Genomic DNA, 72,089 nt, shown 5'->3' with positions numbered 1-72,089 from the left:
TTGTAGCCGGAAGAGGTTCATCATACTTTCTGTTAAACCGGTCATTTCTGTGTGGGTGTTACAGGGAAGTTAGTCTATTAATGTGTGTATTTGTCTATCTGTCAGCTTGGTTTGGCACTCCCAAGGACAATGAGTTCTGGACAACTTGGTTTGGCACTTTTTTATTATGTGATTTGCCACTTCTTTTGTTATTATTTTCTCTCTAAATTTTCCAGTCATTTGAGATATAAAAACAATAAGAATTTTTCTCCTAAATTAGAAGCATAATGGAGAATTTGAATCTGCTGTCCTTTCCTAAGTTGGTATCTGTCACAATCATTTGTGTTGTTGCGCTTTCATTTGGTGATCTCTACCGTGACTGAATTGTATCCATTTCTTTTATCTTCTTCAATTATTTCCTGACTGTGTTTTACCTATACTCTAATAGCATACTAACTGAGATAGAATACTTATATCAGTTAGTAAGCTATTAGAGTATAAGTACATTGTTACAACTCGACCCGATCATCCCAATGAATAAACTAGAAGCGTTTTGTAATAGCCTAGAATGAACCTGGTCAAACCCGGAATAGTTTGTTTTAAGTTAGAAATTTATGATTTCAAAATGCTAACCGGTGAACTTTGAAAAAAAATTGTGATTTATTTTTTTGTTAATGTAGTTTGAAACTTTCATGTGTTGAATGCAGTATCTTCAAATCGTTTTGTAGGTTTTCACATTACTTTTTCACATTAGATTCTTATTCCACTTCTGGTTGTAGAGGCTGGGGATTGAGATATTGGTCTCTAGATATATGTTTGAGGAGGAAGATTTTATAAGGCCATGGGAAAGACATCGAAGATAAATTGAATCCAATCACATGAAGCTAGAGACCAAATACTCATTTTTGTTGCTGCAAGTGAAGCTAGCATAGATAGATAACCTTGTCAAACAACTAAATGTGCAGCCAAAATTGTTTCTTAGTGTTGCTCAACTTTGACTACATGTATATATCAGATCTGTATTTCGATGCTTATTTATTGAAATAGTTAAGTCCCATAGGCAGTTGATTTCACATTAGAGGAATTAAAGTTGTCGAGGGTGTATCAAAGGTATTGATTCATAGATGAATAGTGTAATTGTTGGTCCCTCCCTACACTTAGAAACTTCTTGTGCTTCTCATTTATTGTATGTAACTATTCTTATCTTTCATTTGTTTGAACTGTTCATGCATTGACTTTGAATTATTCTGCTGCCACCTACTACCTTGAAACAAATTATTCTTAAGTAGTGTTGGGGTTCTGGTGTTTGCTTGCTGATTATTTTTATAATTCATGCTTCGAGTTCATATGTGCTAGATGAGATCTAACCTGTTCAAATGCAGGAACAACCGTAGAATGCATATTGGCTGAATGAAGTTAAACTCAGTAAGTTACTTGGGACATGTTTTATTCTGTTACTTTGCTAAACTGAAAAATTCTGTATGAAAACTGGTGTATGTTGTGATAGCAGGTTGTCATTGTGGCTGTGTTTAATTTTTCAATTCCTCTTGGCTTAATTTGGTAATTTGAACTTAGATTTAAACATATTTGCTTCAATGCTTCTCTGCATGCTTGGGCAAGATTTCACTGACTTTCTCATTCATCGTTGGAATATAATTGGTCATTTTTAACTTACATTATGTATCCTCAAATAATTGTTATTTGACTGTGTACAAGCTGGGGAAGTTTTAGTGTTTTAGTACCCAGAACCTGAGTACTACTCTGGCATAGAATATGAGATTCTAGGATAAATCTTTGCACTTCATATGATAAGAAATTTAGACAACATGGTTATGTGTAGGGGGTTTGTGTTATGATGATCTGTTCGTTGTGGACAAACATAACTTTGCTAGGAGAGGTTTTCTATTATCTTATACTGTTTTTTGTTCATATTGTTATTAGTGATTTATGCTGCTCTTTGCCTACCCAAGATGAGGACTTTTGGTTACCTCATAGGCTATTTTTTTATTTTTTTTTTGAAAATCAACAACTTTTTGGACATGGTAAACCCTATTTCTATTCTAATAATAATATTGAGAGGTTAGTGTAGATTATTAGTTTAGAGGTGCTTTATGACTAGTATGAGATTTTAGTAGGAAATTTTGAGATGGTCCCCACCTGAATATGTCCTTGTTACCAAAACAAATTACACTATAACAAAGAAACAAGTCATGTGTCAGCATACCTTTCAATATTCCCCTTTATCTCTCACGCCCCCCTCCTTCCCCAACACCCTCCACCCACCTCAACTTTAGCCAATTAAAACACATATGCAGACAAAGGAAAAGAAATCAGTAACATGACCAACCCTCTTCACTCTCTCACGAGTAACAATAACAAAGACACTCCAAAACCAACCTCCTTTCTTGACCACTCTCTAAGCATGCATAAATCAGAATCCTTCTTTCTCTCTTCCCATTGTGCTCTGCTGCATCATCAACAACAACACCACTCCTTACTCACCAAAATTCCAACCAAACCCTTTACATACAAAGCTAGAACAAAACAAAGGCACAACGGTTAAATTCAGTCAGGAAATTAGTATATAAACCCGACAACTTCAGCATGAACGAACCACAACAACTATTCAAGCAAACACTTAGAAATTTATCCTTTGTTCGTAAAGCTTCAAGAACTCAAAGTGGGGGTTTTGAGTAGGAGCTGAAGGAAGCAATTTTCGTGACTGTAGCAGAAGCTTAGTAGCAAGGTAAAGCTTCAATTTCAGGTGGGTTCTCTAGGTTCCTAAACCTTGATTTAATAGAAACCTTAGTTTCCCCAAATTTTGCCCTTTTGCATGATAACATTAGGTTTAATTTAGTTAATTAGGAATTGAACTATAATTGAACTAAATAAATATTGGATTAAGTCCCTATACATGTTTGGAAAATGGAATTCATGGAATCTAAGAATTACGAACTGTTTTGGTACTTGGACTGTTTGGAATTCCGCAGGTTAGGTTGAATCAGTTCAACCAGGGCTTGAGCCGATGCAAACGCTTCCATGGGCTTGAAAATGTGCGCGCCTGAGCTTATGAGCCGGTGCATACTGTGCTGAACCGGTGCATGAGTTCCAGGACGTGTTTTTTATGAAAACTGAGAGTTTTTGCATCGACACAACTCCTGGCTGAGCCGGTGATAGGATTCAATAGATCTAGAAAGAAAATCACCACACAGAATTCAAAGAAACAGAGAAAATTATATTGTATTATTGATTTGAAATTGGGTTAGAGATCAAACGGGATCTAACCATGTATACAATATAAAGTGAAGAAGGAAAGAAATAAAAATGCAGGAATTTAAGATAGAATAAGCAATTCGAGCTGCTTAACACTCCTCTGCAATGACTGCAATTGAATCAATCCGTAACCAACTCTCCATGATGGGTTCCGTATAAAAAGGATCTAGAGCCCTTCTCTCTCTGCCACGTATTTAGTCACATCTGATGCATTTAATTGATTTGCATCATCCTGAGCACGTGCTTCTTTTCCTTTATTTCTATTATTCCTTGTATAAACTATACGATATCTATCAATACCCCCTCCTTCAAGACTCTCTTTGACCTCAAAGAGGAATTCAGGAAATTCTTGTCTCATCTTGTGCACCAATTCCCATGAGTTTTCAAATTCTGGTAATCCTTCCCACTTCACTAAAACTTCTAACTCTCCTTTGTCATTAACTCTAGAGTCCCTTGCTTCTTCAGGGCCTGGTTCCAATTGCCAATTCTCATTCATGCAAGTAGGTAAGGGTTGAGTTTCTACATTTGCTGAGACTGCCTTCTTTAACAATGAAGCATGGAAAACTGGATGCACTCTACTATCTGCTGGTAGTTTGAGTTTGTAGGCCACAGCTCCTACTCTCTCTAATATCTCATAAGGTCCATAGTATCTAGGACTCAGCTTTTGATTAAACCTCTTTGCCAACTTTTGCAACTTGTAAGGTTGAATTTTTAAGTAGACCATATCTCCTACTTGATAATTCACCTCTCTTCTATGCTTATTGGCCTGTTCCCTCATTTGATCTTGGGCTTTCAGAAGTTGATCTTTCATTTCCCTAATCATTTCGTTTCTTTCAGCAGTCAATTTATTGACTTCTTCTACTGCAGAAAGATGCACATCTCCTCTAACTAAGATGGGTGGGTGTCTCCCATACAAGGCTTCAAAAGGAGTGGACTTAATAGAGGCATGGTAATTGGTGTTGTACCAGTATTCTGCCCATGCTAACCACTTAGGCCACATCTTAGGCTGTCTCCCTGTCAAGCATCTTAAGTACGTTTCCAAACATCTATTCACCACCTCAGTCTGTCCATCAGATTGGGGATGATATGCACTACTGTACTTCAGCTTTGTACCAGCCTGCTTGAATAATTCTGTCCAAAAAGAACTCAGAAAAACTCTGTCCCTGTCCGAAACTATTGAGCTAGGAAAACCGTGTAATCTTACTATTTCTTTGATAAACAGTTCTGCTATATCTTTGGCTGTGTAGGGATGCTTTACTGGCAAGAAATGAGCATATTTTGTCAATCTATCAACTACTACCATAATAGTATCAACTCCTTGAACTTTAGGCAATCCACCTATAAAGTCCATAGAGATATCACTCCATAATTGAGTGGGAATGGGTAATGGTTGTAAAAGACCTCCAGGACTCAGAGTTTGGTATTTGTTCCTTTGACAAACTTCACAAGAATCAACATAGGCTTTGATGTTTTTTCTCATTCCCTCCCAAAACACCAAACCTGCAATCTTCTTGTAAGTTCGTAAATAACCAGAATGTCCTCCAGTGGCTGTGTCATGAAACTCATGTAGGATCCAAGCAATCCTGGGTGATTGTTTTGGAATCACTATCCTTCCTTCATGAAACAGTTTTCCTCCTTTTAATTGATAACCAGGGTGACTCAAAGAATTACTCATTAAATCTTGGATAATATTTTTCAACTTTTCATCACTTTGTATCTCTTCTTCTAACCCTTCCCAGGCTTCACATTGTACCATAGCAATAGTGGCATATTGCATCTGTCTGGAAAGGGCATCAGCAGCACTATTTTCTTTCCCTGGTTTGTACTTCACCTCAAAATCAAAACCAATCAGTTTTGCAATCCATTTTTGTTGCTCTTCGCCCATCAATTTCTGTTCAGTAATGTGTTTCAAACTTCTTTGATCAGTGTGAACTATAAATTTTTTTCCTAGCAGATATGGTCTCCATTTTTGTACAGCTATTACTATAGCCATAAGTTCCCTCTCATACACAGATTTACCTTGAGCTCTAGCAGATAAAGTTTGGCTCATGTATGCTATGGGCTTGCCTTCTTGCATTAACACTGCACCTATACCATGGCCAGAAGCATCAGTTTCTAACACGAAATCTTTCTTAAAATCTGGCATGGCTAGGACTGGTATAGTGGTCATAGCTTTCTTTAGGACTTCAAAAGCATGTTGTGGTTCTTCTCCCCATTTAAAATTATCTTTCTTCAATAACTGTGTTAAAGGCCAGGCTATTTTGCTATAGTTTTTAACAAATTTTCTATAATAACCTGTCAAGCCCAGAAATCCCCTAAGCCCTTTTAAATCCTTTGGAATAGGCCACTTCATCATATCTTCTATCTTTTTAGGGTCAGCTGATACTCCCCCACCAGAAATAATATGGCCCAAGTATTCAATTTCTGCTTGGCCAAATGAACATTTTTTTTTATTTGCAAACAGTTTGTGATTTTGCAAAGTTTGCAAAATTTCTGTCAAGTGCAGCATATGTTCATCTTTGTTTGTACTATAAATGAGAATATCGTCAAAAAAAACTAATACAAACTTTCTCAAGTAAGGTCTTAAAACCTCATTCATCAATGCTTGAAATGTAGATGGAGCATTGGTCAAACCAAACGGCATGACTAAGTATTCATAGTGACCCTCATGGGTCCTAAATGCAGTCTTTGCTATATCTGATTCTTTCATTCTAATCTGGTGGTAACCAGATTTTAAATCCAACTTAGAAAATATGATAGCTCCTCCTAATTCATCTAATAACTCTTCAATGATAGGAATAGGAAATTTATTAGCCACTGTTACCTTATTAAGAGCCCTGTAGTCAGTACAAAACCTCCACCCCCCATCTTTCTTTTTTACTAACAAGATAGGACTTGAAAAAGGACTTGTACTATGTCGGATGATTCCTGCCTGCAACATTTCTTTTACCATCTTCTCAATTTCATTCTTCTGGTAAAAAGGATACCTGTAAGGTCTCAAGTTAGGGATGACTGCATCTGGTTGTAACACTATGGCATGATCATGTTCTCTAGGTGGTGGCAACCCAATAGGCATATTGAACACTTCTTCAAATCTAGCAATTACTTCTTCCCAGTCAGAAGTAATTCCTTGATTGCTCTGGTTCTTTAATTCTGTCTGTACTCCATGCACATAGAATCCTACCCCTTCATTAGAGATAGCTTTCAGCATTGTTCTCCAATTAACTTGGCTATTACACATGGCTGGATCTCCTTGAATACTGTATTTTTTGCCCTGCACTTCCCATTTCAGATACAAATTGCCAAAATTTGCTTCTATGTTGCCTAAGCTTGCCAACCAATCCATTCCCAAAACAATTTCTGAACCACTGAGTTCCATAATAAAAAAATGTTGTTGGAGTTTAACATCTTGAATGTTAAATCCCAACTCTTCACATACCCCACTATTCTTCACTTTCTCTCCATTCCCCACTTCAATGACATAAGTAGGTGTCTCAGTTATTGCTAAATTAAGCTCAGTCACCAACTTAGAAGATATGAAATTGCTGGTAGCTCCTGAGTCTATTAATGTCAATACTCTCCTACCTCCTATGTCAGCCCACACCTTAAAAGACTTGTTGGAAGTGAATCCTTCTCTACTCTGCAAAGAAAGTTGTAATGTCTTCAATTCCTCCAGTAATTCAACCTCCTCCTTTTGTTCTGCCTCCCAGTTCTCTTCTCCCTCATCTTCACTGCTTGCTTCACATAATTTCAAGTGCATATGCTTGAATTTGCACACATGATCCCTATTCCACTTATCCCCACATTTGAAACATAGTCCTTTCTTACTTCTTTCATCCAATTCTGCAGGGTTAAGAAATCTTCCCTTAGGCCTATTAGTAGTCACTGAGCCAACCTTCTCATTCTCCTTCTTAATCCCACTGTACTCACCAGCAGGGTCCTTGAACCTTGTGGTCCCTCCCCTATCTTTCCACCCACTACCTCTCCTCCAAACCACCTCATTTTTTTCTTCAATGAGTAAAGCCCTATCCATTAAATCAGTTAAATCATGGCTCTCGTACAATTTTAATTCTGCTTGAATTTCTTCCTTCAAGCCATTTAGAAAAATTGATTCTAACATCACCCTGTCCTCCCTTCTTAGTGGTGCTACCAGTCCTTCAAACTTGTCTCTGTACTCCATAACAGTACCTTTCTGCCTCAAACTCAATAGTGGTCCCAATGGGTTCTGCAATAACCCAGGTTGGAATCTTCTGAGGACAGCAATTCTAAACTCTTCCCATGTTCTTAATGGTGTTTGCTCCTCCCACCATTGGAACCAGTTCAACGCCCTATCTTCTAAAGCCAACACCACTGTATCCACCTTATCCTGCATACGTATTTCATTGATTCTAAAATAACGTTCCACTCTTACTAACCACCCATACGCATCTTCTCCTTTGAAGATTGGAATATCCAATCTCCTCCTACTTCCTCCCAGATTCAAACGGTGACCACCATGGTTACGTGTTGTTCGCCGTCGTGATCCTGATGAAATCGCGCTCTGATCGCTCCAATCCTCTTCCTCAACGTTACGATTATGTGCTCGACGACGGTGAGGATGTGTTTCAGTGATCAGCTGACGAACCTGATCCAACGAGATCTGAGGTCGTGAGTGTATATCTACCACCATCTTACGCATCAGCTCCAAAGTTGTTTCCATAGTGTTAGTTCTCTGTTCTACGAGATCAATTCTATTTTCCATGATGTTTCTTGTTGTTGCTACCATACAAGGGTTAAGATCTAACCAAGGCTCTAGATACCAATTGATAGGATTCAATAGATCTAGAAAGAAAATCACCACACAGAATTCAAAGAAACAGAGAAAATTATATTGTATTATTGATTTGAAATTGGGTTAGAGATCAAACGGGATCTAACCATGTATACAATATAAAGTGAAGAAGGAAAGAAATAAAAATGCAGGAATTTAAGATAGAATAAGCAATTCGAGCTGCTTAACACTCCTCTGCAATGACTGCAATTGAATCAATCCGTAACCAACTCTCCATGATGGGTTCCGTATAAAAAGGATCTAGAGCCCTTCTCTCTCTGCCACGTATTTAGTCACATCTGATGCATTTAATTGATTTGCATCATCCTGAGCACGTGCTTCTTTTCCTTTATTTCTATTATTCCTTGTATAAACTATACGATATCTATCAGCCGGCTCAAGCACGCCAGACCTGAAACTCGCATCGATACATAGATAGAATGAGCCGGTGCATAGCCTCAGAACTTATTTTTTTAACAACTCTGAGTTACCTTGCACCGATGCATGCTTCTTTGACACGATGCAATCCGAGGCATTGTTACAAATTTTTAAACTATTAGACTCCATGATTCTGACCTCCCTTACATGTAATAAAATCAATTAGACCATAATTAAGTGAAGAACATTATGATTAATTAAAGTACCCGGGAAGGTTTTCCTTTTATTTTGGGTAGGATAACAACTTAGAAATTATAAGTAAGTAAGGACATCAGGACTTCATGGTCATTAGTTACCATGTAAGAGGATTCAATTTAGAATCCGAGGAATGTAATATAAATGCAAGCTGAGGCGGAACCCGACGTATATTATTATCGGTAGTACGAGGACCAGGCTCTCCAAGACCTGCTTGCCTCGGAGTGACCCTGTGATTATAAATTGGACAAGATAATTATGTATGTGATACACCTTTATTTTACGTCATTATCATATTATTATTTGTGAGTTATGATGATGGCGCTGATACTGCTATAAAAATATCCTCTTCATTACAGTGGCCTAAGGACTCGTCTGTCTTACAAGGATGGAATGTTTTTTCAAAGAATCATAATCTTCTGTAGGCTTTAATTTGGTAGTCTCTTCTAAGACTCTTTACATTTTAGTCTTTGTTTTATTACTCAGCATGTAGTTTTCTGTGTGGATGTTACAGGGAAAAGTTAACTTGCAAATGTGTGGTTTGCTATGGAATTTGTAGCCGGAAGAGGTTCATCATACTTTCTGTTAAACCGGTCATTTCTGTGTGGGTGTTACAGGGAAGTTAGTCTATTAATGTGTGTATTTGTCTATCTGTCAGCTTGGTTTGGCACTCCCAAGGACAAGGAGTTTTGGACAACTTGGTTTGGCACTTTTTTATTATGTGATTTGCCACTTCTTTTGTTATTATTTTCTCTCTCTATTTTCCAGTCATTTTAGATATAAAAACAACAAGAATTTTTCTCCTAAATTAGAAGCATAATGGAGAATTTGAATCTGCCGTTCTTTCTTAAATTGGTATCTGTCACAATCATTTGTGTTGTTATGCTTTCATTTGGTGATTTCTGCCGTGACTGAATTCTATCCATTTCTTTTTTCTTCTTCAATTATTTCCTGGCTGTGTTTTACCTATACTCTAATAGCATACTAACTGAGATAGACTTCAATTATTTCCTGTTCTAATTGCATACTAACTAAGAATACCTATCTCAGTTAGTAAGTTAGAGTATAAGTACATTGTTACAACTCGACCTGATCATCCCAATGAATCAACCAAACTGGAAGTGTTTTCTTATAGCCTAGAATGGACTTGGCCAAACCCGGAATAGTTTGTTTTAAGTAAGAAATTTATGATTTCAAAATACTAGCCTGTGAACTTTGAAAGGAAATTGTGATTTCTTTTTTGTTTTGTTAATGTAGTTTGAAACTTTCATGTGTTGAATCAGTGTTTAATTTAATTCAAATGCTGAATTTTAAATTATAGAATTTAGTCAAAATGTTGAAATTTTATTGAATATAATGTTGTTTACTTTATATAAATATTTTTGTAGAATTTTAAAAATATATTAAGTCTTATGACTTGATGACCCCCATCTGAACCATCCAGCACATATTGGGTTGGTTTGTCATCATCTTCTGCAGGTTGTCCTATAGTCACTACTGTTGCTGGGCTATAATTTGGTCATTACTGTTGAGACTCTTGCATTTCAATCTTTTTTTGGATAATCAGTGTCTACTTTTGTCAGCTCCTTTGAGTTTTTTGTGCAGGTGTTGCAGGGGAAATAGCCTATAAATGTGTGGCAGGCAGAGGTACACACTTTCCCGTTCTGCCTTGGATAAACTGGTGATACATCTTACTTTTGCCTTGGGATAAAACTGGTCATACCTCTTACTTTCCGTTCAGCCTTGGATAAATAAAACATACCTTTTCTTTTCTTCCTGTTCTTGTTCTTGAAGTCTGTTGCTCACATATGTTTGCTTTCTGATGACTCGATTTCAGGATTTTCTGTTCTTGTTTTCTTCAATAGGCTGCTGTCATGGAGATCGCTATGGATTGCGTTTTCATATACTTTTTTCGAATTGTAGATATATCATGGATCTCACAATTTTCATGAATCTTCTTTTATGGATCGGTTATCAAGAATTATTTGTAAATTGTTAGATTATTGAATATAATTCGTCATTGGATAATCGAGATATGCGTTTATATGTTTTGCAGCGAGTCGAAGTTCGGATATCGACCATTGATTCATCAGATAATAACGAATTTCTTCAGATAGAAAAATCAAATTTCATCTGTGAGTTCTTCTTCATTATTCCTTTTTTATTGGCTTCGATGCAAGATAAACGAATTGAACTGTGAATGTGTTTTTCTGCAGCATGGGTTGTCAAGATATTAACTTTCTTCATAGCATGGAGCATCAAGATATTCTCTTATGTTGTTTTAGTTTCCTGTCTTCTTGATTATGAACGATTCGTGATTCTTGTTAAAATTGAATTGAAGTGTGAGCATGTTATGCTAAATTCTATAATCTTTTTCTTGGTTTTTCTACAACTATATATCTCACTACCCCATCATATCTAGTAAGCTCAAATACCTTTTTTTCATAAAAAAAAAACTACCCCATCATATTACTGATTTCTCACATTTTAGTTTTCCATATGTAATCTGGCAGTATAAATTACACAAATCTGGAGAATTGGGATAACTTTGTGGGGTTCTGTATTTGTAACTATTATATTCTGATTAGCGGCCTGGTTTCATGAAATCTTCAATGTTTCTGTTGACTTTTCTACAACTATTTGTGGAGTTATTTTCAGCACATGTTTCATCTGTTCACAGGGTATGTGTTACATTGCTTCGATGTGCAACATAGGTCTCCTTTCTCAATCACACTGTATCTTGTTAAATTTTCAGCACATGTTTCATCTGTTGTGATGTTCACAGGGTATGTGTTACATTGCTTTGATGTGCAGCATAGGTCTCCATTCTCAATCACACTGTATCTTGTTAAATTTTCTATCTGAAGTGGAGAAGTAGAAGATGAGTGCATATTCCCTTTGTACTGCGTATTCTGTCAACCAATTATATATATATATATATATATATATATATATATATATATATATATATATATATATATATATATATATTTGCAACTATTGCTAGGCTTAATTTGGCTATCTGTACTGTGTATGCGTCTCTGTATTGTTTTCGTTCCCAAATAGTTGTTCTTTAATCGTGAGCAAACTGTCTTGCTCTTTTTTTTTGTTTCTTTCAGTGTTTGTGTGTTTCTTTCAGCGTTTGCCTGATTCTGTATTTGGAACTTGTGTACCACTCTCACTTAACTCTTTGCCCTTCCCAAGACGAGCAAGTTTGGACAATTTGGTTATGTCATACGTGCTGTTTGTTCTGACAATTTGTTCGTTGGGAACAACTTAACTTTGATGGGGGAGGTTTTCTATAATTGAATTGTAAATTCGCGATGATGAAGATGATACTTCTTAAAAGACATCCTCTTCAGTTAAGGGCCCAGGGACTTCTCTGTATTAGAAGGAAGCTGAAATTGTCTCTTCATATTGATTGGTACACGATGTTGTTGCAAATTGTTCCAATGAGTCATCATCTTCTGGAGGCTGTCCTATAGTCACTACTGTTGTTGGGCTATAATTTGGTCATCACTGTTGAGACTCTTGCATTTCAATCTTTTTTTGCATAAACAGCGTCTACTTTTGTCAGCTCTTTTGAGTTTTTTGTGTAGGTGTTGCAGGGGAAGTAGCCTATAAATGTGTGGCAGGCAGAGGTACACACTTACTTTCCCGTTCTGCCTTGGTTGAAACTGGTGTTACATCTTTTATGGATCGGTTATCAAGAATTATTTGTAAATTTTTCGATTATTTTATATAATTCGTCATTGGATAATCGAGATATGCGTTTATATGTTTTGCAGCGAGTCGGAGTCCGGATATCGATCATTGATTCAACAGATAATAGCAAATTTCTTTAGATAGACAAATAAAATTTCATCTGTGAGTTCTTCATTATTCCTTATAAACGAATTGAACTGTGAATGTGTTTTTCTGCAGCTTGGGTTGTCAAGATTTTAACTTTCTTCACAGTTTGGAGCCTCGAGATTTTATTTGCGCTCTCTAGTAAAAAAAAATAATTCTTATCAATCTTTTTTTTTTAATTCAATTTTTCTGTTGATTCTTGTAGCATATATTTCTTGGTTTTTTTATTTACACTTTGGTGTTGCTGTAGAGGATGTGGTTCTGATTTCTTGATATCTTGATCCCTTTTACGTTTAATTTGTTGGCTGAATGCTGGAGTTCTCATGTGATTTTTCTGTTTTAGGGACTTGGGTGTTTCCAATTTAGTATCAGATAATGGTAATGTTTTGCTAAAGTTGATATATGGTTATAACCCCAGTGTTGAATTGTGAATGAAAACTGCATCTTTGTTCTATGTTCTGCCATATCTTCTGTTTTGAAGCAGTAACTTACTGGGTAGTATGAAGCAATCAGGTCAGTTTTGGTACACTCTTCTTGATTGGGAATCATTTTCATATCATTTATTCTCTGGAGTTTTATTGTCCCTGTGTTTTCAAATCACTCCTTTACACCTTAGGTTTTCTTACATTTATGTTTTTTACAATGTAATCTGACGGCCAAATTTATGTGAAGAGTTCAACTGGTAAAATCTATCATTCAAGGCATGCTGGTTTATTCCCTTCATATTTATGTGGCCTGTGTCTCTCTTACGTCAATTGGATGTGTGGACTCGTAAGTTTATTTGATATTCATACTTGGAAGGTTTGTACAGTTGCTTGGAATTCAGTTTGCGCTCCTTTTGATGTTGTAGGTTTGGGTAACAAGTCTTTGAAACAGCTTAATAGGTTTGGGTACCAATTCTTTGAAACAGTTTAAGAGGTTTGGCTATCCCTCGTAGAACCTGCAACTAAAGAAAGAAGTTGGTATGTATTGATATGTTTTTCCAAGATTGTAGATATAAAAAAATTCACATAATCACACTACTCCTGACTCTTCTTTTACACACCGGTTATCGATGACTATTTGATTAATACCAATCGTTCTTTATCATTTTTATTTTTGGGTTGTGATTGTGAGACTATGAATTAAATTTTGAACATATTTTTAATATTTCTTCGTATTTTGTCTTTATCGCTGGTATTCTGTTTCAATTAGGTATCAGATTGTGGTGATGTTTTGCGAAACTAGATTCATGATAATAAGTGACTTTGGTTGAATTGTGAATAGTGAATGTACTGTATCGTGTTTTGAAACAGTAGTTTTGGGTTGTTTCAAGCAATAAGGTTTATTTTGGTACACTCCTTGGATTGTAAATTAATTTCTTGGGTAGTTCCGGGTAGTTTCAAGCAAATCAGGTTACTTAGATTGTAAATTAACTTCAATTTAATTATCCTCTGTTTAGTTTTAATGTTTATCGATGGGCGGTGAGGGTCGGTGACGACTTAATTTTGTGGGGCGGGGTTTTATATAGTTTTACATAATCTTGTACTGTTTTGTTGTTTTTATTGTTATATGTGATTTGAGATTTGTACTTCTAAAAAGATATCCGCTTCATTACTGTATTGGAGGAATCCAAAATTGTGTCATTTTGGTACATGATGTTGGAAAGTGGGTACATGTTGCAAAGTGGATACAATTTGTTCCAGTGAATGATCTCTTCTATAGGCTTTAATTTTGGTCATCTCTTCTACGACGCTTTACATTTCAGCTAGTTTACTCAGTATCTACTTCTGCAGTTCTTTTGAGTTATTTGTGTGGGTATTACAGGGGAGAGGTTCACATACTTTTCGTTCAGCCTATAAATGTGTGGTTTGCTGCGAAATTGGTGGCAGGCAGAGGTTTACATACAGATAATATTTGGCTTACCGGTATGTATTTCTTTTAGGATAGTGTTGTGGTTTTTGTGTATCTGTAGTATGAAGCATTTAAGATTCTAGACAACACTTTTCCCTCCCCAAGCTTTAAGTTTTGATTTTCTTATCTCTTTTAAAATCTTTTAGTGTTCAATAATTGTTTTTTGCTTGATTTCAGGGTTTGCTGTACTTTTTTTACTTTTTCGCTTGGTAGGGATTTACATATTGATACGCATTTCCCAGAATTTCAAGAATTTCACACAATCACATCTTGACTCTTCACTATAAATCGGTTATCAAGATTTTGTTTTGTATAATTTTTTGATATAAGTCTTCATTTGATTATTGTGAGATGTGTTTATCTGTTTTTCAGCTAGCTGAGAAGGTTTGATGTCTAGAACAACTGGATACAATGAACAATAACGTTTTCATATAGAAATTTCAAATTTCTTCGATATGAGTCGTGCTTTGCTATTTTTATTTATATATGGGCTTTGATTTGAAGACATTGTAAATTGAATTTTTTACATGTTTTTCTGCAACATAGTTTGTAAAAATGATATCCTTCTTCATAGCATGGAGTCTAGCCTTTTGAATTGGTGATCAGTATTAACTTATTTTTGTTTTCTTGCTTCTGAGGTTTGTTATTAGTTTTAATCTTGGAATTTTCTCCTCTTATTTTAATGACCTTGGAATCTTGTTCTTTTAATTCCTCAGTTGTGTCAAATATACTTTAAATTTTATCATGTACATATCAGTGTTTTCTTAACACTGTTTTGCGTTAAATATTTTTGGCAGCATGCTGCAGTTATTCCAATTGTCTGACAGATAATTGTGAATTGAAATGTGGAGTTGTTTACTACAGTGTAGTGAAATAAGACAATAATAATGTTTTTTTGTAGTATTAAGCAATCAAGTTTGTACACTCTTTCATTTGTTCGCTGTGTTCTTTTAGTGTCCAGTCTTCTAGGAAAGTCTATTGATGTGCGATGAGGGTTGGTGGTTATATAACTGAAAAGTTTCAGCCTTATTTTTGTGGCCTATAATCTGACATTGCAAGAAATCGGAACAACTTTGTGGGGCTATTTTTGTATAACTATGCTCTTTTTATATAACTGAAAAGTTCAGCAAACTTTGGATAACTATTTTACTCTTCGTTCTATATTCTTGTGTTACAGGCGTCATCCTGTGGACAAATTAATGAGTACACACATGAACCGTCATGTTTTGCTGGCTGTGTTATATATTTTCAACTGTTGATGGCCTTAATTTGATGATCTGAACTTCGATTTGAACATTTCGGCATCTCTTTGCCCTCCACAAGGACGAGGAGTTCTGGACAGCTTGGTTTGGCACTTTTTTGTTATGTTTGATTTGTCACTTATTTTGTTATAATTTTCTCTTTCTACTTTTCAGTCATTTTTGATATATATATTAATAAGAGTTTTTCTCCTAAATTAGAAGCATATTGGAGAACTAGAATCTGCTGTACTTTCCTAAATTGGTATGCCTCACAAATTGTGAAATCACAAAACCGACCTGATCACAAGAAACCGTCATTTGGCTAACCTTATCAAATATCGGGACCAACCAGACCGACCTGATCTTTCTGCTCCTCAAAGCTTGTAATTGTATCTGAGATTTGACCAGCTGATAATTGCCGCTGAATTTGAACTCTGGCAGGTTGGCAATTTTCATTTTTCTTTACATATTCAAGGTGTTTGTTTTAGAACTAGAGCATGAAACGGAGCAAAATTTGATGATGACGAATCTCATATATGCTCTAATCTTGAAAATAAGACTAATTGCAGAACAATGCTATTTTACTTTCACTCGTTTTATATTCCCGGTAGCATATAGATATTTGTTTTCTAAATCTTACTATCTGCTTTTGTTTATGTTTTGTCTCTACTCAGCTCTCAAGGTCTTCACTTCTTGCTGAACTGGTAAGATATTCTCATTATTTGAAGCACAAAGCACTATATATTCTTTTTATACTGTCATTGTAATTTATATTATTATGAAGTGTATTCTTATGGAGTGGATTTTCAAGTAAGAAGTTGAACTATGTACAAGTTTGTTTTTTTCGTTTTAATATTTGCCGTCGTTGGTCATATTGATGTGAATTTCTTTCCTCGTCAACTTATTGCGAAATCACAAACTTATAACAGATTTTGATATTTCCATTTCACATGTTGGCTGTGAATATTTGTTGTGTGGTAATTATTTTAACCTCGATTTACCTTCATTAGTATGATTGTCGATATTTCATGTATTAGATGGAAAATTATTATAATGATTAAAATACATTGTGATAGCATAGCAAAACAAAATTGTGTAACTAGTTTAGAGTAACTATAAATTGTGTAACTAGTTGAGAGTAACTATAAAAACAGGGAGCCGAAAACCCGTATTAAACATTTTAAATCCCTAGTCCCATGAATAACTAGAAAATGAAAAGGAAAGAAACACGCTCAATGGATGAATCCCTAGTCTCATTGAGCTTTCACCTTTGTGAAAGCCGCGCGCAAGACCACCGTGTATGCCAGTGATTTCCTAAGCACAAGTTGCAAGGCAGTCATGGTATCCATTGGCTCACCTAGAATTCCAGAAGTAGAAACAGCCACTGGCTCAGCTGCAATAACAGCTTCCTCACCTGACATTTTCCTTGAAGATTTAAAAAAAAATAGCTCGTTTCTGTTTTTGGCTACTAACAATGTACTCGTCATTATGTTGATTTTCTCAGTTAAAAATTAGTGTAGTGCAATTATTTCAATTACAAGTGCAGCCTAATACAAATTACAAACATTGTTAGACTCTTTAAACAATGAGAATCTTGCTATTCAAACACTTTCCAAATCCTGAACATTGTATTTTTATCTCATTATATTGTTGTTGTATGTTGTGCATTGATGACCTAATCAGAGTCACGTCGCGTTTTATATAGTAGACTGATGCGGATGTTTATATATCTATCTGATGCTGATGCTTTAGACTAGGTCTGATGATTTTATGTTTGGATTAATTGCAGGCATCAGAGGGAGTAATGTCCTATGCTTCATGAGAAGGGCAGGACATTTACACAGACATTTCTTCCCTCGGATCTTGCACTTAAAGTACCACCCAAGGATGAGGTTGCTACAACATGTGCATTTCTGTAGATGTTGTTAAACATAAATTTCTAACAATGAAAGTTGATCACAGGAAAAAAGTTGTAATTTTCTGCAAGAAGGTATGTTTTCGTTTGTTAAACTTTTCTGTACTGGAGAAATGCAATTTATTTGTTTGAAGAGAATGCTGTGTTGCATGTGTGGAAACTGAACTTAGATATGGTTTGGAATAATAACAATAGAGAGAGTTAGGGTAGCACACCTATTTTAGGAAAGATGGTTAATTCTTGATTTAGCTGGTTTGAGCATGTTATTTGAGGAATACATCGCTTTGTTAGTATATCTTGGTTCTACAGAATGATTTAATTTTGTCAGTACAAGATATTTTTAAGAAAGACTTCACATTTCAGCTTTTTTGATACTCAGTAACTACTCTTCTCAGTTCATTTGAATTTTGTGTTACAAGGGAGACAGCTATGAATGCGTGGTGTGCTCTGGCCAGTAGCAAGCAGAGGTTAATAATATACTATCTGTACTGGGCGGCTCCCTAGATATTAAGTGGGCTCGCCTACCACTTGGGAGAACGGCCCAAATGGGGTGAACCAGCCCGTGAAATAAATATCTCCCCCCAAAATACTCGGTCATAACCACGTGAGCTAAAAAGGAGGGAGGATCAACCTCCTCCCTAATCTTCAGCAGCACAATCACTTTCCGCCTTTAGCTTCTCCTTAAGGTTAGCAATCTCGCCATTTAAGTCTGAACCTTGTGGAGGTCCTCTTCAAAAATACGTGCCGAATCTTCGGCTTCCTTCAGCTTCTTAGAAGCATCATTCAACTCCTCACAGCAGGACCTAAGTTCCTTAACCGCCTCAGATGCTTTGTGTGAAACAATCCATCCCATTAGGACGCCCCGCAATTCATGGGAGAGCATAAGGTCTTACGCCTCTTCTAGACCCATGTTTCGAAGCTTCTCGTCTTCCCAATGGAAGCAGTAATGTTGGTCAATGAACTCTGCGGCGTCCACAGAAGGGCTAAGAGGAATATGGGCCGCATTGGCAGGAATATGGGCCGCATTGGCAGGAATTGAAAATCGTCGGTCAATTCTGGACGGAGGATGTTTACCCGTCCGACCGCCAATCTGAGGAATAGTTTTCTCCTTCTTCGTCCTCTTGGCTTTGGGGGACTTTGCGCCAGCATTAACAACAACCTCAACCTGCGAGGAGCCTTCAACGTTTGGCTCTGAATCGTCTCGCCCCCTCTTCACGGAGGAGGGATCCCCAATAATAGAATTACTCGCCACAAGAGCACCAGCGACCGGCAGATCAACGAAAGGATTCGGCTGGTTATTTCCACTCCTTAACCTCCTAGCAGTAGCTAAGTGAGCCTTCCAATGAGAATTAGTAACCTGGCTCATCTTTCCTGAAAACGAACAAAGGCGACATCAACACAATAACACTGAAAGATTTAAAAAGTGAATAAGATACGACACTTACTCAAGACACTTTTAAGGGTCACGTCATCATCCTCTACCTTCTGGATATCTCGAAAGGGAATCAAGTTAAAAGACTCCAGAAATTGTACAAAATACCACTCAGAGGGACTCAAAGCATCTAAGTCAATCGCCTTCACGAGGCGAGGATCGGAAGTCCAATAGAAAGGGAATAAAGGGTTGTCGTCAGCATCATACATAAGCTGGCGACCATTCTCCCCATGACGGGCGCGAAAGTAGGCATCTTTCCAACCTTTGAAATTACTTGCAAAAGGCACGAATCGTGCTCTGTTAGTCTGAGCACTAATGTAAAAGAACACATTCAAAGAAGGCTCCACCTCCAAGGCGGAGCACACTATCTCAAAGGCCCGGATGAAAGACCAACTATTGGGGTGCAACTGGCTAGGAGCCACATTAGCAAAACGGAGAAGTTAGCACTAGAAGGAGGTAAAGGGTAAAACAACACTGAAGTGAGTAAATAAACTACTATACATATAGAATGTGGCCAGCGTGCTACCCAAGGGTCGGAATAAGGTGACGGGCTCATTATCGCCTACCGCCTCGATAATAATATCCGCCTCGTCCATTCCAGAGCCAAGCCGCCGCCCGTCTCGGAAAGCGGAAAAACTCCCAGGAGTCACGAACACAGACTTGAAAGTGTGTGCCTCCATCAACTCTCGACTTTTTCGGGCCCGTACCTTAGGATCTACATGAAAATTGAAAGAAGAAATTACAACACAATCCCTACCAGAATCATTGTCGGATGTATCAGATCCGCTAGAGGAGCTAGACTCCAGAGCAAAACCTAAAAGGGCATCGACACTCACGCTGCCACCAAGATTGGGATACTCAACAACAAAAAAAAGGACAAGGAAGATAACTAATTTCCCCATCATCACTCAAATTTCAAAGAATCACCATGGCTAAAGTTAAAAATAAGAAAAAGAAAAGCAACGAATTACCTTCTTAAATAGTAATACTGATTGGAGGAAGTTTCGGACGCACGACGATGTAGCAGTTGCGGTTGCGAAAAATCGCTACTCTGAGAAAAGATAGAAAATTAGATAACACATACCTAGAAGATGAGTTTTATTTATAGACGAGGCATCTTATAATCTTCGCAAATAAATGACGTCATTAAGACGAATTGAAAAGACACCACTTCACGACACCTCATAAAACCTCGAAAAAGGAATTGAAGTGAAACGTCTCGCTGAAGGTCCCCACGATAAATACAAATCGCCATGCCCAAAGCCATCTTTAAACATGGCGATTTGGGGGGCATAACGATACAGCATGAAGCTGGGGGCTTGGAAATAAAAGCAAGCAGGGATAAACAAAAATGTGCAAACGAATATTAGTGACGCAGTATGGAAGCGCTAGGTTAGCAAAACGCTAAACCTAATGGATAAAGACAAGCCGCAAACACAAACTTGTCAAAATAGGGTTTCGGAGTCCACCGAAAATTGAGATAAAACTCGAATATTTTTACTGAATCAAAAACTGCCCCTCAAGGCTACAATAGTTTGGTTTAAATAGTAAGGGAAATAATAAAAATAGCAAATCTAGAATAATAAAAATAGTAAATCTAGAATAATAAAAATAGCAAATCCAGAATAATAAAAATAGTAAATCTAGAATAATAAAAATAACAAATCTAAATAAACTCTCCTACATCAGTCTCCTCCACCTCAAAAGAACTCGACCCCGAGTTCTCATCTGGATAAAGAACTTCATCTGCATGGAACTCATATATATTTGCCACATTGAAAGTGTTAGAAATGTTCATTGATGCTGGAAGGGCCACTACATAAGCATTGTCATTGATCTTGCGAGTCACTTGGAACGGGCCATATTTGCGAGGCTGCAGCTTGCTGTAGGTACCAAGTGGAAATCTTTCTTTTCGCAGAAACACCATCACCTCATCTCCCACATTGAACACTTTGACTCGTCGGCGTTTATCCGCTGCAATTTTGTTTTTCAATCCAGTAGCTGCCAATTTGGACTTGACAGAATCTTTCACTGCTATAATCTCTTCAGCCATATTTTCAGCAGCCACACTAAATCCAGGAGCCTTAGGCAACTTAATCAAATCAACCACGTGCCTAGGAACAGCGGTATAAACAAGTGAGAAAGGTGTTTTTCCAGTAGCAGAATGCACAATGCTGTTATAAGCAAACTCAACTTGAGGCAAAGCCAAATCCCACTGCTTTGGTTTGTCACCACAAACACATCGAATCATATTTCCCAGAGTCCTGTTTGTGACCTCAGTTTGTCCATCAGTTTGGGGATGAGCTGTAGAACTCTTGTTCAGTGCCGTATCAAATAACTTCCATAAGGTGATCCAGAAATGACTGAGGAATTTGGTGTCCCTGTCTGAAGTAATGGATTTTGGAACTCCGTGAAGACGCACAACCTCCCTGAAAAACAGTTTGGCTATGTTGGATGCATCGGCTGTCTTCTTACAGACAATAAAATGGGACATCTTGGAGAATCGGTCTACAACCACAAACACGGAATCCACACCTCGCTGGGTACGAGGTAGACCCAACACAAAATCCATAGACAAATCTTGCCAAATGTCATCAGGGATGGGTAGAGGCATGTAAAGACCAGTATTTTGTGACTGACCTTTAGAAACTTGGCAAGTATAGCACTTCTTAACTATGGTTCCAACATCTTTTCTCAGGTGTGGCCAATAAAACCTTTCTTCCAGACTAGCAATGGTTTTATCCCTCCCCATATGCCCACTCAGACCACCACCATGTAGATCCCTAAGTAATTTCTCCCTCAAGGATGAACATGGAATGCACAACCGGTTTCCTTTAAAAAGAAACCCTTCACGAACATGAAAATCGTCACAAGGATGCTCACGGCATTTAGCCCATAATTCTTTGAACTCAACATCATTCTCATACAACTCCTTCAGACATTCAAAACCTACTACCTCCTGTGCTAAAGGGACAAGCAACGAATCCCTCCTACTCAAGGCATCAGCTACTTTGTTAAGGGCTCCAGATTTATGTTGAATAATAAAAGGAAACTTCTGCAGAAAACTAACCCACCGAGCATGCATCTTATTGATCAGTTTCTGACTAAGGAGAAATTTCAGAGCCTGGTGGTCAGTGAATAAAATGAATTCTCTATGAATCAAGTAGTGCTCCCACTGGCGAAGAGCTCTAAAAACAGCATAAAATTCTTGATCATAAGTACTCCATTTTCGACGAGCTTCACTCAACTTTTCACTAAAGAAAGCAATTGGTTTCTTCTCCTGAGACAACACAGCCCTTATTCCAATTCCGCTAGCATCGCACTCAACTTGGAATACTTTATCAAAATCAGGAAGAGCTAAGACAGGGGCGGTACACAACTTTTCTTTAATCAAGGCAAAACTCTGCTTCTGCTCAAAACCCCAATTGTATTTTCCTTTCTTCAAACATTCAGTGATTGGTGCTGTGATAGTGCTGAAATCTCTGATAAATCTTCTGTAGAAAGTAGCCAACCCATGAAAACTACGTACTTCAGTAACTGAGGTAGGTGCGGGCTAGTCTCTGATAGCCCTTACTTTCTCTTCATCCACCTGAATGCCATCTTCACCAACTACAAACCCCAAGAAAAGTAATTTGTTGGTACTAAACGTGCACTTTTTCAGGTTAATGTACAGCTGATTCTCTTGTAACACTTGCAAAACTAGCCTCACATGTTCCAGGTGTTCCTCCTTGATCTTGCTATAAATCAGAATATCATCAAAATAAACCACCGCAAAAGAACCAATAAAAGGACGCAGAACCTAATTCATCAACCGCATGAAGGTGCTAGGGGCGTTAGACAACCCAAAAGGCATCACCAACCACTCATAAAGTCCATCCTTACTCTTAAAAGCTGTCTTCCATTCATCTCCAGGTCTAATTCTTATCTGATGGTACCCACTCCGCAGATCTATCTTTGAGAACACCTTGGATCCTGCCAATTCATCAAGCATATCTTCTAAACGGGGAATTGGAAAACGATACTTGATAGTGATCCTGTTGATGGCCCTGCTATCAACACACATCCTCCACTGATTTCCTTTCTTAGGCACCAAAAGGACTGGGACGGCACAAGGACTCATGCTTTCACGGATAAATCCCTTCCTTAGTAAATCCTCAATTTGCTCCCTTAAAATCTCATTCTCCTTAGGACTCATGCGATAATGAGGAAGGTTTGGTAGGCTTGAACCTGGAATCAAATCAATCTGGTGCTGAATATTCCTCATGGGCGGTAAGTCATTTGGCAGCTCATCTGCAATCAACTCGTTGAAATCCCTTAGAATTTCTAAGTTATCCTTTGGAATTGGAACCTCTTCTTTCACAGTACTCATCACTCCTTTGAAAACAACTGGACAAAAACCATTAGCTTCTCTGACAGCTTTATCAAGTGTCCTCTCATCCTGAGTCATCACTAGGAAACTAGATTTCTTGTCTTTCGGATTCTTATCAAAATGTAAACTAGGAGCTGTAACACCCAAACCCATTATTTATATATTTCTATCTTTAGTAAAATCTTTTTCAAAATACGCAACGGAAAGTAATGTTTGATATTATAAAAGTTGTGGTTCGAGTATTACATTCTTCAGTCAAAATAGTACTAATGTAGTTAATTAGTAAAAATACTTATTTATACAAATCTTAAATCAACTAATGTATTTATTAGTTATACAAAACAACCTAGATAAGGAGACTCTATATACATATAAAACCCCAATTTCCCGTGTCACAATCAGAGCGGAGCTTCACCGACGACTCGACATCGAATACCACAAAAACTTGTCAATCTGGACCCCCAACGGTCCAGCACATAACACATAAAAGAGAGTTAGACAACATACTCAAAATATACAAGTGTAAGTAAATGGTACTTAAACACTTCTTCATAACAACATGCATAATCATACATTATACATATACATCACCATCATTCATGCATATTCATATATCATGCATATACTTCATTTATCACATAATCAATCATCCACAAAATACACCAAACATATAGTTTCACGTCGTCTCGGACAATACCAAAACATCCACAAATATCACATAACTCAGTTACAAATAGGAATATACATAAAGTTCCTAATGTAATCTATCACCACAAATACATTGTTCAGATTATGGTCATGACGGACCCTGCGTTGTTCATTTTATAGTCATGACGGACTCTGCTCCTCACATACGGATTAACAATCAACATTTACCAAGTATGTGTCAAACATCATTTATCATAAAATGCACACATAATCCCTAATGCAATCTAATGCTTCACATTCATGTTATGTCCTCTAGACACCTCTAATGCATGTGGTACCATCGTCTTTATTAGAGTATCTCACCTCTAATATTCGTCTTTATCGAACAAATATAGTTCGATATCCGTCTTTATTGGACAAGCCAATATACAACAACAATTCATGAATGCATGTATATGTTTTTCATGAATTCACTCACAATCATTTTAATTAGCATTAAGCTCGTCATTTATAAATGTGGAACACTATCCAACATTCCGTCTTTATTAAGATAACACTATACCTTAATATACGTCTTTATCGAATAACATAATTCGATATCCTTCTTTATTAAGTTGATTAACACCTTAATATACTTCTTTTGACATTTAAACAAACATCATCAACACAATCATATTCCACAAATATAATCAACAACTATCATCACAATACAATTAATCATGGTTATAAACACCTAATTGCATGTTAGGATACCTTAAATCCATGTTACAAGTGCCTAATTGCACTTTAAAACATCAACAAAATAAGTTCTAGTCTGTCATGGTGGCTTCAGCCAGAGAAAGCCAGAGAAAGCTAGCAGGAACCCGTGGCTTACTGGCTTCAGCCAGTGAAAGCCAGAAAAAGCTAGCAGGAACCCGGGGCTTACTGGCTTCAGCCAGTGAAAGCTAGACCTCGCTGCAAGGCTGGCCCAGCCAGTATGCTAGCCACAGGAGTTCTGCTACGGGTTTGAGCATAAATCCACCCAAAAATCCCATTTTTGATGTTCCAAATCCCAAATAAGTTTGTTTTCAAGCATATAACATGTATATAAACATAAAAGGTCAGTTCATTTCACCGATCTACAACAAAACACATCAAAAAGTAGTGATTCTACACTTTTACTCAAAAACTCATAAATACCAATGTTCTTGCTCAAACATCAACAAATTCTCATTTTTTATCCAATAAATTCGTTCATACATCATGATAAAAGCATATTAAGCATGTTATGAACCTTAGAATCGATTTCCATTAAGAAAATCCATTCACACTAAAACGAAAATGGGGTGGAGGAAGTTCGGGTCTGGAGAAATCGACATTCTCCCCTTCCTCGAGTCACCCACGAATATGAAATCTACTCTCTTACCTGGATTCGAAGAAAACTCGAAGATTTGCTCTTGATCTCTTCACTTTCCCCTTGCCCTAGCTCTTGAGCTCCCCCTTCTGTCTTCATTTCTCAATAAGAGAAAAATGAATTTCTCTCTCTATCAAGGCCATAAGTAGCGCCCCCCTCACAAGTCCACAAGGCCCATTGGGCCTCAAGCCCAATAACTTGACCCAACTCGCGTTAACTCTCACTAACTCGTGCGTTAACTAAAACTCTCGATAAATAACTTAAAGTTACTATCTTACTTAAAAACCACGTCACCAAATAAGTAAACACTTACATAGTGAATAATAAATTTGGGTCGTTACAACTCTCCCCTACTTAAAAGATTTTCGCCCTCGAAAATTACGCTACTAAAACAACTCCGGATAACTCCTGTATCCGACCCTCCAACGAAACACTCAAAACACTACACATTACTAAGTTTGACAAAATTAGTTTATCCCATCCAACACAATTTTTGTCTATTTATCAACAAGAGATCAAGGACGGCCAGTTCCTCAATTTGTCGATAGATAGTCAACAATCATGATATCGGCATAAACCATTCTTATCAAACTGCTAAAACGTCAACTTCGCACGAAATATCCATAGATTCTCATTCTACGGCCTAACAACGTTACCCTAAAATAGGTACAACCAATCGAACACACTCCGAAAAGATACTTCCGTGGAATACTTCCACAACTCCATAAATCCTATAAGTCTCTGCTTCCCTCATGAATCACTTAACCGTGTTACATCACTTATTCATATTCGAATTTTATCTCAACTTATCACTCGATGACCACCATTCTAAATCTTCCTCGACACATTCTAGAAATTATCGTTTCTAACCGTCAAATTCCTTTTCTCACATATCTCCAATCATTGAGTTGAATCCCAATACTACTATTATGTTCCCAAGTAATCTTTTAACCAACATTTGCATTCCTTAACGCAAACATTTTCCAATACCACTTCTGATGTAGGAGGGTTTATTTAGATTTATTATTTTTATTATTCTAGATTTGCTATTTTTATTATTCTAGATTTGCTATTTTTGTTATTCTAGATTTGCTATTTTTATTATTCTAGATTTACTATTTTTATTATTTCCCTTACTATTTAAACCAAACCATTGTAGCCTTGAGGTGCAGTTTTTTTGATTCAATAAAATATTCGAGTTTTATCTCAATTTTCGGTGGACTCCGAAACCCTATCTTGACAAGTTTGTGCTTGCGGCTTGTCTTTATCAATTAGGTTTAGCGTTTTGCTAACCTAGCGCTTCCGTACTGCGTCAGTTGGCATCAGAGCAGGTTTCCCCTGTTCTTTCGTGAAGTGATCAGATGGGAGATCAACCGGTGACGAAAACAGAGTTTGATGGTGCCATAGCGGCTTTAACCGCGGCCATCACCGCTCTGACAACACAGGTGACGACGTTATCCAACAACAACAACAACGTTAACAACAACAGAATCAATCTGAACAGGGGAGGAGGTCGTGGAAACAATCATACGATGGATGATTCGAATTCAGAAGAGGAGGAGGTCGTGACTGAAGAAAGAAACGATCGTGGCAATCACCATGATTACCGCGTGAAAGCAGATATTCCATTGTTTTATGGAACGATGGGAGTAGAGGAATTTTTAGATTGGCAGATTGATGTTGACAGATTTTTCGACGTCATGGACGTCCCTGAGCACAAACAGGTTAAGATGGTGGCAATCAGGCTGAAAAGTACCGCCGCTGTCTGGTGGGACAGACTCGTTGTTCAGAGGAAGAGGCAGAAAAAGAATCCCATTCGAACTTGGCGGAAGATGAAACAATTGATGCTTGAGAGATTTTTACCTGAAGATTATGAACAAATTCTGTATAAAATGTATATTGAATGTGTTCAAGGCAAGCGATCAGTGACAGAGTATACCGCTGAATTTCTGCGTTTTTCTGAACGTAATGAATTGGGCGAATCAGAAAATCAGAAAGTGGCTCGTTATATCAGTGGATTGAAAGGATCCTTGCAGGAGAAGATGGGTTTGCAAACCGTTTGGACCGTTGCTGAAGCGTCCAACCTAGCTTTGAAGGCAGAATTGATGGAGAAATCGCCCAGAAATTTCTCCTCCTTCAGAAAGTATTCTCCCCAGAATAATACTGAATCATCAGGTGACAAAGAGAAAAGTGCAGCAGCCAGGGATTCTACTCCTGGTAATAAGGCAACTGGTAGTTCTAGCAGTGCACCACAAGGCAAAGCCCCAGCCCAAAAACAAAACAATCCATATGCCAAACCCACTATTGATACTTGTTTTAGATGTAATGGGAAAGGTCACCGATCCAATGTCTGTCCATCGAGGAGAGTTGCAGCTGTGGTGGGAGAAAGGGACGATGATGATGAGACAGAGCAGCCTGATGAGGATGAATATGCAGAGGTAGAATTTGCTGAAGAAGAATCTGATGAAAGGGTGAATTTTGTGTTGCAGCGGATGTTACTAGCAACTAAAGAAGAAGGTCAACGCAAAAACTTATTCAAGACTCATTGTTCTGTCAAGAATAAGGTATGTGATCTCATAATAGATAATGGGAGCACAGAGAACTTAGTGTCACAGAAATTGGTGAATTATTTTAAGTTGCCCGCAGAGCCTCATGAGATGCCATATGCCCTTGGCTGGGTCAGCAAGGGATCCCAGGTACGAGTGACGCTGTCCTGCAGAGTTCCCATCTCCATTGGCAAACATTATAAAGAAGAGGTACTTTGTGATGTTATTGATATGGATGTTTGTCATATTTTACTTGGTAGGCCTTGGCAGTTTGATAATGATATTACTTACCGGGGACGGGATAATGTGATGATGTTTACTTGGGGCACTCATAAAATTTCTATGGCTCCTATTTTACATTTTGATAAGAATCCGAAAGACAAGAAATCTAGTTTCCTAGTGATGACTCAGGATGAGAGGAAACTTGATAAGGCTGTCAGAGAAGCTAATTGTTTTTGTCCAGTTGTTTTCAAAGGGGTGATGAGTACTGTGAAAGAAGAGGCTCCAATTTCAGGGGAAATCTTAGAAATTCTAAGGGATTTCAACGAGTTGATTGCAGATGAGCTGCCAAATGACTTACCGCCCATGAGGAATATTCAACACCAGATTGATTTGATTCCAGGTTCAAGCCTACCAAACCTTCCTCATTATCGCATGAGTCCTAAGGAGAATGAGATTTTAAGGGAGCAAATTGAGGATTTACTAAGGAAGGGATTTATCCGTGAAAGCATGAGTCCTTGTGCCGTCCCAATCCTTTTGGTGCCTAAGAAAGGAAATCAGTGGAGGATGTGTATTGATAGCAGGGCCATCAACAAGATCACTATCAAGTATCGTTTTCCAATTCCCCGTTTAGAAGACATGCTTGATGAATTGGCAGGATCCAAGGTGTTCTCAAAGATAGATCTGCGAAGTGGGTACCATCAGATAAGAATTAGACCTGGAGATGAATGGAAGACAGCTTTTAAGAGTAAGGATGGACTTTATGAGTGGTTGGTGATGCCTTTTGGGTTGTCTAACGCCCCTAGCACCTTCATGCGGTTGATGAATCAGGTTCTGCGTCCTTTTATTGGTTCTTTTGTTGTGGTTTATTTTGATGATATTCTGATTTATAGCAAGATCAAGGAAGAACACCTGGAACATGTGAGGCTAGTTTTGCAAGTGTTACAAGAGAATCAACTGTACATTAACCTGAAAAAGTGCACGTTCAGTACCAACAAATTACTTTTCTTGGGGTTTGTAGTTGGTGAAGATGGAATTCAGGTGGATGAAGAGAAAGTGAGGGCTATCAGAGACTGGCCTGCACCTACATCAGTTACTGAAGTACGTAGTTTTCATGGGCTGGCTACTTTCTACAGAAGATTTATCAGAGATTTCAGCACTATCACTGCACCAATCACTGAATGTTTGAAGAAAGGAAAATACAATTGGGGTTTTGAGCAGGAGCAGAGTTTTGCCTTGATTAAAGAAAAGTTGTGCACCGCCCCTGTCTTAGCTCTTCCTGATTTTGATAAAGTGTTCCAAGTTGAGTGCGATGCTAGCGGAATTGGAATAGGGGCTGTGTTGTCTCAGGAGAAGAAACCAATTGCTTTCTTTAGTGAAAAGTTGAGTGAAGCTCGTCGAAAATGGAGTACTTATGATCAAGAATTTTATGCTGTTTTTAGAGCTCTTCGCCAGTGGGAGCACTACTTGATTCATAGATAATTCATTTTATTCACTGATCACCAGGCTCTGAAATTTCTCCATAGTCAGAAACTGATCAACAAGATGCATGCTCGGTGGGTTAGTTTTCTGCAGAAGTTCCCTTTTATTATTCAACATAAATCTGGAGCCCTTAACAAAGTAGTTGATGCTTTGAGTAGGAGGGATTCGTTGCTTGTCACTTTAGCGCAGGAGGTAGTAGGTTTTGAATGTCTGAAGGAGTTGTATGAGAATGATGTTGAGTTCAAAGAATTATGGGCTAAATGCCGTGAGCATCCTTGTGACGATTTTCATGTTCGTGAAGGGTTTCTTTTTAAGGGAAACCGGCTGTGCATTCCATGTTCATCCTTGAGGGAGAAATTACTTAGGGATCTGCATGGTGGTGGTCTGAGTGGGCATATGGGGAGGGATAAAACCATTGCTAGTCTGGAAGAAAGGTTTTATTGGCCACACCTGAGAAAAGATGTTGGAACCATAGTCAAGAAGTGCTATACTTGCCAAGTTTCCAAAGGCCAGTCACAAAATACTGGTCTTTACATGCCTCTACCCATTCCTGATGACATTTGGCAAGATTTATCTATGGATTTTGTGTTGGGTCTACCTCGTAGCCAGCGAGGTGTGGATTCCGTGTTTGTGGTTGTAGACCGATTCTCCAAGATGTCCCATTTTATTGCCTGTAAGAAGACAGCTGATGCATCCAACATAGCCAAACTGTTTTTCAGGGAGGTTGTGCGTCTTCACGGAGTTCCAAAATCCATTACTTCAGACAGGGACACCAAATTCCTCAGTCATTTCTGGATCACCTTATGGAAGTTATTTGATACATCACTGAACAGGAGTTCTACAGCTCATCCCCAAACTGATGGACAAACTGAGGTCACAAACAGAACTCTGGGAAATATGATTCGATGTGTTTGTGGTGACAAACCGAAGCAGTGGGATTTGGCTCTGCCTCAAGTTGAGTTTGCTTATAACCAATGTAGTCAGGTTCGGGATCCTACGTAGGATCGGTAGGGTGGTGGAGAGTCGTAAGGTCGGGATCGTAGCTCGATTCGTAAGAACCTACTCAAGGGTAAAATGGTAACTTGACATATATACATATACACAAAAACACAATAATAATAATAATAATAATAATAATAATAATAATAATAATAATAATAATAATAATAATAATAATAATAATAATAATATTACATGAATAAAATAAACTAAATTAATATTTCATAGACATCATTCCAAATGTTCATAACTTCGTAACCAACCAAGTACTAAGTTCATAAAACAAGTAACTAGAGGCTTTGCATCATTCACAATTAAAGGCGTGAGGAAAGCTGCGTGATTTTGTTTTAGGTTGGAATGAAAACACGCGTGAGGAAGGTTGGAATGAAAACACGTGTTTCCTTCTTTTCTTTTGTTTATTTTGGATAACCCGACCCGGACCCGGACCGTTTTGCAAGCCCAACTCATTTTTTCAAGTAAATGGCCTAGGATCGTTTTTTCTTTACGCACCCACCCAAAATTCGCGATCCTGACTACAAAATGCCCCAAAAACGAACCAGAACAGGTTCTAAGCTCGTTTGGCCTTGACGAGCTCGTAGGTTCCTACGATCCTACGCACCGGTGCGCGAACCTGACTACATTGCTTATAACAGCACTGTGCATTCTGCTACTGGAAAAACACCTTTCTCACTTGTTTACTCCTCTGTTCCTAGGCACGTGGTTGATTTGATTAAGTTGCCTAAGGCTCCTGGATTTAGTGTGGCTGCTGAAAATATGGCTGAAGAGATTATAGCTGTGAAAGATTCTGTCAAGTCCAAATTGGAAGCTACTGGATTGAAAAACAAAATTGCAGCAGATAAACGCCGAAGAGTCAAAGTGTTCAATGTGGGAGATGAAGTGATGGTGTTTCTGCGAAAAGAAAGATTTCCAGTTGGTACCTACAGCAAGCTGCAGCCTCGCAAATATGGCCCGTTCCAAGTGACTCGCAAGATCAATGACAATGCTTATGTAGTGGCCCTTCCAGCATCAATGAACATTTCTAACACTTTCAATGTGGCAGATATATATGAGTACCATGCAGATGAAGTCCTTTATCAAGATGAGAACTCGGGGTCGAGTTCTTTTGAGGTGGAGGAGACTGATGTAGGAGGGTTTATTTAGATTTATTATTTTTATTATTCTAGATTTGCTATTTTTATTATTCTAGATTTGCTATTTTTGTTATTCTAGATTTGCTATTTTTATTATTCTAGATTTACTATTTTTATTATTTCTCTTACTATTTAAACCAAACCATTGTAGCCTTGAGGGGCAGTTTTTTTGATTCAATAAAATATTCGAGTTTTATCTCAATTTTCGGTGGACTCCGAAACCCTATCTTGACAAGTTTGTGCTTGCGGCTTGTCTTTATCAATTAGGTTTAGCGTTTTGCTAACCTAGCGCTTCCGTACTGCGTCAACTTCTCCTTAATCTTTTAATAATTCACTACTTCAAAATTAGGCCACTACCTAAAAATTGGTTCTCCAAACAATCATAATTTCTATTTCGATGATTCCAAAACGATATTTTCAATTCGCCCACAATCCATCTATCCATGTTCCCCATAATCTTGCATTGCAACTAGCATACTCTTCTCTGTTTATTCACCCATCGGTTTCTTATTCACCTCTGACCTCTACCAATTCCATAAATCCAAATTTCCTAGTAAATACTTACTTACTCTTATCTTGTGGGCACTACCAATTGCTCTCCGACACTTACCTTAGGCATCGCCTTCAACTCCTCACTCTATGTGCTCAACACAACATCTACTCACATGTTCGGTAATCCTTTTTGCAAACTCTCACCTAACACATGTCACTTCCAACATGACCTCCCATTACTCATTCTCTGCACGTTCTTCAATGGCTAACTTTCTTATTTCTAATCATTCTAAGATGTTACTACTCACTTAGCTTCATCTCAACCTCCAAGAATTTACGATCTCGCTCAACATGTGACATCAATTGTCCGGTCATTATCCAATTCCAATTATTTCTCTTCGACAAGCCTCTCACAAAATCCTCCGAATCGTTATCCTACTTCCGTCTTTGAATAAACTCGATTATTCATACAATCCTTACTTCCAACGATTCAACAAACATACCAATCCTATTATGATATTTCTCAATTCCATTCTCATCTACTTTAAAACCTACTTCCTTTCCTCGATTAGTTAACACCAACGGTCCACTAATCTTAACATCTATTTCCCAAGTTCTCCAATCTTCTCAAGAAATGACTAATCATTTCAAACATACACAACGTCATACTTTCTAGAAATCACCTCGCACACTAGACTTAGAACTCCAAATCTTTCAACCAATTCCACCTCTTTTACTATGAGTACTAATCTATCCACAAACTTCTTTAATCAAGCGTCTGCTACAACATCCGATCCACTTGGATGACAACTTAATTCAAAATCATCATCTCTTCAAGAATCTTAATCACTTCCTTTTCTACATATTCGACTCCTACTAATCGAATAGGTACTTCTACTTTGGTTCACACAAACAACGCCTTCATACTTCTAGTGCAACACACGATCCTCAATCGTCTCGAATTCTCTTCATCTCACTTAACCAATCTCACTAACGCCTCTACGGCGAAACACTTGGTCCGACAACTTCTCTTCTAGTAGTTTCTCACAACTTGTTGCTCTCATTCATTCCACTTCGAACAACGTCACCAACTCCTGAATATTCTGCTTCAAGAACATCTGCTTCAAGAACATCTCTACTCATCCAATCTTCTCACGTTCGAAACATCTCGGAGGGATATAACCTACTCCCCCACTCATCTCAAACCCACCTACACTCTTCCACTAGAACTTCTGGTGCTCACACCTAACGGTTCTATCGTCTCTAAACATATTCTTCCTAAGAAGAAACTAGTATCGACATCGTTTACACGCATGTCGCATACAAGGGACAAAACCTAACCCACGATACCTAAACACTAACACAAATTCATGCAAGCATTCAAGTAACCTATACTTCCCTCACTTCTCAAAGTTAGGAAGTCAAAACAACACAAGAAAAATGAACATTGCATAGCAATAATTCATACTCACATTCAATCAACTCAGAACAAGACGTCAACAAAATAAATTTCTTGTCTGGCTCCCTCGCTTAGCAAAAGCTAGCGAGCTCCCGGCGAGACAAGTCAAAAACATTCACAAGATTTAGCAAGACTTAGCGAGACTCAGCGAGGTTCATTCTTCGCCTAGCGAGCACATCCAAAAACATCTGGGTGCTCTGCTACGGTTTTGAACTTACGCTCACTAAACTCTCGTTTTCTCGACTCACTAATCCACAAAATCCAAAACATCAAGCATATAACATCATTATAGACTTGAAAGCACAATTAGAATCATGCATCAACAATCACGACATAGAATTATGAGATCTTCATGTTTTTACTCATAAAACGCATAGCAATTCAAATGCCTAGTAATCATCTAGCACATGTTATAAACAAACATGTAACAAACACATACCAGGACACATTAATATCCTACTCTTCTCACCATTTTGAAAATTTAATTTTCACTCACCCAAAAGAAAATAACTCTATATTTTCACCAAAATCTTTAAGAAATAATATTAGTTTTTAAAATTATTTCAAATCATTACCAAATGCAGTTTTATATCATGTCGGATCGTCACATGCAGTTTTACATCATGCCGGATCATCAACAATTAGCAAATAAGCATCAATCAACCAAGTTTAAACTACACAAAGGTTAAACTCTAAGCATATACAACTATTATAAACATAGAAGTATAGCACTCACACCACTACTCAACAAAAAGAATGGATAATTTAATCCAATTCGCACCACTCATAGTTCCTAAATGAACAGCATAAGTCATTTCACAAAACAAACACAACAAAATTGTTAGACAAACACGACTGACACACAACACTCACTTGGTCTGACTGCACAGACCTGCTCTGATCGACACATAACCCACACAGTCCGAAGACAACGGGGCTCTGATACCAATTGTAACACCCAAACCCATTATTTATATATTTCTATCTTTCTTTTTCAAAATACGCAACGGAAAGTAATGTTTGATATTATAAAAGTTGTGGTTCGAGTATTACATTCTTCAATCAAAATAGTACTAATGTAGTTAATTAGTAAAAATACTTATTTATACAAATCTTAAATCAACTAATGTATTTATTAGTTATACAAAACAACCTAGATAAGGAGACTCTATATACATATAAAACCCCAATTTCCCGTGTCACAATCAGAGCGGAACTTCACCGACGACTCGACATCGAATACCACAAAAACCTGTCAATCTGGACCCCCAACGGTCCAGCACATAACACATAAAAGAGAGTTAGACAACATACTCAAAATATACAAGTGTAAGTAAATGGTACTTAAACACTTCTTCATAACAACATGCATAATCATACATTATACATATACATCACCATCATTCATGCATATTCATATATCATGCATATACTTCATTTATCACATAATCAATCATCCACAAAATACACCAAACATATAGTTTCACGTCGTCTCGGACAATACCAAAACATCCACAAATATCACATAACTCAGTTACAAATAGGAATATACATAAAGTTCCTAATGTAATCTATCACCACAAATACATTGTTCAGATTATGGTCATGACGGACCCTGCGTTGTTCATTTTATAGTCATGACGGACTCTGCTCCTCACATACGGATTAACAATCAACATTTACCAAGTATGTGTCAAACATCATTTCTCATAAAATGCACACATAATCCCTAATACAATCTAATGCTTCACATTCATGTTATGTCCTCTAGACACCTCTAATGCATGTGGTACCATCGTCTTTATTAGAGTATCTCACCTCTAATATTCGTCTTTATCGAACAAATATAGTTCGATATCCGTCTTTATTGGACAAGCCAATATACAACAATTCATGAATGCATGTATATGTTTTTCATGAATTCACTCACAATCATTTTAATTAGCATTAAACTCGTCATTTATAAATGTGGAACACTATCCAACATTCCGTCATTATTAAGATAACACTATACCTTAATATACGTCTTTATCGAATAACATAATTCGATATCCTTCTTTATTAAGTTGATTAACACCTTAATATACTTCTTTTGACATTTAAACAAACATCATCAACACAATCATATTCCACAAATATAATCAACAACTATCATCACAATACAATTAATCATGGTTATAAACACCTAATTGCATGTTAGGATACCTTAAATCCATGTTACAAGTGCCTAATTGCACTTTAAAACATCAACAAAATAAGTTCTAGTCTGTCATGGTGGCTTCAGCCAGAGAAAGCCAGAGAAAGCTAGCAGGAACCCGTGGCTTACTGGCTTCAGCCAGTGAAAGCCAGAAAAAGCTAGCAGGAACCCGGGGCTTACTGGCTTCAGCCAGTGAAAGCCAGACCTCGCTGCAAGGCTGGCCCAGCCAGTATGCTAGCCACAGGAGTTTTGCTACGGGTTTGAGCATAAATCCACCCAAAAATCCCATTTTTGATGTTCCAAATCCCAAATAAGTTTGTTTTCAAGCATATAACATGTATATAAACATAAAAGGTCAGTTCATTTCACCGATCTACAACAAAACACATAAAAAAGTAGTGATTCTACACTTTTACTCAAAAACTCATAAATACCAATGTTCTTGCTCAAACATCAACAAATTCTCATTTTTTATCCAATAAATTCGTTCATACATCATGATAAAAGCATATTAAGCATGTTATGAACCTTAGAATCGATTTCCATTAAGAAAATCCATTCACACTAAAACGAAAATGGGGTGGAGGAAGTTCGGGTCAGGAGAAATCGACATTCTCCCCTTCCTCGAGTCACCCACGAATATGAAATCTACTCTCTTACCTGGATTCGAAGAAAACTCGAAGATTTGCTCTTGATCTCTTCACTTTCCCCTTGCCCTAGCTCTTGAGCTCCCCCTTCTCTCTTCATTTCTCAACAACAAGAGAAAAATGAATTTCTCTCTCTATCAAGGCCATAAGTAGCGCCCCCCTCACAAGTCCACAAGGCCCATTGGGCCTCAAGCCCAATAACTTGACCCAACTCGCGTTAACTCTCACTAACTCGCGCGTTAACTAAAACTCTCGATAAATAACTTAAAGTTACTATCTTACTTAAAAACCACGTCACCAAATAAGTAAACACTTACATAGTGAATAATAAATTTGGGTCGTTACAGGAGCCATAGCAATTTTAAGAGTGCCCCAAGTAAACATCATCACATTATCCCGTCCCCGGTAAGTAATATCATTATCAAACTGCCAAGGCCTACCAAGTAAAATATGACAAACATCCATATCAATAACATCACAAAGTACCTCATCTTTATAATGTTTGCCAATGGAGATGGGAACTCTGCAGGACAGCGTCACTCGTACCTGGGATCCCTTGCTGACCCAGCCAAGGGCATATGGCTTCTCATGAGGCTCTGCGGGCAACTTAAAATAATTCACCAATTTTTGTGACACTAAGTTCTCCGTGCTCCCATTATCTATTATGAGATCACATACCTTATTCTTGACAGAACAATGAGTCTTAAATAAGTTTTTGCGCTGACCTTCTTCTTTAGTTGCTAGTAACATCCGCTGCAACACAAAATTCACCCTTTCATTAGATTCTTCTTCCGCAAATTCTACCTATGCATATTCATCCTCATCTAGCTGCTCTGTCTCATCATCATCATCATCCCTTTCTCCCACCACAGCTGCAACTCTCCTTGATGGACAAACATTGGATCGGTGACCTTTCTCATTACTACTAGTTGCCTTATTACCTGGAGTAGAATCCCTGGCTGTTGCATTGTTCTCTTTGTCGCCCGATGATGCCGTATTATTCTAGGGAGAATACTTTCTGAAGGAGGAGAAATTTCTGGGCGATTTCTCCATCAATTCTGCCTTCAAAGCTAGGTTGGACGCTTCAGCAACGGTCCAAACGGTTTGCAAACCCATCTTCTCCTGCAAGGATCCTTTCAATCCACGGATGTAACGAGCCACTTTCTGATTTTGTGATTCACCCAATTCAGTGTGTTCGGAAAAACGCAGAAATTCAGCGGTATACTCTGTCACTAATCGCTTGCCTTGAACACATTCAATATACATTTTATACAGAATTTGTTCTATTTGATTTTCACTTCCTATGTTATTTTTTTATTTTTTTTACAATTTTACTTTTGTTTATGATATATGAAATAGGTATTGTCACAGTGTGGAAGACTAAATTATTTTCATTTCACATTGATTAAAACTAACTAACCAATATGTAAGATCAGTTATGAATTATACATTCTCAACACTCCTCCTTAATTCATAACTGATGCACAAGTAACCAAGCCTAAGTTCCTTCTTAAAAACTCAAACCTGTCAAGTTTTACTGCTTTAGTAAAACCATCAGCAAGCTGCACATCAGTTGGACAATATTGTACCTCAATCATTCCATTTGTCATTTGTTCTCTTATGAAATGAAACCTGGTAGCAATATGTTTGCTCTTGCCATGTGAGATTGGATTTTTAGCAAGACTTATAGCAGACTTGTTATCAATCCTAAGAATTAGAGGCTTCACTGGTTCACATTTGATCTCCTTCATTACTGAATTCAACCAAATTGCTTGGCATGCTGCAAACGTGTCTGCTATATACTCAGCTTCACATGATGAGAGTGCAGTCACTGCTTGTTTCTTTGTACACCATGAGATTGCAGCATTATTGAATTTGAAAACATAACCTGATGTACTCCTCCTATCAGTTATGTCTCCACACCAGTCACTATCTGAATATCCTATTAAAGCACTCTCTTCACTGTTTGTACCAATAGGGAATAGCAAACCAAATTCCAAAGTCCCTTTGAGATATCTAAGTATCCTCTTTGCAACTATCAAATGAGGTTTCCTTTGATCATGCATAAATCTGCTAATGACACTCAGTGCATAACAGATATGACGCCTACTATTACACACATATCTCAGTGATCCACCCATTTTTCTGAACATAGCTGAATCAACTTTCTCTTCATCAGCACACTCATCAAGCTTTAAATTTTTTTTTATGGGTTTGATAATGAATTGCAGCTATTCATTTCAAATTTTTCAAGTAATTCACCATTGTACTTTTGTTGGTGCATTACTATACCATCTTTCCTTCTCAAAAATTCCATTTGCTAAGAAGAATGAAAGTTCACCAAGATCAGACATCTCAAATTCACCTTTGAGTTTGTCTTTTATTTTTCCAATTTCTGCAGTTTTACTGCCAGTTATGAGTAAGTCATCAACATACAAACATATTATGATGATTTCTTCATCTTTAGGACATTGCACATGTAACGACCCAATTTTAATTTATCCGTTTTATGTGTTTAAATGTTTATTGACGTGGCATTTTAAATAAGTTAATAACTTTAGTTATTTATCAAATACTTTAGTTATTAAGCGTGTAGTGAGAGTTAACGCGAGTTGGGCCAAGTTAATTGGGCTTGAGGCCCAATGGGCCTTGTCCATGTGTGTGGGGCGCCCATATAGCCTTAGTGGAGAGAGGAGAGTTCACTTTTCATGTTTCTTGGAAAGATAGAGAGAAGGAAGAAAGCTTGGGAGCTAGGGCTTGGAGAAAGCTTAGAGATTCAAGATTCAATCTTCGTGTTTTCTTCGAATCCAGGTATGAGAGTAGATTTCATAATCGTGGGTGATACGAGAAAGGGGAGAATGTCGATTTCTCTGTATCCGAACTTTCTCCACCCCATTTTCGTTTTAGTTTGGATGGAGGTTCTTAAAGGAAATCGATTATTATGTTCATAACATGTTTGATATATTCTTGGTATGATGTATGAACGAATTTAACAACTAAAAACATAAATTGTAGATGTTTGATTTAAGAAAATTGTGTTTTTTTATGAGTTTTGAGTAAAATGCATAAATATCTTAATAATAAAATACAATTGTACTAAAAGACTTCAAAGTATTTTGAATAAGAATGAAATTCACGGTTCAGAGGTTGAGTGTTTGTATTGGAAGACTTGCAATAGATAGTGTGCGCGTGTGTTATATTTTGCCATCCACTTAGTCTAGTATTTATATATCTCAATGAGAAATAGATGTTGCACATGACCGTTTAAGAAGAGACCAGACAAGTCACGTTCCTTCCCTAAGACTAGGGATAATGTAAGAAGGCTATTCTGAACCACTTGAAAGGCCGCTTTCTTCATTGGTAAAAGTGTTGATGCAGTGATTCAACCTTCATGACCAAGTCTTCACAAGGATCAAGATCAATCCAGAGGATTCCCCAAGTGCCCTGACTGTGAACACTGTAAGTGAGAAGGACTGGTTCTATTATACTAATTCACTTTAGCCTGATTTAGGCGATAGTCGACATTGTTGCATTGTCAGGTTGTTTAGTTTTTCCTAGAAATATCCTGTCTGCTTCTTTGGAAAGTGAGCAATTGATGTTGCAAGTGAACTAAACTTATGTTTCGTTATATACTAGTGTTTGTGTACCTTTGAATGTGTGCTCTCACATGTCCAAGCATGCATATTGGGGTATTTGTTGGTATGCTTACTAACTTAGTTTTCTCTGATGTTGCAACAGGTATTAACTAAGCCAGTTTTATTGGCTTATATGTTTGTGCGGATAGCTATTTGTGAGCCTTGGATGCAAGTTATATGCTTCCCATGTGAGTACAATATTTGGTTTTTATGATGCTTCACTATATGGATACAAGTCAGATATTTCACTTGTGATGTTACACTATATGCATAGTATTATATCTGTTTTTAATAATGCTAAGTGCATCTCTAAATGTATTTGGTTATTAGTTCTCTGTTTTGGTTCTCTTGCATAATACTAGATTTAGTTATGCAGAATTCTAGAAAAAGTGGAGGAGCTTGTATTGACAATTTTTTTATATGAATCCAAAAAACAACTGGAACATGTGAAAATCATGGGAACTGTTTCCTCCAAGACCCTTCCTTCCTACTTACTACTAGACATGCCTTAGTTTATGGTATGTGGAACCATAAGTTTATGGTATTATGGAAGCAGTTTGATATATGAATATTTGGATGCTTTGATCTTATGCATCATGTCATTAGCATGAAGGAACATTGTACACCCTGAACTGTGGAGGATCAGAATTCATTTTAGCATTGTGCTTGATGGTTGGCCTTTGTCCCCTGAGTATTTGATTCTCCAGCGGGTTCCTGCATGAATCATGGTCTATTTTTGGGTTAAGTGTCTGTTTTAGTTAATGGGACAATTTTTTTTTCATGAGGGTCTTACTCTTACATATGTACAGTACAGAGATAATATTTCTTACTGATTTGCTAGTGGTTCACTTCAGCTTTTAATCTCTAAGATGTATGTAGGTTTGGAATTTGGGTAACCATTACATATAAGCTGTACTGATTCTCATGTTACTCAATCTTGTTTTGTTAACCATTTTTTTCTTATGTTTTTATACAGGTTGAAACAGTTGCATAATTTGGTGTAGTGTTTCTTCTTTTTGCTTTGGGGCTGGAGTTTTCCCTGGCAAAGGTTCTCTATTCGTGAGTTGCCAAATTTTCTTTTACCATTACACAAATTTTGGTGGAACGGAATAGTAATAATGCTCTTCGTGTTCAAGTTACAATTGGCACTCTTATTTTTCAGGTATATTTCCTGTTGAGTTTTAAAGATTAAACTTGTTAACAATTTATTGAAGTAATGTACTCCGAAGTTTTCATCTCAACTTGTATATCATTCTTTCTTCTGCCTCCTTTATATCAGGATTGTTCAGTGGGTCTACTATTTGCGTTGCTCCCAGTCTTGGGCGGTAACAGTGGTCTTTTACAAATTACAAGGGATTATTTCAATGGGTAAACTGTAAGTCTATCCATATGGACTTCCTATCTCCAATTTTTTTTGTTTGTGAATTCATCAAATCAATTTTTCTTAATGTTAAATAATTTTTTGTTCCGTTTATGCATGCCAATTGATCTTGTAATGTTATATTACTTGTACAACTTTCTGCTTTCATTTATTCTTTTTTTCCTTTTGAAAAAGAAAAGCGCTTCATTAATAATTCAGTTCAAAAGTAATGCTAACGTAGTAATCAAGCTGCATTGCATCACATTATAATGATATATTGACTTGTATTGTATACTACACCCATACACTTTCTTCTTCTGCCAATCATTTTTTACCACTTCCTTTCTGTACCTTCCACCAGTACCTCACTACAATTATATTCATTATACCCTGCATGATCGTCCTTCACATCTCTTTTGCAATCTTCTTTCGTGCATGCTGACTAGAATTTAACGGTACACCTCACCTACCTGATGTTTTTGTTTAAACTGACTTTAGTACATTAACTCAAAACCTTAGAAACACTGCAAGTTTGATTTTTAGGCTTAAACCACTTGAAATATACCAAGATATATTGAGATTTTCCTCCTAAACTGGATAAAACATACTTGTTGGAGAGACTGTAGTTTGTGGGTAAACTCTGACACCAGCGTGCACGTTCGAGACCAGCACCTGGAAACATGATGTATCTATCATGTTGGGTTTTATAAAGTTTAGTATTTTTGTGTGAGGAGTTCCAAGTATTATTACCCTAAACTTGATATATTGCCACCGGGATAGGATCTAATTTGTTTTTGTTAGAATAAAATAATATATCTCTGTGAGTATTTTGCCATTGAGATAAGTCCCTAGATCGAACTAGGCTCTGATACTGTGTTGAAGTTATGAATTTAGATAAAATAAAGAGAAGAATAAGAAGAAGAAATATAATTAATTGATAATAACTTGATATGGAGTTGATACAATAATCCCAAATAAATAAGGAAAATCAAAAAACAAATCATAATAATAATAATAAGTAATATGGAAACCAACCTTAAGAGATTATCTAAGATACTCTAAGCTAAGAAACTAATCCTAAGAGGTAAACTAAGATACTCTACTACAATGTAATATGAAGATAATACAAGATATTTTATTGCATTCCAACAGTTTTTAACTTCAGGTTGCTAGTGTTGTCCTTGTATCTCACTGCTACATCGATACTGTCTTGGTCGCTTGTTCCTCACTTTCTTAAACTCATGATGAGGCTCTCGTGTCAGGTTAGGCTAAAGCATATTGATTAACTAGCAACTTATTACAATATTGGCAGTTCATGAATCCATTTTTCTTTCTTTCCATGCTCCAGACAAATGAACTTTATCAGCTAGCTGCTGTTGCTTTCTGCTTGTTATCTGCATGGGTAAGAATACTTTTGTTGATTGCTGTTGGTGAATCTTTTAACATTTGCTACCATCTTTTATTCATAGAAGTTGTACATTCTTCGTAATATCTGTCTACTTTTGGTATTTGAAAAGATATTTTTAGTATATGTGTATAGGTTTGGGTAGGGTTAGTCCAACCTGCTTTTTTAAGAAAATGTTATTTAAGTATGCACTGGATATTGTCTTTTTAGTATATATGTATACATGTAGAAGTACTAAGATTTTTGCTTCCATTTGAAATACATTTTTGTGAGAAGTTTAGGGGCTTTAGTTGTTTTAATTAGAAGCGAGTACTAAGAGAGCCTCCTCTTTGTGAGGGACTGTATCCTGTGTTCTTCCCAGTTTAATTTAGAAATATATAATTAAAACTACCTTATTTGTATCAAATTTTTGAGAGTAAGATACACCTTGTTGCTTTTCTCAGGTATATGCAGTTTTGGCTTGTCATTTTGAGGGCAAAATTTTCATTTGCTTACTTTCTTCAGGTACGTGACACTCTCATAGTTGCCTCCAAATTGGAATTATACTGTTAGAACTGGTATAAATTAATTAAATATACTGAATTTACTAGAATATTTTAGATGATAAGCTCTTGAAGCACTGTTCCGAAGAGCAGTGATTACATATACTACAATAACAGTTCTTCCTCTGGCCAAAACGGACAGAGTCATTTTCTGAAGTAACAATTACAGAAGTTACACACAAATGACAGGAATTTGAGATCCCGTCCTCTCCCTAACCAACCGGTTTATAATTAAAACAACAAACTACTATTTATAGAGTTACACACACACACCAATAATATAATAACTACCATTAATTACATAATAAATGCGCAATAATATTTACTAATAAGTGGTCCAACGTATGCATCTGTTTGTTCATGTGTGCCTATATGTGGGTGAGTGGATAATGTTGCTTGTACCTACTGTACGTATGCTTATATGCTTGTACAATTTTTTTGTGATGTTGCAGGCAGATGAAAAAACCATTTGGTTTAGAGAAAGTCTCAAAGAAGGGTGGTATCTGGAAAGACATTTATGGGACTGATGAAAAGAAGGTTGTCGATAGGGTTAGCGAAGATGAAGTTGATATTTTGGTAGAACTTACTGGTCATACTGCAAACAATAAACTAGGAGTGATGGCATGTCGACCTGCTCCAGGTATTTTAACAAATTTGTATATATAATTTTTTCCGCTTACAGATTTTCTTATCCTTGCTTTAGAACCTGATAATAACAGCTTCAATAGCAGTGTAGCTGATCAGCAAGTATGTCTGATAGTGGTGTTGGTCTGTTGGAGTTGTTATTTCCTTTGAAAACAAGCTAGTGTTTCATTGTGTTTAAAACTTTAAATGATTCCTAGACTTCATTCCTGTCAATTTCAAATTCATAAAATAATACATCATCCCTTGTATCTCTGAATAGAAATATGTAAATCAAAAGTGAAAGTGGGATCCCAATTCTCAGATTAATCTCTGTTGATATCCATCATCCCTTGTATTTATGCTTTTGTTAGCATTGAGGAAATTGTTAAAAAAAGTTATTTTCTCAACAGTTACAATAATAATAATAATAATTCAAGTCAATCATACCAAGTATTTTTGCCTTTTTGGAAGTATATTTTCAGATGACATAAATTATCCAGTGCAATTTTGAAAGGCACGATTATAGTTGTTTTTGAATGTGCACATCCAAACTCATGTTTAAGGGTGGAGAAAGCTTTTCCAATAAATAAACAAATTAGCAAGTAAATAAATAAAAGATAAATAGATCCTTGGGCTGGGCCTATTTGCAAGTAAGTATTTTTTTAGATAGTTGCTCTTCACCATCTGCATTGCTTACACTAGAAAAAAATACTATCCGAAGGTATCTTCCGGTAAGATTTGCACTATCGGGAGATATCTCTCAGTAGATGGGGTAGGAAGATCAACCATCTTTTAAAAAGAAGAATGTGGGCTTTGTCCATTAACATAACAGACCACACACAAGATCCAACCTAGAGACTGCAGGGAGCTGCACCTGGGGAGATCGGAGCCGGAGTGGACGTGGCTATGGCTACGACGGTGGGCAACAGCCGGAGTGGTTTTTTGTTTGTGTCAGTGTTTTTGCGAACTTGCAGAGTGTATTCATCTTATAAAAAAAAGGCGCTGAACATAATTTTCACTATTCCGAATTCAGATTGTAACTAACAAACAAACAAACAAACAAACAAGCATTTTATTCTAGATCTAAGCTTTTTTATTGATAGTTTGATTTAATGGTACACAAACATGTTATTGACTGATCTAGTTTAACATTTTGAAATACTGCTACTGCTAGTTATTTTCTTGTTTTACATATCAGCTAGTTTTCCTCTAATAAAGTTACAATGTGTTTCATGATCTCGACGTTCTTCTTCACAAATCTCAGACGTGTTCTTCATCAGAATTTCGTACCATTTGATGAAGTTTTCGGCATCATTTGCCTCTGCTATTTTTGCCTTAGCAGAGTTCATAGCCTCAACTAATAATTTTTCATTTGCAGATTTCATTGCCTCATCAGATTTTTTCTTAGCAGATTTCATTGCTTCCATTGCCATTGTCATTGCTTGTACTTCTTCATGACTTTGTTCTATTTTTTTTCATCTGTGGCGCCTAGCGACATGCCTTGCGGTTCTGTTTGCTCGACGTTCCCGCTTGCGTAACCTTATGACTTCTTCTACGGGGTCGTCTTCGAGGCATTCATCTATTATTTGGTTAAAGACTTTATCGAAGGCGTCCGGATCGTTTGGATCTATTATTGGATATTTTGGATCCATTCGTATGGATGATTCAAATGTGAGAGAATGAGTGAAGATTGCAGTTATTGCACAATTTGTTAACAAGATGAAAAAAATGAGATATGGTTGCACAATTTGACATGAAAATCTTCTCTTATGTTAAGACTATATAGGAGTATATATAGAGCTAAACATAACGGCTAGTTTTTACTCGTTTTTTTAATAACGGCTAGTTTTTACTTCTTTTTTTCAAAGCTAGTTTTGCATATCAATATTAATTACAGTAGTTGGATAAGTAATAGTGCATCATAGCTACAGTAGCTAATTTTATACAGATCAATTTTTTATAATGGTTAATTAAAATAACCATGGGTTTTGTATATAAAATTAGTTTCTTTTTTTGGGTACAAATATAATATAAAATTAGTTTGAATAAAGACTATAACATTTTCCTCAAACAAAAAAGGACTAGTACATAATAGATAGATAACAAGGAATTAAAAAAAGGGGTCGTGTTAACATGTGCACTAAGGACACATGTTAAGGTATCTAAAAATAGAAATTTGCATTTAATAATATAAAATAATTTAATGTTTGAAAAGTATAATGCACATGTTACAAGAGAATATTACTACATTTGTATTCTTAACATGTGCATTTGGTACACATGTGGTGATGTTAACATTTTCCTTAAAAAAATTACAACATTGTCGTAATTAATTCGTACCATTCGTAAACAACATAAACGTTTTTTTTAGGAATACTGTCGTGTACCTATTCTTGCATTTCGTGATCAAATTTCTTCGTAACATATAGCTCATAAACAAATGGAAAATGATCGGTGGTACGACAAAAGTTGTCGTCCATGTTGCACGACTAGTGTGCTGTTTTCAAATTAATTTTTGTCTCTCATTTTATTTTGAGTCAAAATCATTGTTTTGGTTTGTGGTGCATTCTTAATGAATTAGTACTACATCACAAATATCTTTTTTTATGTAGTGATACTCCAAATCAATACTATCAATTATTATTATTATTATTATTATTATTATTATTATTATTATTATTATTAGGCTTAAATATCATTTTGGTCCCTGTATGTCAGCGAATTTTTTGTTTTAGTCTCTGTATTTTTTTTGTTGCAAATAAGTCCTTGTATGTTCGCGAATTGTTGGTTTTAGTCCCTAAAATCAAAATCCGCAGGAAAATCTGCAGTTTTCATGCAAATTTTCCTTCAGATTTTTCTGCGGATTTTGACTTTAAGGACTAAAACCAACAAATTTTGTACATTTAGGGACTTATTTGCAACAAAAAAATATACAGGGACTAAAACAAAAAATTCACAAACATACAGGGACGAAAATGATATTTAAGCCTTATTATTATTATTATTATTATTATTATTATTATTATTATTATTACTACTGCCTCCTGTCACATATGTAAGCAAAAGTTATTTTTTTAGATTCATTAGAAAAGTAATATATCTAGTCCAAATTACTTTTCTAATGAATTTAAAAAAGTAATTTTTGCTTATATATGTGATCGGAGGGAGTATTATTTTGACTTTCACCACCAGTTTAATCTGATTCAGAGTCGATTCTGACATCAAGTGGTTCCAACCACCTTCCAATCACAGTTGCGGAGACTCGAACTATAGTCATCTCTAATAAGTTTAGTATGAATTACCACTGAACCAACTAACAATTGGTACCAATTATTTAGTATACTGTTAGCAACTTGACATTTGGTTTTAAATAGATATACGTGTAACTCTTCTACAGAGGTGTTTTATTACTTTTTCCTTACTTTTTTTTGTTTTTGTGTTAGTCTAATGAGTTGAAACGGATTAAGCTACTATGATATACGTCGTGCCATATAGCACAGCTCATAAATGAAGTTCAATACTTAAAATTGATCAATAATCAAATGAACATGTCAATCAACCCCTTAGCTGTACAAGTTCGGGAAAACAAATGAAGACAGAAAACTTAATTTAGAGATTTTTCAGAAATAAATTTTCCAAAACATACACAAGGAGTAAGGAGCTTTATTAGATTCAGAGATACAAAATAGAGAAATAAATGATGGAGGCTAGGGTTTCATTAGAATACCAATAGCTTAACTTAATGGGCTACTAACACTTTCCCTTAAACTCACGATTAGTCAACATGACATATCGAAAGTTTGTCAAACAAAAAACGAAGAACATTTTATTTCTAATAGAAACTAATTATCTGATGCAACTACTGTTTCATGATCAGTGTCCACCTTAGACCACTTGTTCATACGATTCCTAGCAATAGTTACCTGCACATCAAAACATAATAATTAAGAAGTAATGAAATACACCACAATAAGGCAATAATGTAAAACAATTACGCGGTGAAATTTGATTGGATACCTGTTTTTCCCAATCAGTTCTGTAGCTGATTATGAGTAGTATTATAGTCTGAATAAGTGTTCCAAACAACATCCCAATCCATATACCCTATAGAACAAAACAAGAAATTAGAATATACACGGCTGCAGCATTTCTGATCGAAGATGTGTCTAGTGTCTGACATGTAATTACATTGAATTATGTCATTTTCTTAAATTATTATCGGCGTCGATATGTCAGTATTTGTGTCGTGTCTAGTATAATGTTCGTGTTTGTGTCTGTGTTTCATAAGAAAGAAACAAGCAAACAAATAGTACTACAATTAATTTGAAAATAATAAAAAATGAGTAATGACTCACCTTAACTTGCAAATGTAAAATGTTACCAAGAACAATCCCAACTGGAATGCCTATGATGTAGTAACAACCTAGGTTTACATATGCTACAATGCCTTGCCACCCTGCTCCAATAGCAACTCCTACGTTTCCAAAATCTTAATGTTAATTCATCATAGTCTTACATATAAATTATAATTTCGTACACCGTCAATATATAGTTGTGACTGTGAGGATCCGGATTCTGTACAGTCAACTACACGCGGTCATTGACTGTACAGGATCCGAATCCAAAGTTGTAAAGGATAAATAGTAGTACCTGATAGTACAGGTTGGACACTGTTTAGTAGTATGGAAACTGCCAATAGAGGTGACAAATCACCAACAGCTGAGGCCACATCTTTATTTGAGGTAAAAATATAAGCAAGTCTTTCCCTAAAAAATAAGAAAAATAAAAACAGAAGGAACCCAATTGTGAATGATGTAAGCACTATCACATTCACTGCAAACTTTGCAGCTTTGGCACTTCCTTTTCCAAGCTCATTTGCCACTCTAACACTGCAAATTAACAAAGACTAAAAGTTGATTTTCCATAGTAATATTTTAGAGACTAAATTGTTGGTTTAATCCAAAAAACAATGATTAAAACAACAAAATTTAGTACCTTGCTGCAGCCATGAAACCAAGTGATATCATCATTTCCCATCCATTGATATTGAGACTGCAAAGAATTCAACTTTATCTCAAGCAACCCAATTCAAGGATAGAATCAAGCTATTTAATTTTGAAGTGTAATTCAAAGACAATGTGAGTTTAGTGCTTTTCTTGCTATACAAGCAACAGGTTAGTAAGATTAGTTAAGTTAATAATGTTACTTAGTGTGTAAGTAACATAACTAACTGAGGCGGTTATGTTAGTTGGGCCTTAGATGAGTGATCTATGAGCCCATATTAGATGAGTAGGCAAAAGGATTACCATATGGATAGAGCATCAATTTGAACCTCTGCATTTTCCATGTTGCCTGTTAAAAGAATCAAAATTGTGTTGTACCATAGCTCAAAACTGCAAAATGTTCAATAGCTACAAGTTAGGAAGACATGTCCATGTTCATAAACACTTGTATTTAAGTAGGTAACAAGCATAATAAATAAATAAATAAAAGTAACATAATAGAAATATAGATCATCAAAAGTCTGTCTCGAAAAAGAAAATCCAAATTTATTGCGCAAGAGAAGAGGAATTACGAAAATTGTCCTATGAAATATATGGGACTATACCTATCTTATTCCTCTTCTCCATCGCGCAATATATTCTTTTTGAAATAGGCGAGTACATAACAGAATAAATGGTCAATCTCATTAATTCCTGCCATGTCAGTAACATAACAGAATATATCTATTTTTGTATTAGAGTGTGAAAAGGGTAACAATGTATATTTAATGGAGCTTAAAAGACCTATAAGACATACAAAAAAACATAAAAGACTAATCTAAATTAAAGATTGCATGAATAAAGAAGAAAAACTCACCATAACATGACACCTGATGAAAGGGAGAGTTTGACAACAGGCCAAAGATCTTTGAAAGCCAAAAATGAGAAACCTTTCCAAGTATTAGAACACCAACCACATGTAATAAATATAATTTGACCAATATTTGGAATCCAAAATGCCAAAATTGTTGAAACCATTGCACCAGTAATTCCAAAATTGAATTTCATTGTGAAAAGCCAAGAGAGTAATATCTGAACAGCAATAGAGAAAGCTGCCAAGAATGCAATAATGATATTCTTGCTTTGTGATTGAAGGAATGTTTGGCAAGTGAATGAGGCAATAAAAGCAAACAAAGTTGGAATTGACCAATAACCAATTATTCCTGCTATTTGTGATATGGATTCATCTTGGCCTAAGAAAATCAAAATTGGTTCTGTGAAGATGAATAGTGGAACAAGTATGAGTGCTGTTACTGATAAAACTATCCATGATCTTTGAAGATATACTCCCATCATTTCATATTTTTTTGCACCATATGCTTGTCCACATAGTGTTGACAATGCACTTGCCATTCCTAACTACAATTGTCATTTTATAAACTCAATTAGTCTTGAACTTAATTTGGAAATGCACATATATATTTTTAATGTTATCATAGTAGATGTTTCAAACAGGTAAATTCTAGTGAACATGTCAGATAAATATATTCAAAACATTAATGATGATAAATGTTGTCTGTTGAATTTAGAGATTCGAGACTTGGGTAGAGTTATGATTGAATGCTAATTCTTGTAACCCTTGTTTGGAAATTTCTTGTAAAGTTACTTGTTTGATTTAGTCGAACGGAGGGGTTGCTCTCTCTCAGAGTAGGTTATTGTTGAACCGAACTGGGTAAATAAACATCGTGTTCTTTCTTTTCTCCCTTATCTTGTTTATTGTTGTTGTTGTTATTATTATTATTATTATTATTATTATTATTATTATTATTATTATTGTTTATCCTCTTGATATTGGTTGTCGTTCTATTGCTCATGCTCCACACATCAAGTATTTTATTGATGTGATTTTATTCGAATTCACAACACATCTGTTATTAAACCGTCTATTTAAACCGTAAAAAATATGAGGGTCGTGAGTTTTTATTTCTTAAAAGTATGGTATACAATTATTAAAATTTCTAATAATTTTTTATCATTGAACCAGAGTGGTTCACCTATTTAAATGGTCCATATTAACAATGCCTTCAAACCATTTCCCCTTTTAATTTTCTCTTTCTTGAGTAGACAAAATAGACTATTATAACACTTATATATTAGGATATACGTAGTTTGGTGGGATTTAACTCTTACCTTCATCAAGTTTTTTATTTTTTTAATTTTATTTTGCAATAAGATAAAAGTCTTCATAGTTATAGATTTTTTTTTTAACTCTACTCGTGAATTTGGTTTATGCCCTCATGATATTCTGAATTCTTCTTTTATTCTGAAGTTGGTTAGACCGGTACGATTCAATTCAATATTTTATTTATTTCGGTGTGATTGTATCGTAGTTAGAGTTATCAAAATTGGGCCGGGCTAACGGGCTGACCTATTAGCCCACGAGCTTGGCCGGATCGGGCATCAAAAAACCTAGCTCAAATGCAATCGGGTTTTTTTTGCCTGTGTAGCCCATGTGAAAATCGGACTAGCCCATTGGGCTTTGGGCTGGCCGATTATAAAAAAATTATGACATTTTTGTAAAAATAATATCATATAAAATATAAAAAATTAACATCTAATTGAAAAGTTATTATAAAAAATATAGTTAACTGTGTAAGCATAATAAAATAGATTATATTTACCTAAAACTTTTAAAACAATGTAAATTTATGATTTATTTATTTGATTTAATCAAACTAGAGTTTAATTGATATTTAATAATGATGTAAAAATTATTTACACTTACATACAATTATATCTCAATAAAATTGATAATTATAAAGAACTAGTACATCAAAGTGACGTAAAAAAAAATTGAATAAACGGGAAAAAATTAAAATGAAACGGACTAGCCCACATGACCCATAAGAGTCGGACTCTTAAATGTATAGCCCAAAAATAAGAATAATTGTGCCAGGCCAGGTTCGCCCATACATATAGTCGAGCCCACCAGGCTGGACCGAGTTGGGCCGGGCCTATCCATTTGATAGCACTACTGCGCATAATGTGCGCATCAACCATTTGAAATAGATTCTGGTAATATCTCTCCATTTTAAATCTAAGAAAATAATTTTGATATTTAAAATTTTATTTATCTATTGTAACCAAAAAAAATTATTTATCTAATGTCATAGAAAAAGAATAAGATTATTTATCTGTATTATCTCTTGCTTATAATCTACAGTGAAGTTTATTCAACATTTTATTCTATCAACGACACCATTGATAACGATATCTGCTACACTTTCTCCCACAACAACTCGTACATGAATATTTAATTTCTAACCCGTGAACCCCCACCGACAAACATCTGCACCTTATTATTTTTAACGTGGGACATCACACTATATGTGTAGAGTCTTGATTCGAATATGAGACACTTTACTTATTCATATTTATAATAGATTTTTAAGTCATTGAGCTACTTAATAAAAATTAAAAAAAAAAAGAAACAGTCACATAAGAATTTTTTTTGTAAATAGTCTAATAATTAGGCTCCCACACATTTAAATATGAAAAAATGTAAAATCCGAGTTAGAACCCCGACCACTCCAATAATATCTCTAATCTCATAAATTTTTTTAACATAGTCAAATGGAGAAACAATGATATATTAATAAATATAAAATAATTACACAAATAAAAAATAAACAGACTACAAACTTCACCTACTCTTTTTAAAATGGAAAGTTAAAAAGATGTCAATAAACATGTGCACAATGTGATGTGAGAGTTAAAATAATTGGGATAAGTCCACGAATCCTAATCCAATTGATAAAAATGTTGAAATTGCTAGTATAGAACGTTATAATCGAGGTTCGAACCTCGGCCACTCCATTTTGTGTGTGTGAGTTTTTAATAGTTTTGCTATTTCGTCTATCAACCAAAAAATAATAATCGGGATAAAAAATTTATATAATAATGGACTAATTAGTAATTATTACAGTAATACTATAACTTAGGATTGACAAAGCAATTTTGCCATTATTTTTTAATTATTTTCCCCTTTTTACTTGATTAAAAATCATAATTTTGCCTTTATTATGATTTTTTATCCATATTTAAAATATGTATTTTAACACTATCACGTTGTACACTTTATCAATATTTTAACCTTTCTTACGCACTATACTCTTTTTACACTTTATTAATAGCTTAATTAATTTGTTAGTCTTTTAAAGATATTTTAAGTTTCTCAATGATCCCTTAGAGAAAAAAGGTTTGGATTGATCCTTTCTATTAATTTATCAACCACAAATATATTATGTGGACCAACAATAAAAGTGGTTCACCATATATCCAGGGGCGAGTCCACATACATGTGAGGGGGTTCAAGTGAACCTCCTGGACTTAAAAAAATTACACATATAATTCTATATAATTTATATTTTTAACCCCCTTATTTTTTTTTTAATTGAACCACTGACCCCAACTAAACCCAAACTAATTTCACCTCACTTATTTTCAGATTTCACTTTCTCTCTACCTTCTCTCTCTAAGACTCTAACCCTAAACTAATGGAAGTCATGCGAGTTCTCCTTCCCTGTTATGGTTCTTCGACCACTACCAATCCACCATGACCACCACCACTCGCCAGTTGTCTCTCTCTCTCTCTGCTCGTTTGAGTCTCCACATGTTCGTCTCTCTCTGCGTGACAATGAGTTGATTATGCGACGGTTTCAGAATATGGCATCGCGTAGAGAACAACTATAGAGCATATATATATATATATATATATATATTGTAATTTTTTGAGTACTAACTTTTAGTACTATGTATATTTTATAATATATTATAATTATAATTATTAATTAAATTTTAAAAGTTTGAACCCCCTAGTCCAGGTTCCTAGCAACGCCACTGCATATATCGCAATATATTTTTTAATCACCATTTAATCTTATTTTAAAAAAAAGAGACTATTGAATTTTGCATGTCTATGGGACCTAATGGTACACCATCACCAACTAAATTATTTTTCTATTTCTTCATCTTCTTCCACCCATTCATCTTCAAATTGTTCGTAAATTCATCAATCACTCTCAGATTTTGTATAAGTATGTGTTTGTATCTTTCTTTAAGGACCAAAATACTAATTAAATCTTATTAATATTAAAAATAAATTGTGTTTGTACCTCTCTTTTTACCTCATCCTAAATAAATTCAAATTAAACTCAAAAGTATATTCTTATTATTTTTTCAATTAGCTGGTTAGAAATTCAATTCTTAATATGAATAATGAAAAATCTCAAATTTAAACTTCAATCTCAACATATATCATACGGTATTTCTACTAATTTAATTATGTTTAGTGAAACTATTCTTATCTGTAGTACCAAATATTTTCTACTAAAATGAACATCTTCAATTATTTTTTTTTCTTTCTTTCTTTTATTTCACATCCATTAGAATAATATGAAAGGGAAGAGAAAAGGTGAGGTAGTAGATACATACCAAAATACCATTGACAAATCTAATAAGAACAGTGAAAACAAGAGAAAAGGCAGCAAGTTCCTTTGAACCAATATGACCAATAAAAGCTTGACTTATAACTTCAATACCAAAAGTTGAAAATCTTGTGAATATTGCTGGAGCTGCCACCACCCACATCAATTTGTTCTCTTCCCAAATCTTCTTCACCAATGACAATTCTTCATTATCATTTAATTTTTTCACTAGTAACTTCTCCTTTGGATTATCATCTCCCTCCATGTTTTCAACTTAATTAATTTTTTCAAATCAACTTGATTGTAATAAAACTTGGTGGCTTGTTACTCATGAGTTTATATTGCAATATATTGTATGACTATACCATATATGACTAATAATTGATATGAATGATTGCAGGTTATGGTGGGCAACAGCTTTAATTTTCCCATCATGGGATAAATTGCATAATCACCGTAGATATGGTAGAAAATAATTTAATGGCACAGATTGAAACAAACCACCCAATACTTTATTGAATTGGATGCACCTAAACTTTGTTTCTTAAACCACTTTTTTTTTTTTTTTTACGGAATTTAAACACATATTTTTTTTGGTGATAGAATTTAAACACATATTGTTCACTTCTTTTCTATCGAGATCAATTATATGTTACATTTATGCAGGGATTTGACGTGATTTATTTTAATTTTTTTATTTATTTTGACATTGGAATTTTTTTTAGAAGAAAATTTTAAATAGATAATGTATATTAAATTCAATAATAAAGAGAATTAATAATATTTGTCCCGTGAACATATTTTAATTGGTAGATACATTGCAAAAGTATGGAATATAAAGTATCAAAATAGTATGGAATATATTTTCGTCGGTATAGTATGGAATATATTTTCATCAAAAAATATTTTGGTCATTAATCTATTTGTTTTTGCAAAAGATAAGTATTAGATAGAACAAAACAACACATAATAAATTTTTAAGGTATTGAACAATTTTTTGTCTTGTGCTCATTGCCCCCTTTTGTCCTATGGTTTATTGAGGAACAAAAATTTTCATTTTTTGTCCCACTGGGCTACTAAATATATTTTAGTTAGTATATATTTAACATAAATACTATCGTAGTTTATGATGTATCTATTTTTTTATACTGGTAGTTTAATTATGGTTAAGTTTACTTTTTTTTTTTTTTGTAATCGTTCGACTTTTAAGGGATTGGGTTTCGATAATTCATAACTAGACTAAGAAATAAGTAACATTTAATCAATGATTATTTGAACCAAGATTCAAACTCTAGACTATTTGTTGTCTTTTAATCTACTTCTAATATATTAAAATCGATTACTATCAAATTTACTAATTTATCCTTAGTAGTTTTAACTATATTTAAAGTTTTGTATCCTTCATTGTAATTTCACTAAAAAATATTTAAAAAAATACATAAAGAATATAAGATAAATACAATAAAAAAAAATATGTTTAAAAATAGGAATAAAACATCTAATATATTAAAATCGATTACTCTCAAATTTACTAATTTATCCTTAGTAGTTTTAACCATATTCAAAGTTTTGTATCCTTTATTGTAATTTCATCTAATATATTAAAATCGATTACTCTCAAATTTACTAATTTATCCTTAGTAGTTTTAACCATATTCAAAGTTTTGTATCCTTTATTGTAATTTCACTAAAAAATATTTAAAAAAATACATAAATAATATAAAATAAATACAATAAAAAGATAATATGTTTAATAATAGGAATAAAACATATTATAGATAGAAAAAAAAACAGAAAAATCTATACGCATAAAAATTTCACTAAACAAAATATAAAAAAAATAGTATATGTGAATCTATGCATAAAAATATGAGCAAAACAATAAAAAGATTATAAAAATTTCAATCAATAAAAAAATTATAGAAAAATAACATGAATATGCATAAAAATAGGAATATAGAAATAGAAACATAAATAATATTTTTGCAAAAAAAAAAGAAAGAAACATAAACAATATTACTACCAAATTTAAGACTAACTATTAATAATAATAATAATAATAGTAATAAAGTTATTATAAAAAATATAATAATAAATTTATTATAAAAAAATACTAAAATTAATTACTATCAAATTTACTAAATTACCCTAAATATTCCTAATCAAAATTCTATTTTTTTTATTAAAGAATATACACAGGACCATTATTTGTCACTAATACATCAAAATTGGATAAATATTTGTCATTGATAATTTATTCATTTAATAAGTTTTACAAGAAATAACACAATAGTTTCACTTATATTTTAACAATATTATATAATAATTTTGTAAATATTTTATTCTAAATAAATTTTTCGCTTAATATAATTAAAAACTTAAATATCGAATAAAAGTCAATAGACTCGTACGAATGCACATATCTTTTAACTAGTTTGTCATATAAAATAAAATGAAGTTGAGTTTTGCTTCATTTATCTGTTTCATTTGTTGTCCATTTATGAGAAAAATAAATATAATTACATGATTAGTAGGATCCATTTTAATAAGTGAACCACATAAGTTTGTAAAAAAAGTGAACCACATAAGTGAGTCCCAATAATATCTCACTTATATCTATCTCTTTCATAAATAGACAACAAATATAACAAATAAATGAAGTAATTTTTTTTTACAAGAATAAATGAATGAAGTAAATCTAAAATAAATAAAATGGGGGTATGCATCTACTTTTACTAGTTAGGATGAAAAAAGTGAACAGTAGAAGGTTTAGAAAATGGATAATGTTAACTTGTGCCCTTAAGGCACATGTTAAGGAAGCAAAAATAGAAATTATTAAATGTTAATTTGTGCATTTTGACTTTTGAAGCATTAAATTTCTTGTATCATTAAATAATGAATTTCTATTTTGGTATATCTTAACATGTGCCCTAAGGGGACATGTTAACAAGATCCTTAGAAAATTTATCGGCATCTTTTCAAAAACAAAATAAATTGCATGCATCAATCATTGACTTGCCCTTCCAATATATGTACCGTTGGATTTTATTCATTACATCAATGGTAATGATGATATTTGCCCATGATGGGAAAATAAAAGAATATTCCTATCTTAAACTTCTTCTTTTTTTAAAGCTGAAAAATTCTCATCACAGCCATCCTATCTTAAACTTCACCATGAATGAGACTAAAGATAAATACTCGCTATGTTTCAAAATGTAAGTCACTTTAAAAAAAAAATTGTACTAAAATGTAAGTCATTTTACAATATCAATATATAATTTTTGTTGATCTTCCTAAACTATCTTTTTTATTCTCTTTTTCTATATTTTGTTTTAGATTTTCATGTCATACTTTTAGGCATATCAAGTCTTTTCTCAAGCCATGTTTTTCTCATGCCATGCTATTCCCATGTATAATTAATAGTAAGTTTTACGATAACTTACTATTATTTTATTTTTTTATAAAACTTTAAATATTATGTGAAAGGTAAAAGAAAAAAAAAATATTATAATTTTTGACAATGTTTATAAAAATTAACAATTTTTTAATATGCGTAAAAATGTTAAAAAGACTTATATTTTGAAACGGAATAATGATGATAAGTCATTTATGTTTTTGGAACGATAAGGATAAGCCATGATTTGTCAGAATCTCTTAAAACCACGTGTAGGAAACGGTTGTGACATTTAAAGCATTTGGTAGTATCTACTATCAGTATCTACCCTCTCATTCCATAGTTCAACCTCCAATAAAAATATGGAGAATGTTAACTTGTGCCCTTAAGGCACATGTTAAGGAAGCAAAAATAGAAATTATTAAATGCTAATTTGTGCATTTTAACTTTTAAAGCATTAAATTTCTTGTATCATTAAATATTGAATTTCTATTTTGGTATATCTTAACATGTGCCCTAAGGGCACATGTTAACAAGACCCTAAAAATATATAGTTGTAGTAATATGTTAAAAAAAATTGTCACTTTTACTTATTTATTCCTATAATACATTTTCAGTGCTATATTTTTTTTTTATAGAGAATGCTATTTTTTATTTAGGTGTAAAGTGAATATTTTTTATGTATAACTGTAGAGATTAATTTTTTAATTAAGTTTTATGGAATTTAAATAAGACAAAAAAATTGTTAAGAGTTTTAACGTACATTGTTGCATGCTTAAATTAATGATCGAATTCACAATCTTAGTTAACTCAGAAGAGATTATAATACAATTTGTTTTTCAATGTTTTTTTTAATGCTAACTTAAATAGAATTTTCTTATAAATAAACTATTAACTCGTGTTGAATTTTTAAAATATCTTATATTAATGAAAAAACAATTATAAAGAGTTTATAATTACGAGCGGTGGAGGGAGTAGTATGAATATTGAATACTAGTTAATGTTTTTTTTAAATTTTAGGCAACATGGGCTGAGGTTAGGGTTTGGAACAGGCCAGGCCTGGCCTACGATTTTTCTTTAAACCTGAGTCTGGCCTACGACCTATCAAATGTCTTTTTTTTTTGCCTGGCCTGAGCCTTTTAAAAGTCTGGTCTGGCCTTGTAGCCTATTTAAAAGCCTGTGTTACATTCAAACTTCTCTATATAGTCTTTTTAAAGAGGCTAAACAGACCTTAAAAAGTTCACATTTAAATTTTTATAGTTTCTACAACATTAAGAAAAAACTAATAATATGATTAGCACAATAATTAAAAACTACTAAAATAACAAATACGATTACGACAAAGTCGCCATAATACAAATTGTTTGCTAAGTGTAGTCAGCAACAAGCTAACAACCAAAATATTGGATGAGTTGCTACTTGCTCGAGAGAATGAGAGATGGAATGGAGATAGGATTTCTACTTTTAATTTATATGCCTGAAATATAAAAAAAATAATATTTTCTCTGTTTTGTTAAAAAAAAAAATATTTTCTCTAATATTTTGTATTTATATAAATAATATTTTTTTATAAGATATAAATAATAATTATTATAAACAGGCCGACCTATCAGGCTTCGTAGACCTTTTTAGAAGCCTAATCCTGGCCTATTTATGTAAACAGACCGTTTTCAAAGCCTAAGCCTGACATTTTTAATAATCAGGCCAGGCCAAAGGCCCCTATAGGCCGCCTGGCCTATTCCCAACCCTAGCTGAGGTTAAAAAATTGTCTCTTAGTTCAGTGGAGGACAAAAATATACAGTATGTTTTTATCCAATCCCTAGAGCCTCGTTTGTTGAGTTTAGTTTAGAGCATCCACAATGGAGCCTCCAATTTTGAGTACTTAAATGGGTCTTACATGGACACATCACTAATTTATTATTTTTTTAATAATAGTACCTAATAGGTACTCAATCCCTCCAATGGAGCACTTCTTAAAAAGTTCTAAAATTGGTCACATCAATAACTTCACATCATTACAATAACTTATTATTTAATTATCTATTTTATAATATAAATTGATTGAATGATAAAATTGCAAAATTAGTATGTACTATTTTTTTTTATAATTCGAAATTTAATTTAAAATAATATTGACAAATTTTAAGAATTACATAATTAAAAAATAATTTAAAATAACATTAAATAATTTTAAAAACAATTAGTTTTGGAATTTAATTTATATACATTGTCAGTGTAAAGTTATTTTACACATGCGTCCAATAATATATCAACACATCATATATGGTGTTTAAAAACACATGATGTGTCACATTCATTAAATGATGTAGCAACACATCATTGGATGGATGTGTAAAAAAACATTACACTGACAGTGCTTACAAATTAAACGGTTAATTTTGTTGATTATCATGCCCAAAACATTGCCAAATATGTTCAACAAGATCATGTTCAAAAATTGTGTTTTTGTGATGTACCAAAAAAATATCGTGTTTTTGTATACATATCCATTAATTCAAATTGAATATATAAAATAAAGTGGGTCCCATGAAAAGAATATTTTAATGAAAAGTAAGGTGAGTTCAAGAGGAGAGATAGTTCTTATTTTAGAAATGGTACCTAATAGGTACTCAAATGGATAGTACTTCAATGATAATACCTAATAAGTACCATAAGTACCTAATAGATACTACACCATTGGAAATGGTCTTAAAACCAAACATAATATAACTGAAGTTGTGTTGTTCAATTATTTTTTAGTAAATCAATGCACTCCAAAATGACAAATATTTTAGAATAGAGAAAATATATAACAATAATACTTTTCTAGAATAAATTAATATAAAATATTACTATAAATATGGATATCCAACTAAACTTTGAAGCACTAAATTTGTCATCATTTAAAGATTATTTGATACAACATCTATTTATTACACTGAATATACACTTGAATAATAAGTTAAATTCACTTTTTTTAATGATAAATTATTAGCATGGCAATTGTTATATATATTTTTTTATATCTTATTAAAATTTGAACACTTAACCTATAATTTCTTTTAAATCTTAGTTCAATTAATTTAACCAATTAAGCTGTTGTGAATCATGGAATCGTAGGGATGAAGATCATACTCATAAGCATGATAGAGAACATAAAAATATTCATGAGAAAGATACTCATAGAAATGCATATTGAATAAATATAGATTGATAAAAAAATTAATAAAATGTCGAATGAATTATAGAACTTATTTGAGGTAACTATCTTCCTAAATAATTTTCTAACCTCTAAACCAAAACTTGATAAACTATCAACTAGCTTTAATTGATCATTAACTAATTATCTATATTCTAATCATAAGCTATTCCATCCCACACAAATTTAAATCACTTGAAAGATGAAAATTGTTTCCAAATCATGATTCATGACTTAGAAAGGTTTCGAATCTCTCTTTTTTTTTTTTTTTTTTTTTTTTAATTTTGCTTAAATGGTTAGTACGCTACGTGGACCTAAAATATATCTCTTGGTTGGTATAGTAGTCTCATACGTGGGTTGATAAGAACCTACTATTTTTGCTATCTTATGAAAATGAAAATACCTACCCACTTTCTCACCCACCCCCTATTTTTTAATTTTTGTCCTTGGTCAAAAAATTCGGAATGCGTTTTTCGAATTTTTTTTGCCTTTAAAAATAACTTCGGAATGTGTTTTTCGAATTTTTTCCAAATTTGAACTAAAAAAATTCGGAAAACGCATTCCGAATTTTTTGACCAAGAGCAAAAATGAAAAAATAGGGGGTGGGTAGGTGGGATGAGAAATTTTCTATGAAAATGACATTTTTTTTACAATGCCCTTGATGATATTGGGTTCAAGGTGTACTACTTATCAATTTTGTGAGTAAAGTTTGATTTATTTGTTTGTTTGAGTTCAAGGATATTCAAGAATTTTTTTATAAGGAACATTTACTTATATTTTTCATAAAGAAATTATAATGGTGTGTCTTGATTTCATCCTTGGAATTAATCTAATAAATAATTACATAGAAGGCTGGATCAATACAAAGATTAAATTATAATCATATTTTAATGTAGAAGCAAAATAAACAAATTTTTTTAGACAAGCAAAATAAACAAGTTAACATGCATAAATCACGATGAGAGACATGCTGATTTTTCAAAGATATTTATAAATATTTTTATGGATGAACAATTTATCGCAATTCTTTAATAATATTCTTGAAATACAAAGAAATGAGAGATGTATGACGAAAGCTTGTTGACTTTGTGTTTTTTTTTCCAACCTAGACTCTTTATATTTTAGGCATTCTTCACATGGAGCAGAAAACATAATAATATTTGTCAGGGACGGATCCAGAAATTGATGAGACAGGGAGTCGAAAAATGTAATATTAAATGTTAAATAAGTAAAATTTGAATTCAGTAGCAAGATCAAGATGGTTAAGTAAAGTCTGGCAAAAAAAATTTCCTTCAAAAAATTGATAGTACAATTTTAAAAGTAGTGCATTCCATTTTTATTTCCTTAATCATTGCTTCAAAAACACTATTTAGCATGACTTTAAATGTGACTAAGAAAGAAGGGAGTATAATCTTTTTATTCAATATGACTACACATATATTATTAGAATTGTAAGGCAATGAACAAGAGGGAGGGAGGGGCCCAAGCCCCTGCTTGTCCCTGCCCAAGTCCGTCCCTGATATTTGTTATGTCTGGTATATTGAAGAGTGGAGAAGTATAATCTAAAGGAAAAAGTTAATATGTGTTTTTAAGGCATATGATAATAATCTAAATTTAATTTAATTTTTAAACTTTTTATAAGTTAAATGCACAAATTTTGAGGAAATATTACTATTTTTATATTATTAACATGTGTCTTTATTATATATATTAGCTTGACCCAATTTTTTTTTTGGTAGAGGACCCTAATTTAAATATAGTATGATGGTCAATTAAGATTCTCACTGAAACTAATCATTTTAAAAATTTGTGACCAATTGTTCATAAGGAAAATAAAATAGAATAATTTAATTTAATTAGTCTAAACCATTAAAAAATTGTTGTATTATTGATAAAATATGGGTATTAAGAAAGTTGGTTTTAATATTAAATTGATTGATAACCCTTACAGTTAATTGTAGTGTTTTGTATCAAATAATAAAGAATTTAATGCGATTAAGAAATTATGAAAAGTAAATAATTATGAAAAATTATGGTTTTAAAACTTCTGAACATGTCTGTTGATGTAGTTTTCGAACCTTCAAAACAATATATTTTGCATTAAAACTCTTCTTAAATTAACTATATTCTAAATTGTTGTTGTGAAGTCCAACAAAAGTATTTTTATTTAGAAAATGAGATTTTTTTTTGGTGCCCTCTATTTCTCATGCGCTTCGTTAGTTTTTAATTTTATGTTCTACTATTTTTTTTGTTTTGAACAAGCCAAAATGAGATATGTTTCTGCTACTTAAGTAGTGAACATTACAAAATAGATAAATTTTGAAATTATCCGCTACTTAAGTAGTGGATCAGTGAGTGGTCAAGTCTTCTGTATTAGTCAAAAGACATGTCAAGTGGCAAATTTTGATTAATCACTTGTACGGCCATGACACGACATTAACCGATGAGAGGCAGCAAAATTTCTATAAATACCTCTTCCTTTCTCTTAAATTCTTTCTTATGTTTTTTTTTCATTTTTTTTTCATTTGAGTTAGTTTAGTTTTTGTTAATTTTTGTCGATAGTCTGTCGTCGGTTACTCGTATTGTTCATATCAATGTTATTTTGGTCATCATGATTGAGAACAATATGATAATTGTTGAGGTTTTTATGTTGGCTACATTTTGCAAAAACAAGTTATAACCAGATGCTGGACAAGATGTTGTAGCATTATCGTACATCATTATCTGCTCTGTTTTTGCGCATAATTTTTATATCAAATCACAGACAAGATTTGTTTCAATTATATTTGCAAGCTTATGCGCCAAGCCAAAACGAGCCTTGTTCTCCGAGTTATCCTGAAGGCGGTTTGAGTATTATTATTTAAAACAAAAATATAACTTGTTATATTTTTTGCGTGACAAACAAACTTGGATATATTTTTGAAAATAATATAGGGCTGGCTGCAATTCTTACAGTTGTGTTTGTCTGAAAACCTAGCTTGCACATCAAGACAATTCAAGGCTATAAATACATGAAGAATCAGACCTATTTTTTGCACCAAAGCTATTGTTCATCAAGATGTAGTCTTTAAGGTTTCGTGTCTTTGAGCCACTCTCTAGGAGAGTTGGTGTAAGTGAACCACTCGGGTTGTGAGATGGTCACTATGTCCTCACTCAGAAACCTGTAGGAAATGAGTTGAGTATTGTACTTGGAGGAAGCTTGTAAGCAACTCCAAATTTTGAACTTAGTCAAGTGTTGGCTAGGTATTAGTTTCTTAGGAGGGTGTCTCCATCTTTGAACGTTATAAAGTTGACAGCAACACAGTACGTGTTGTTAGAGGGAATTTGGGACGGGGTCTCATTATCTAGGAGGTTCCTAGGTAGGATTGCACGGGTAGTGTCTAGGCGATAAGTCAAGTACCGGGTGTTGGTCGAGGGCTTTGAACTAGAGCTATTATAGTGGATTCATTCCTGGATTGGTATCCCCCAGATTATGTGACATTGCACCGAACTGGGTTAACAAACGATCTGTCTTATTTATCTTCATGCACTTAATTTATTTTTAACTTGTCTATTGTGTTCTGTACTGGTACGAGATGCTGTAGCATCTTTCGCAGCATCTTTCGCAGCATCTTTCCACCAGCCTGCCAGAATTTCAATTGGTATCAGAGCAGGCATCTTGTTATGTATCTGGGTGAGCTCCAGGGAAGATACTTTCTGGCACTATGGACAAGGAAGAAGGATATCAGGAAGAAGAAGAAGGTGTTGCTTATATATGTATGTTTCAAGGGGAGTAAAAAATTTAGTTCTGATGTTTCAATAATAAGCGAGAGACTTTTGTGGCCCAAATTAGAAACAACATGACTGACCGAAATGAGTGTCATTCAAATGACCGTTTGGAGGACAGAAAACCTATAGAGGACACTGAGAAGGACGATGATAAACGTCGGTAGGAGGATCATGTTCCTCTTTCTGGTCATAAATGTTAATTTAATTAAATTTGATGTAATTTTATTGTCTAATGTCTAATTTTCATCGGAGGAAGATGTTTGTTCACGGTCCCCTTTGTTATATTAATTTTAAAGTCGAAACACTTGACAGAGTGTATAAATTGATACAATTTTTCTAACTAATTTATAAAATTAATTTGGTTTACGTTGTAATAAATTTGTCTTTCCTATTATCACCGTCACATATTGGTCCGCTGCTTAAGTAGCGGACGTCACATGAATCAAACTTAAAAAGCAATAGAAATTACGATAAAGAAAAAACCGATAAAAACAACAACATAATTGACGGTGGTTCTGCAAGTGTACAAAATCGCTACCAAATAATAAAGTAGTAAGTTATCGTCTCCACAGGGATTGTGCCAAGGTTATCAACTTAATTTAGGAATTCAAGCTTTTATTTAAAAGTAATTTAAAATAAAGGGGCTTTGCATTCGCTTTGTTTGATTAAAGAATGATTTTGACAAGTAATAATATATGGCAGTTAAAGTAAGAGCAGTTATAATAAAGAGTTGTGTTTCAGATGATAGTAAGTGATTAAGTACTTTTCGAATTCCTCTCCTAGTCTTGCTTGGTAACTGACGTTATATCTGCTTACTATTGACATATTATCTGGAGATTAATTTCTATTACAGCAAGCGTAGAAGACTAACTTCTATTGTAATCTGCTTAGGGTAACTCAATTAAACTCGGTTTAGCCTTCGTTATTTCTTGTCCTTACCTTAACGAGTTCAGCCTTTAAGGGGCGTCCTTACTTTTAGAGGTTCCTAATTTAACAAGTTCTCTAGCGTAACAGGTTCCCTAATATCAGTACATAATTTAACTATGTGTAATTCTTAATCTCAAACCTAACCGCAAATACTGAATTTATTAGTCTTATTTGAGTAGGTTATAGTATCCCTTTGTTTCTGAAGTCTTAGATGTGTCACGATATCCACTTCGACCCTAGTTACTAACAACATATGTGGCCTATCATACATGCTAATGTATAAAGTGATAAATATAAATACTAACAGATAATAAATGAATAGCAATCTATTACATAGACTTTGGAAAATACCAGATTACATGTCTCAAGCATTCCTAGGAGAGTTCATCTACTTGACCTAACCCTGATGGGGTTTAGCTACTAAACACCATAATAAAACAATAAGGAAAAGTAAGCATAAAGATTACCCTTATGCCCTCGGAGCACCTGAACTCTCCTTGCCTCCTCCTTAGAGTTCTCGTAACTCTTTTGTGAATATTGAATTGTTCTCAATATTTCTAAATGAATAATTGTGAAGGATGAGAGCTCTATTTATAGTTTTTCAGCTGGGTTTGGGCTTTTTCTGCGCATCCATCGTGGCCACGATGGCGTGTAATTTTGCCTCATCGTGGCCACGATGGATCCTATCGTGGTGCGATGGAAGATTTGCTTAGATTTCCTGCGTGCTTTTCAAGTCGTCATCGTGCCACGATGACAAGCCATCGTGCCACGATGGTAAAGATTTCAGCAGAATTTCTTCAATTTTATCCATCTTCTCATCGCACCACGTTGAACCTCATCGTGGGTACGATGGTTGCGCTGTTTATTACCTTTTTGTCCTTTTTATGCTTTTTCCACTTTTCTTGCTTCCAGGCCAAGTAACTTCTTTTTTCTAGGTATTTGCTTGCTTCTGAGCTTCAATTACTATTAAAACTAGCCTAAGTTACTACTAAAAATAACATATAATTGACTGTCATCAATAGTACATTGGGATGAAGATCATAAATTAAAAACATAAATTTAATACAACCAAACGAGAGTAAGGATAAGATAAATTAACTACTTCGTCTTTGTTGGTCTTTGTCGACATCAGACGGATCAAGCTTAAACATATATCTTGAACGGATCTCACCAACGTCACGTCCAACTCAATTGGTCCCTTCGTACTGTACTGAGAGAAAATATAGAATGTTGTTCACACATCGCTGCCGTTTTGAAATTTCATGGTGAACAAGATGCTTCTGTCTGTGAGACGGACGAACGATGATACTCAACTTCGGTCACCCTTCTTGCATCCCGGCAGTTGAGATGACTGTTAAGTTGACTCAGCTGGTGCTTCAGATCAGCAAGTATAACATCAATATGAATCCTGAAAAGATTTGGTTTCTGGTTATAGTAGACTGCAGCTAGGTGAGTTTTTTTTTTACTGCAAAAAATTCCATTTTTCCGAGTTGTGAATGAATGAGGAATGAAAAAAAAACACCCATATTTATACAGGTGCATTTTCAACCACTAAAACCGTCTGATGCGTTTTGGATCACATAATCATGTACTGGTTAAGTTCGTTACTTAAGTAACAGATGCCTAGCTAAACTGATGGAGTTCGTTACTTAAGTAGCGAACCTCGATGGTGATCAATATATTTTATTTGTCTTTCGCAACAATCAATGGTAAAGAACAGTGACCAATTTTGATTGGCCACCAGTTGTGGTCGTTACTTTACTTCAACCAATCAAATGCAACCAAAAAATCTATAAATTGAAACATTATTTTCGCCTAATTCTCATTTCATCTCATTCTCCCATTTATTTTTTTCATTTATCTTAGTTTAGTGTTTTTTATAGTTTCGTTATTTCAGACAGATTGTGTTTGTTGCCTAGTAACAAACAGTGATATTTTAGTAATTTAATAAGACACGCAAGAAAATTTAAAAGGTGCTATAAAAGAAATACTCAGTGCAGAATTAGAATTTAATCTTTTGATCTTTAGTATATTATTCAAATTCCTCGCTACTAAGGTATCGTTTGGTCTGACTTTTTTTTCTCTTATTTAGAGTTTATGTAAACAATTTATGCAATTTTTATATATTATTATAAGTTTGTCAAGGTAGTTTATGATAAAATAGCTTATAAAATTATAATTTTCACCAGTGTGAACTTATAAAATAACATAAAATTTAATTTATATTGCAAAAACTATTTGTATAAACTTTAAAAAAAGCTAGCCAAACGGACCCTAAGTCAAACTTAATAACTTTGTTATCTTAAGCATTTAATCCTACCGATTTCATGCTTAGAAATTATGGACCATCATAAATCAATCTGTGAAAATTGTTCTACAGGTCCCTTCCTATACACACAAACCCTCTAATATTAGAGGCTTGTGTACATAAAAAATGGTTTAAAGAACAATTTTCTTATTCTATTCTATACATCTCAAACGTAATTATTTTATTCCTTCTTTTCGCATCCCATGAGTTTCACACGCGCCTCCCGGTCTTCTAATCCTATCTCTATCGCAATGTAGGATGCGAGTGTGTAAATAGAAAAATCTGAGAAAAAAACAATTCGCTTTCTACAATGCGATCTCAAAGGGGCAAAAAATCTGGAAGAAAAAATAAAATAGTTAGCATCCTGGAATGTGAACTAAGTTTGTATGATATGAACCATATAAAGTAAGGACAAAGGAAGAGTGAGAAATACGAAAATATTAGATTTTATAAGGTTCATTCATATCCTAGGAAACAAGGAGTAATAATTTTTCCAGATTTTTCGCCTCCCAAGTTCGCTACTTAAATAGCAAAAGGGGTATTTTTGAAATTTTCAAGGGCGAACGAGGACTTTCAGGGAACACGAAAAGAAAAAGTCATTTTTTTTATAGTTCAAATAAGATCGTTGTCGAACCAACTAAACGTGGCCCAAGTTTGCATACTCAACTCGGGCTTTGTCTAACATGAAAGACCTCATTAGGTCTTTCATGATGCATCAGTCGCGAATAACATTATAACGAATACGAATTTTACAAAATCCACCATTGAATTGAAAGTCTGAAAGTTTATATTATATAGATCATCCATAAAAAAATTAAAAATTATTTGATATGTTATTGACTTTCATAAAGATTAACGATATTTAATAAAAATTCATAAACCCTTAATTTTAACGGGTCCCAATAACATATCAAATGATTTTTAATTTTTTTTAAAAAAAATTATGGATGATCCATATGATATAAATTTTCAATCCAACGGTAGATTTTATAAAACTTGTATTCGTTATAATAAAATTGTTGACTTGTGCAAGATGCACCATATGGTGCACTATTCATATCATTAATCAAATAATGTTCAATACAAGGAGAAATCAACTCAAAAATACAACGACAACTAAAGTATGAATAATGAACAACCATATTAGTTTGCCGCATAACAAACTTCACCTCAAAGTTACAAGCTACTAATAACAATGATTTAATTATGGAAATTGCCACTCGGCTCGTCCTTCCCTTATTCAACATATTCCTTCCTGTATCATGGTCTGAGTTCTTCCCTTATTCAACATTATTCCTGTATCATGATCTGAGTAACTATTAGACCCGTGTACTAAGGTACAAGGTACAGGCATGGGACGTGGGGTAGCTAGCTGAGAGTCTAAGACCATATCAAATGAAGGAAAAAGAAGGAGTAAAATTCGTTAAATATCCTTCTGAAATTTGGAAATAGACAAATATCTCTCTGAAATTATAAATAGTCAATCAAATTGTCCCCTGACACTACCAGTCAGAGTTCACGTCAGGGGTAATTTGATTGACTTTTTATAATTTCAAGGGGTATTTGTCTATTTCCAAATTCTAGGGGGTATTTGACGAATTTTAAAATTTCAGGGGGTATTTGACAGTTTACTCAAAAAAGAAGTAAGTAGTGCTTAATTTAATTGAGCCCTCTCTCTTTTGGAGGGTTCTATCGATTATAATATTACTCGTTGACTCCCTCCAGTCCTATATATAAAAGAAAGTTTACTTTTTAGATTCATTAAGAATCTAATGTATCTTTACTATATTATGGATCAGATACATTATATTCTCAATGAATCTAAAAAATAAATTTTCTCTTATATATAAGATCGGAGGGAGTAAATAAATTTTCTCTTATATACAGGATCGGAGGGAGTAAAATGTAATGATATAAAATTATTGATAGATGTTATAGTGATATAGGTCCGACCTATTTAGTAAATTATTTGAAGTGTTGAGTTAGAGGAATATAGTTGTTATTAATTTCTATCTTTAAAAATTATAAATAAGTGATTTTCACTTGAGATTTACTTAAATACTAAAAAATTTAAATTCTCTATTGTGATGTTTAGAAAATGGTGAATGCAGGTGCCATCCTATGGGGCATAAAAGCTTATGAAAGGAAATGCAAAAATAGTTTTACATAATATTCTCATCAGATAAAAATAATATAATAAAATTTATCACTTTTTATTTAAGGGGGGTGCGGTGTTTATTCCACTCAACATATTTTTTTGCTATTCTAGTTTCGAACCCATAAGCGGGTTTCTTTGTAGTTGAATTGTCATATTATTACTCTCTTTTTTGGGTTGATTTCTAAAAAAAATTTTGGTTGGAGGTGTTGCATAATATTTGCCATGCATCAGGTTTATTTAAAAAAAAAATAAAAAAAAAATAATTATCTCACTTTTTAATCTCTTTTTCTCCTTTTCCTTTCCTTTGTTAACCAAACATAGTACAAAATTCACCTCGTGGTATACGTTGGATAGTTTTGTACTATATATGTAGATTCGACATATTTCTTAGTCGTATTTCTCATTATGTGATGTGTCTTATTAAAGTTATGACACAAAACAACTTTCTTTGTTGACAATAAAGCCAAGGACCACATAACATAAGGAATTAAGATATCTACCCCATTGGATTGGACCAATAACATATCACGACAGAAAAATGTCCAATGTTGATATCTTTTACTTATGGTTATTATGATGCCCACTATATGAATTATTATATATCCCCTTTTAGACGGTATATATGAATTATTATCATACTTTTTTCATTTGATATTGACATATTTCTCAATGTGAAAATTTACTACTCAAGAGGAATTAAAAAGAATGTATATTTGAACGACACATTCATTATTTAGAATAAACAACAGTGATCTCTATCAAGGTTGAGTGAAGATGTTAGTAATTTTCTTGTTGTGACAAGTTTGGATCATTATTGTTTAGGCCTCTCACTTTTATCATTGACGTTTTTTTTTTAGGACTCCCCCGTATTTTTTATACCCAAAAAATTTAATTTTGCCTTAATAAAAACTTCGGTAGCAGAAACCAAAATTTTTTCTAATTCAAATTCAGAAAAAATTGGGTTAACAAAAACCGATTTTTTTTTCAAGGCAAAAAAATTTCGGTTCGTAGAAACTAAAGTTTTTATTCAAGGGCAAAAAAGTGAAATTCGGGGGGAGGGGAAAGAACCATGGGAGGCTTAAAGAGAAAACATATTTCATCATTCCACCTCGTAATTGGAGCTTTCAAGTTTAAACATAAGTGCACGGAATTAATTAATTAATTTATTATGAGCAAAACCATGAGGGACCTATTTGAAATTAATAAATTCACCAAAACTATTTAGAGAGAAATCCTCCAAATGTGATAGCAGGAGCTGAAACCACTTGATGTCAGATCTCTGAACCAAATTAGGCAGTCCAATAGACTGGATACTGCCGGTGGAAAAAAGAAAAAAAATCCTCCAAATTTGATTTGAGACTTACAATCAATAAATAACCATACAATTCCTATCCATCTATATATTGGTTGCATAAGAAGACACAAATGATATATAACACTTAAACTACTTTCCAATTAATTTTCTTTCTGTTTCTTGATCAGTACTCTCCACTTTGGACCACCTGTTTATACGATTACGAGCTACAACCACCTGCAACCAATGATTTAATCATGTTAAATGCATATCTATAAGAAATTAATAACTATTCACTGTCAGTTATTATCAAATATTTAAGATACCTGCTCATCCCAATTAGTTTTGTAGGTGATTATAATTAGCACTATAGTTTG

The 72,089-nt window shown here is 34.3% G+C and overlaps 4 protein-coding genes and 1 long non-coding RNA gene across 10 annotated transcripts in view; 2 read left to right on the top strand and 3 right to left on the bottom strand.

The window, feature by feature from the left end:
- Positions 1 to 11,672: 11,672 nt before the first annotated feature.
- Positions 11,673 to 19,006, top strand: LOC123888183. Of its 3 annotated transcripts, none has more exons than XR_006802003.1 (8): positions 11,673 to 12,336; positions 12,484 to 13,057; positions 13,217 to 13,315; positions 13,395 to 13,506; positions 14,351 to 14,451; positions 15,615 to 16,119; positions 16,353 to 16,382; positions 17,468 to 18,059. It is a non-coding gene; the product is annotated as an uncharacterized LOC123888183 (long non-coding RNA). The 3 variants fall into 3 exon arrangements; XR_006802002.1 differs by having other exon boundaries at positions 12,484 to 13,315; positions 15,615 to 15,783; positions 15,898 to 16,119; XR_006802004.1 differs by having other exon boundaries at positions 12,484 to 13,315; positions 17,468 to 19,006.
- Positions 19,007 to 38,093: 19,087 nt separating this feature from the next.
- LOC123891760 (secreted RxLR effector protein 161-like) lies at positions 38,094 to 38,768 on the bottom strand. Its single transcript, XM_045941657.1, has one exon. It carries the CDS (start codon positions 38,766 to 38,768, stop codon positions 38,094 to 38,096), a length of 675 nt encoding a protein of 224 aa, XP_045797613.1.
- A 958-nt stretch (positions 38,769 to 39,726) lies between these two features.
- LOC123888580 (K(+) efflux antiporter 5-like) lies at positions 39,727 to 44,520 on the top strand. 4 transcript variants are annotated; one of them, XR_006802209.1, is made up of 9 exons: positions 39,727 to 40,086; positions 40,366 to 40,450; positions 41,239 to 41,321; positions 41,542 to 41,637; positions 42,775 to 42,884; positions 42,971 to 43,024; positions 43,471 to 43,531; positions 44,022 to 44,209; positions 44,273 to 44,520. XR_006802209.1 is itself a non-coding variant. In XM_045937654.1 (8 exons), the coding sequence occupies exons 3-8, from the start codon at positions 41,381 to 41,383 to the stop codon at positions 44,027 to 44,029; spliced, it is 360 nt and encodes a 119-aa protein (XP_045793610.1). In that variant the 5' UTR covers positions 39,727 to 40,086; positions 40,366 to 40,450; positions 41,239 to 41,380; the 3' UTR covers positions 44,030 to 44,241. The 4 variants fall into 4 exon arrangements, 1 of the variants encoding a protein (XP_045793610.1); XR_006802207.1 differs by having other exon boundaries at positions 41,239 to 41,424; positions 42,788 to 42,884; XR_006802208.1 differs by having other exon boundaries at positions 41,239 to 41,424.
- A 3,316-nt stretch (positions 44,521 to 47,836) lies between these two features.
- On the bottom strand, positions 47,837 to 55,304 carry LOC123888579 (protein DETOXIFICATION 21-like). Its single transcript, XM_045937653.1, has 8 exons — positions 54,669 to 55,304; positions 50,053 to 50,594; positions 49,500 to 49,586; positions 49,189 to 49,245; positions 48,844 to 49,082; positions 48,549 to 48,667; positions 48,211 to 48,297; positions 47,837 to 48,116 (listed from the first exon to the last, which is right to left on the bottom strand). Exons 1-8 carry the CDS (start codon positions 54,924 to 54,926, stop codon positions 48,036 to 48,038), a joined length of 1,470 nt encoding a protein of 489 aa, XP_045793609.1. The 5' UTR covers positions 54,927 to 55,304; the 3' UTR covers positions 47,837 to 48,035.
- A 16,255-nt stretch (positions 55,305 to 71,559) lies between these two features.
- Positions 71,560 to 72,089, bottom strand: part of LOC123888801 (protein DETOXIFICATION 21-like) — a 4,363-nt gene continuing 3,833 nt past the window's right edge. The window contains exons 7-8 of the mRNA XM_045937985.1: positions 72,039 to 72,089; positions 71,560 to 71,949 (exon numbers count right to left, since the gene is read on the bottom strand). The exon at positions 72,039 to 72,089 is cut by the window's right edge and continues 36 nt beyond it. Of these exons, the coding sequence (XP_045793941.1) occupies positions 71,863 to 71,949; positions 72,039 to 72,089 (138 nt within the window). The 3' untranslated portion in view covers positions 71,560 to 71,862. The remainder of the gene's footprint in view (positions 71,950 to 72,038) is intronic.

The sequence above is a fragment of the Trifolium pratense genome, linkage group LG6 (genome assembly GCF_020283565.1).
Source record: "Trifolium pratense cultivar HEN17-A07 linkage group LG6, ARS_RC_1.1, whole genome shotgun sequence".
NCBI lineage: Eukaryota > Viridiplantae > Streptophyta > Magnoliopsida > Fabales > Fabaceae > Trifolium > Trifolium pratense.
The sequence above is the reverse complement of the archived record's forward strand: the minus strand, read 5'-3'. Positions and strand labels throughout refer to the sequence as shown.

Coding starts and splice junctions, on each gene's coding strand:
- LOC123891760 (XM_045941657.1), bottom strand. CDS start 38,768: ATGGGTGGATCACTGAGATATGTGTGTAATAGTAGGCGTCATATCTGT.
- LOC123888580 (XM_045937654.1), top strand. CDS start 41,381: ATGCTCTTCGTGTTCAAGTTACAATTGGCACTCTTATTTTTCAG. Junction 41,425..41,541: donor TTGGCACTCTTATTTTTCAG/GTATATTTCCTG, acceptor CCTTTATATCAG/GATTGTTCAGTGGGTCTACT. Junction 43,025..43,470: donor TCTGCTTGTTATCTGCATGG/GTAAGAATACTT, acceptor TGCTTTTCTCAG/GTATATGCAGTTTTGGCTTG.
- LOC123888579 (XM_045937653.1), bottom strand. CDS start 54,926: ATGGAGGGAGATGATAATCCAAAGGAGAAGTTACTAGTGAAAAAATTA. Junction 49,587..50,052: donor TCATCAGGTGTCATGTTATG/GTGAGTTTTTCT, acceptor AACATTTTGCAG/TTTTGAGCTATGGTACAACA. Junction 48,117..48,210: donor GAACTGATTGGGAAAAACAG/GTATCCAATCAA, acceptor TTTGATGTGCAG/GTAACTATTGCTAGGAATCG.